The 72,089-nt window shown below is 35.8% G+C and overlaps 1 protein-coding gene across 1 annotated transcript; it reads left to right on the top strand.

Annotated features, from left to right (window-relative positions):
* Positions 1 to 36,780: 36,780 nt before the first annotated feature.
* DIPK2A (divergent protein kinase domain 2A) lies at positions 36,781 to 61,201 on the top strand (the record flags this gene model as incomplete). Its single annotated transcript, XM_002916868.4, has 3 exons — positions 36,781 to 38,025; positions 53,003 to 53,306; positions 58,305 to 61,201. Coding segments are annotated over 3 exons (1,881 nt in total), but the record flags the coding sequence as incomplete, so codon positions are not given.
* Between the last annotated feature and the right edge of the window lie 10,888 nt (positions 61,202 to 72,089).

Genomic DNA, 72,089 nt, shown 5'->3' with positions numbered 1-72,089 from the left:
ATGTCTTGATCTGGTGATGGGTAAAGAGGTTTTATATGTATGTAAAAATTTATCAAGCTTTACTTTTAATATTTGTATATTTTACTATATATAAAATATATCTTAATTTAAAATATTTTTAAAATATGCATTTGTTTAGGTGAAATTCTAGATTTAGATGCCTTTGGCTTCAAGGAATTATTTCATTTATAACAACATGAGCATAAATACTACATGTGCAGGCACTATTTTCTTCATGTGTGGTCATAAACTTGTATTGAAATTCTCATCACATTCCATATAATAAATTAGTTCATGAGGTTGGATAATATCCCTGGAAATTAATGGCCTTTTAAAATATTTTTTTTTTAAATGGGGAACTAATGAAATACTGCAACTCCAGCTAATTTTGCTGCAGTTTTGTGGCAGTGAAAGTATGTCTTTGTCTGTAGTTCAACCACCACAAAATCCTATATCCCTGAGATTATCATTTGTGGCTACAATTATGTCACTGGTTTTAATATAACTCACCATATTTAAAATTTGAGAATAAATATAAAATTAAAAGAAAAAAATAATATATGGTATAATCAAAGTTCTGAACATAAAATTCAGTATTAGGATCAACTCAAAATATTCTTGTATTTTTCATTCCTTTCAGACACTCCCATCTCCACCCCACCTTTGCCCACTGTTCAAAATACAAAGCCTATTTAGGACATTAACACCTTCACATGCAGTTATTTATTGAGGGCTTATAAATTCCTAGGCACTGGGGAATTAAAGGGAAAAAAAGCAATAGCCCTTTCCCCAGAGAATTTGCAATCCAAATGAGGAGACAGAACAACTCATTTAGAAATAATTATTTTTTAAATGTTAAAATTATTTTATTATTCTTTATTAAATACTAACTTAATAAAGAATAATAAAATATATCACATATAATGGTATGCTAGAAAATATTTAACAACTGGCTCTCTGGGGCCAAAAAAAAAAAAAAAAGAAGCTCTGTTTTATAGATTCTGCCAGTTTCTATGGTATAAATACTCTCACCATTAGCTGATACCAAGGTACGAAGGTGAAATTATTCAGCCTGCCAAATTCCTCAAATTTTGACAATCTGCTCTGATGAGTTGGTACATGCCAGTTCCAGCATACCACTGCCCAAAGAGCTAGTGAGAGTGCAAACTATTTCTATAGGAGCCCCAAAATATGTAGAATTGTCATAGGAATTCACTTTGTTAAGCATCTACTTAAAATCAAATACTGTGTTAGATATTAGGAACAAAGTTGATTAATTGTAGTCTCTACCCTTAAGGATTTTCTGATCCACTGGGTGTGGGATTAGATAAGTAAATCATGGACTATAAACACAATCGTTAAACGTTATAACAAGAGAAATGTAAAGGAGGGAGCAAGTAACTGGATCCATGGGTCAAAAATGCTTCCAAGAAGAGGTGATACTGAATGTTGAGCATGGGTAGGAAGTACTTATTCTCAAGCACTATTGGTGACCTGACTTCAGCAGTCCTATTACGTGGAGGCAGGCAAAAGCTGTGTTTACCAGACATCTGGGGAAATGTCTTATTTAATTTTTTCTTTCTAAATCTTTTAAAAGACAAGAATTTTAAGTAACAAATATTAAAATTGACTGATAGATGCCAAAAATAATTGAATGGAATAGTGGCAATTTCCTAGTGATTAAAACCATAGTTTTTTTAAAAAAGATTTATTTGAGAGAGAGAGCGTGCACTCATGCACATGCACACATGGGTAAAGGGGTAGAGGAAGAGAATCTTTAGGCTGACTCCCCACTGAGTGCAGAGCTGGGGATGAGGGGCTCAATCTCATGACCAAAACTAAGAGTCAGATGCTTAACCAACTGGACCACCCAGGTGCCCCCAAACCACATATTTTAATACCATTTACCAGCATTTCCCAAAGTAAATTCTAAGAAGTGTTACTAAATCACATTCAAAATAATATTTCATGGTTAAGTAGGCTTGGGAAATATTTTGTGAAGAAACTTACACAGGTAAGTTACTACAATATTTCTCAGAGCCTTCAGTCTGCTCCTGTACATTGCCATCCTTTAAGAGCAGGCTACAGATAATATGTCCACACTCCTTTACAGAGACTCATAAGATTAGTATTCTGAGAAGTGCACTTCAGGAAATACAAAAGTACAAATGGTTCATTAACAGACTTTTAAAATGATTTTTTTTCAACAGCTCATTCTTTGTAATACATACTTAGTCAAACCAGTAACAACAATAATTGTCATTAAGATTACATGAAAAAAATTAACCACTTTAGTTCTATTTCATCATCTCTCAATTATATCATGGGTACCACAGCACCTGACAATTTAGTCTAATTTAAAAATATATAGAGAATATTGGTTAAGGTGGTATTAAAGATGAATAAACATTACACCACTTGTTTTAAAAGGCCTAATAGACATTTGGTGAGGTAATACAAAAAACACCTGTGTCCCCAAATCTTGGTTTGTTACTAGTATCAAGGTTGACTTTATGGATAAGAATTTTCTCTAAGGTAGGAATTGCCAGAATGGCTCTTTTACCCCCATGTACTCACAGGGTAACTTTCAGTACCATCTTTATAAATTCCTTATTTACTTTTTAAGGCATTTCTTGAAATCCTCTAATAAAGAGAAGTCTCTCCCTGAGGGTTAGTTAACACTCAGCAGATTTACCAGGTTTATAAGTGAGAATCAGCAGGAAGCTTACTCTGAGAGAATAAAGAAGCAATACACTTCAGTTTGGTGGAGAGGGGAAAGATTTGTACACAGTGTGGATTTCCCTTAGGACACAGCAGTCCAGGTTTGGAAGGCAGTTAATTATCTATGCCTGGATGAATCACTCCAAAGTTGCAGGAATTTCTCTCTTTTAGCTTCTCATGTCCAGCTAGTGTCACCCAAAAGTCTGAGGGTGATGCAGTCTGTTAAAGTTAGCTTCCTGGGGGACAAAGGAGGTCAGAGAAGGGGAGTAAGGAGATGGGGGCAAATGGAGTATAATCATTACGTCTTCAAGGCCAATTGGATAGTGATAGATCCCACTATTTTGAAATCTTCTTCTCTGTAACTTATATGTTAACTTATTATCCAAAATAGAATATATCTGGTATCTTCAGTATAGTTAGACCCAGACCAACCAAACACAGCCCTCTGCTACTTGCTTTTGTAAACAAAATTTTACTGAAATTCAGCCATGCCTGTCAATTCTACAAAGGCAGAATTGAGTAGGGTTTTTTTTTCTTCTTTTTTTTTCATAAAGATTTCATTTATTTATTTGATAGAGAAAGAGAGCACAAGTAGGCAGAGCGGCAGACAGAGGGACAGGCAGAGGGGCAGGCAGAGGGGCAGCCAGAGGGGCAGCCAGAGGGGCAACCAGAGGGAGAGGAGAACCAGGCTCCCCACTGAGCAAGGAGCCTGATGTGGGACTTGATCCCAGGACCCTGAGATCATGACCTGAGCCAAAGGCAGACACTTAACCGACTAAACCACCCAGGCACCCCAGAATTGAGTAGTTTCAAGAGCGATCATGTGACTTACAAAGCCTAAAATATTTACTATCTAGCTTTGAGAGAAAATTTTACCAATCTCTGGTTTAAATAGTCCTTCTTTTTCTTTCCATTCTAATTTTCTAAAATATTTTCAAAGTGACTTAAAGTTTATACTTTTGGAATCGGATTTTCCCTATGAAAATATTCAGGTTATTTTACACTAAAAACAAATTATAGCTAAGTCAGTGTAATAGCTAGGCTAGCACATGCAGCTGAAAAGTGGGAAAATAAAATGGTTGTTTTGAAAATATCCTTTTTTAAGATCACAAACATCTGGATATTTCCCAAGACATCTGGAACACTAACTGATTGACTTATTTATATTTAGCCAGGTGCATTTTGTAAACACTTGAGGTAAAAACTAAACATTAAAAGTAAAAATAATAATTTCATATAACATCTTTGTTCAAAATACTTCTAATTTTAAATATCAGCTTTCTTACTCATTCAAAATGCACCAAAAAGTACAACCTAGTCTATAATTTTGTCAGACATTTTGAAGAGTTTAAAGAATATGATATTGCTTTCTTTATTTTTTTTATTCGGTTATGCAATCCCTATATTCTCATTGTCTAAATGATAAAAGATAAGATCATTATGATGTTTTTTAAAAAGGCCTCAAAATTTAGAGTAAACAACATATGATTCAGTTATTATGTAGTATCAGCAAAGTGGTAGGACGAATGTCCTGTCTCTGAACAATTGAACTGAAATAAAACATGTTTCTTGGTCTCTCAACTGTCAGCTGTCTTAATGTCAGAATTGCCTTTGGTTAGAGCCAAATAGATTGTCATGAAAGGAGGTGGGTCTTTGAAGACAGACTAGGGTTTGACTGCTGGCCCAACTACCTTCTAGCATATTTTGGCCCAAGATTCTACTCAATAAAATGAGGATGATATTTTTATTGGGGAATAATAATAATAATAATAATAAAACAATGGCTCCCATTTATTGACTTGCTTACTGTGTACCAGCCACCAAGCTTAGTGTATTATACTTACCTTACATCATTTAATCCTCACAAAAGTCCTAAAGGTAGTTACTGTTATTATCTCTAATTCAGAAATGAGTTCATTAAAGTGCTAACTTCCAGTTTACAAATTCTACCCTTAGAAGAGCAGCTACCAATCATCTAGTGCCTATTGTGTGCTGGGGACTTCATATATGTTTTCTCAGTTAGTCCACAGTGCCGACAGGTAGCTGTTATTATGATCTCAAGTTTTCAAATGAGGAAATTAAGGTTTAGAGAGGTTAGTTTTGCCAAAGTTACATGGCTGTTAAGAGTCAGAGCTGGGGTCAGAACACAACAAGAAAAAATCCCCGGGCCCATGCATTTAACCTTAACTATACTGCTTTAGCAAGGAATAGTTGTTGTTGTTATTATTACTATTTTATTATTATTACCAAAGGTATCCTGTTTTAGAAAAATATAAAATCAACACACTAAAAAAGTACATATATGCATATGTTTGAAACTTGACAAGCATTGTTAGGGAATCAAATAGTTCCATGTACAGTATCTTGAATTGAGAGCATTCACCTTTGTACTGAATTGCAAGGTAAATATGAGGACCACTAAAAGTCAAAACAGAGCTAAGCACTCCCACCTGGATCCACTTCCCCAGGATACTCTTTATAAAAACACAATTTGAAATTTTATATTTCAAAGTTATGTAATATCTACATCAGATATCTCAAATAGTGTGTGTTGCTGAAAATATACAAATCCTGCAATTAAGTCATCTCAAGCTCTGAGATAAGTACAATAATGTTTTATGAAAGAGCATGGTGCCAGATACACTCCATGTTTATCTCAATGTGTAACTCAATTTGAGTTCTAATGTTCTTGTAACCTCATTGCAGATTGTCAGCTAGAGTGATATGCAAAATATATAGAGCTTGCCTCACTTTACCCTTGTCGAAATAGTCTCAGAATTATGGGGTGGATGAATTAAAATTTCTGCCTGAATAGACTTTCTCCTTTTCTGATTTTTTTTTTTTTATCCATCATTAGATTTAGGGATGGTTGCTAAAATGTCTACAAAGAAATGACATGTAAACCAGAAAATTGCTGCAAGTTTGGTTTTTGTTACAACATTTGGGCAAGTTTTGAAAAGGAGGTACTCAAACAGTCAAAGACAGTGTGCAAATAAAATCAAATGTTTTTTGACCATCTAACTCTTAGCAAGCCACTTCTTGCAAATTCTTCGGGAAGCATAGAATCTAGCCAATACTGTGAAAGAAAATGTTAGAAATGTAAATAGCTTTTCCTGTTTTATCTTTTCCTCATTCCATTCTTTCTACACTCGTAATAAACCATAATTGATACTTTTTTGGGTCACCCACCCATTGGGTGCACATGAGTATGCCACCTGTTGATGGAAAGGTGTTTGTCCACCATTTGCAAAAGATGGGAACTTTTATGAATCTTTTAAGAAAAAGGTAGTGTCTTTGAGATTTCTGTTTGTCGGACCAGTTACTTAATTGATTCGTTTTAATAATTTTATTTTTCCAGGTTTAAAGTCAAGTTTTATTCACTATCACCATTTAATCTTAGTTTTAGCTGCTCAGTATAATGAGCAGAAAATAGCTAGGGAGAAATACAGATCTATAGCCTGAGGGACTCCTGTCTTTCTCACACTTCGTAAGGGTATGAAGAGGCTTCAAAATATAGCACCTGATGAAGTCTCTGATTCAGAGGTTATGCTGACAGTATACTTCATACATCTTAAGAACACTTTGAATTTCTTTTTTTACTCTAGGGTATAAGATTCGATAATTCAAAAACAGATACTGAAGAACTTAAATTCTAAATTCATTTGGAAAATCTATAATGTGCAAGGACTCACCTCATTTTTATGATTACTCTATTAATAGCTTTAAAAGGCAAAATTAAATTCATTCCTAAGGATAATAGACTGTATTTATGGTAGCTTTGTACAGCTGGAGATAGAAGATTAAATTACCACTTCAAAAGTGAATTATTTTAAATATTTTAATAACATGCTGAATTTTACAACAGAATCTTAACCGTTCCTTCATTAGTAAGTAGGGTTGCCACATAAAATACAGGATGCCCACTTAAATTTCAATTTAATGGAAATTTGGAATTTAATGGAATTTAAAATTTTCAATTTAAAGGAAAATAATGAATATATTTTTAGTATATGTATACTCCCTGAAATATTTGGGACATACATAACTTAAGAAAAAAGATCCTTCTTTATCTAAATTTCAAGTAAAACTAGGCATCCTATATTTTTATTTGCTAAATCTACCAACCCTGCTGGCCAAGCCCTATGAATGGTTTTCAAGTGGTGTTCAGTTCAACTGGCTATCAACACCCTTTACACTCACTCATTCATTCATTAACTCACTCACTAATTAATTCAACAGGTATTGGAATACCTCCTCTACTGTTGTCAGCATCAGGAATAGTTTTGCAAAACCTCTTCCCTCATGGATCAGGGGTTCTCAATTTTGGATGTCCATTGTAATTAGAGATTATAGCTCCCATTATAATGGGAGAATTTTTAAAATGTTAATGGAGTCCTAAATACAACCCTCAAAGATTCTGAATTACTTGTTCTGGGATCTGGCCTGGTTATCAGACTCTTACAACTTCCCCAGGTGATTCTAATATATGACCAAGGTAAGAACCACTGCTGTAGATGAAAACAGGTTGTATGTTTTTAGTCCTTACTTTTGCAATGCCTGCATCTGCCACCAGGCTTGCCTATTAAGGGTTGAGTCACTCAGCAGATCAACTCTTCAGGGAAGCATATTGCAGACAATTTTAACTGACTAAGATTTTCCAAAGCAATGTAACTCTTTATCAAGCTAGCATTATACATTTTTAAATTAAACTAGTTTCCCTCAATTTTAGAACTATGAATATTTAAATAAATGCATTCATCCATTTATTCAAAAATATTTATTTCTGTCTAAGCACTGGGTACTGCACCAGGCACTGGGGATGGAGCCATGAAAAAGACAAACATCCTATTCATGCAGGAGGGACAATTAGTGTGAAAACAAAAAATAAACACTTCCTATGAAGAAAATGAATCAAGAAATCAAAAGCAATTAAGTAGCAGGGAGGGTGCATTTTAGATAGAGCAACCAGGAAAAGTCTCTCAAGGAACCTGAATGATGTGAAGCACAGAATCATGCAAATATCTCCAGTGAAAGGTAAAAGAAATACCAGATGGGAAGGCCTTGAGGTCTGAACAAGTTTGCTTTGTTCATAGGAAGAGCTGTAAAAAAATAGTGTGGCTATAGCCCTGGTAGGGGGGAGAGTGATACAAGATAAGGCCAGACAGAAGGCTATGTAGGTCCTTAAACCAAGATAAGGACACTGGGCCATATTCTCGGCTGTGGAGTAACAGATATGGTTTAATTTACACTGTAAAAATATCACCCTGGCTTCCAAATGGAGACTGGATGGTAGGGTAATGGTCTCATAAAAGCACGCAGAATACTACAGTAGTTAGGGAGAGATGATGGCAGCTAGGACCAGGGCAGTAGCAGCAGATTGTTCAAGAAGTGGTCGGGATATAATCTGAAAGTAAATCCAACAGTGTTGCAGACAGGTTGGACGTAGGGTGTGAAGCAATGAGGAAATAAGAATGTCTTAGATTTTAGCTTCTATGAAAACAAGGATAAAGGACTGACACAAGAGTTCTGGTAGACCAGGTTAAGTTTGAAGTGCCTCGTGGTCATCCCAGTGAATAGGTCATTATGGCAGATATGTATATCTGGAGCTCAGAGAAACAAACAGGGCTGCAGATATTTAGATCATCATCTCTACATAAAGGTACACTTTTTCTCTCTCTTAAGGTAACATACTGGACTGATTTTAAACAAAGTGGGCAGTCCTTTCCTTTCTAAGTAAATTACTTCCTTTGGGAGTTATACCTATGACCTAAACACTGGCGCCTGATGACTTACAATTCTTTACTACAGAAAACATATATAAAAGGAAAAATTGCCCCTACAACTTTTTAAATGTCCTTGGGATAAATACATGAAGTAACTGTGAAAATTATTTTGTATGTCGCATGAGGTCTCCTTAGACTATAACTAAAAAAACTTTTCATGATTAAGAAATGATAATTTTCAGCTGTACCTGTTTTTTTTTCTTAAAATTGTTTTATCATATACTTTAATATTCTAACAATCCAGAAGTATTTTCTAGAAGTAAATGATGAAAAGGGGCACTCGGGTGGCTCAGTCAGTTAAGCCTCCAACTCGGTTTTGGCTCAAGTCATGATCTCAGGGTAGTGATTCGAGCCCTACCTTGGGCTCTGTGCGACTCTGCTTGAGATTATTTCCCCCTCCTTTCCCCTCTGCTCCCCCCCCATTCACACACACTCTCTCAAATAAATAAATAAATAAATAAATAAATAGAATCTTTAAAAAAACAAGTGAATGAAAATTAGATTTTAAGCTATTGTATTTTTTAGAATGAGAGTCATACAAGTAGCATTAGTTTTAAAAGATTAAAAGGAGAACTTTAATACATTAAATGAATTTTTTTAAAGATTTTATTTATTTATTCGACAGAGATAGAGACAGCCATCAAGAGAGGGAACACAAGCAGGGGCAGTGGGAGAGGAAGAAGCAGGCTCATAGCAGAGGAGCCTGATGTGGGGCTCGATCCCATAACGCCAGGATCACACCCTGAGAGGAAGGCAGACGCTTAACTGCTGTGCCACCCAGGCGCCCCTCATTAAATGATTTTTATTACAATATTTGATAGAGTATTCCATTTGTAAATTGTTCCAAAGCTGAGTTGTAGTAGGGAAAAAAAGAGGATTCTGAGTTTCATATTTGCCACGAAACTAGTTACATGCCAGAACACGAATTGTTTAACTGCCTTGAACCTTAGTTTTCTTATTTTAAAGGGCAATAAATCTACTTCAAAGGTCTTTTGTGTAAATAACATAATATATGTAAAAATATTTCAAAAACAATAAAAGTACACACAAAAGAGAGGTAAATAAACCATGGCATAGTGTCCACATACTTTTCTATTGGTAAATGTATATCCTGTACTCAAGAACTCAAAGTGAATGACAATGATGCTAACCTCACTATGATAAGTTAGTGAAAAGGTAGAGCAAACCTCAGAATACAAAAAAATCTTGCCTCTTTTTTTTGACTTGTTTCACTGGTGGTATTAGTTTATTCTTTCCTGAGCTGTTAAAGTGATTGGGTTTATCTTTTTCTCTGTGATAGGGATAAATGAGGTATTTGAGATGATAAGATTAAGGAGTAACCACTGATAGAGAAAAAAAAACCCATAAAGAATTTGGATAAGGCACAAATAAGCAGCAACTTAATTCTCCTATAAAATTTACAGTATAAGCAATATATAATTATGTACTTATTTTGGTAATTATTTACTACTGAAAGTTTTTTTTAAGAGTTAATTTTAACTAATCAGCAAAACAATATTATTGGTCAGCTTTTCCAGTATGAAAAACAGCTGTATCAAACAGTAATAGGATTCATTCCCATTTCTATCCCTCGATTCCTGACCTGTGAATCCTGGCTAAATGAAAAACAGCATCATATACTGGATACTAATTTAGACATAAATAGCCTCATAGAGTATATGGGAGTGGCATCACTCACTAGTACTCCTAGTATCTACAGCAAATTTTTTGCTTCCTGTACCCACAATCTTACACTCTACTGGTCCAGGAGGAATGCTTCCAGCAGGAGACATAGGGAGAATACCACATGAAGACAGAGGCCTGGAATAATACATCTACAAGCCAAAGAATGCCAGAGATTGTTGGCAAGCTACCAAAAGCTAGAGTGATGTGATGGGGAGGATTCCCCTATAGGCTTCAGTGGAAGTATAACCCTCCAGACATGTGATTTTAGTCCCAGCCTCCAGAACTGTGAGACAATAGATTTTGTTGTTGCTTTTATAAGCCACCTAGTTTGTGATACTTTATTATGGCAGCTTTAGAAAAGTAATACAACCAGTATTTTAATAAATCCTCTTCATTTAATAAGGCCCAATGCTTGTTTAGGGATTTACTATTTCCTAGGAATTGGTAGCTAACGGGCTGTGTCTCCTGTCTTCCAGAAGCAGTTGAGGAGGAACAAGAAGGAAAACTCAATCAGGTAGTATAATCTTTAAGTGAAAAAAATGTTTATGCTCTTTATAATAAAGCACCTTTTATTTTCTCACTTTAAGAGAACAATAGGGTGATTCTAGATATGGAATAACATTGGCAAATAGACTTGGAGAATATGAGCCAGTTTTATAAGTGTAACAGAGGATGATTTAACATTCAATGATGTACTTTTAAACTTTACCTTAGCCAAGGGTCTAAAAGACAAAGGAGGCCATTATATTGCCCAAACTCCTAAAGCAATATTTGACTTGGGCCAAGGAAGTACAGACACTCCAGACCGATGGGGTAGGGGAAGCGGGGGGNGGGGGGGGGGGGGTTTAAATAATCTCATAAGGAAACTTTTAAGGGAGAATAACATCCATCATTTTGTCAACAGTGATTGGTTAAGGCTGAGATTTTAGAGCAGTTCAATAGGACTTTGAAATCTAAAATGTGGTGCTATTTTACTGCTCAAATACATTTTAATACATTGATATAATTCAACACTTTATCACTAGTTACAACCAGCAGATCATCTGCAAAAAAAAAAAAAAACTATAATGTCATAGCTAGAAATTCTTTAGATCTTAAAGAGAAAAAAAAAACCAGAAAATTCCCTTTGAATGAAAGAAAATCATAGAATCGCATATGGGTTAAAGGAAAGATTTGAAAAATGGTTCCAGGAGATAGTAACAAGAGATATTTAGCAATAAAAGTGGTAACTAAGAGTTAGCAACTAGTTTATAGTTAAAAGATCAGCTACCTAAAGAACCCCAAACCATAACCCTATGTCAAGAGTTAGTACACAATATAGTAAAAGAAATTATCTAGACAAAGGGCTATGACAGGAATGAGATCATTCTCATCAAATGGTTGGACTGACCTGAAAATATTAATAGTTCTATAAGACTTTGATGATTCATAACCTCTACATGGTGGAAAGTAGGTGAATGAAAATGGTTTTTATATTGCACTACTCTCAGCAATATTTCAACATTACATTTCCCCTGAAGCTTAAGGCTGATAGTTGGGATTTAAGTAGATATAGTCCCCAGAATGAGGATATCACCCATGAAGATGTCACATTCTTGTGTGGAGGGCCATACTCTCTAGAAGAATAAGTATAATCTATCAACTATATATTGATATTTAGAAAAGAGCAAATTAGTTCAAGTCATGTTCTATGGCCCCCTCAGTATTTTATGTTGGGTCTTTTGCTTATCATTAACCAAGAGAAAAAGTGAGAAGACTGCATGAAATATTTTATTGTCAGGCCTGCAAGTGGGTATATCCTGTCTACCACATTATTTTAGCCAGTATCCAGTCACCAGGCCATATCCATATTGCAGTTTGGGCTGGGAAAGGTAGTGGCCCCATGTGGAAGAGGAAATGGGATTGATAAGCATCTAACAATTAGTGTGAAAAATTTGATACATATAAACATGCACACTAACTTGAAAAGATATCTGTAGCCCCATAGTCATAGCAGCATTATTAACAATAGCCAAGAAATGGAAACAAACCTAAGTGTCCACTGATGGATGAATGGATAAAGATGTGGGATGGAGATATATATATATATATATATATATAATCACCTCTCAATCACCTCTCCGAACTCCTGTTGTTATATTTGTGATCTAATGCCTCTCACATATAGTTGTCATAATAATTTGAGNTTAAAAAACAAGGAAATCCTGCCATTCACAACATGAGTGGACTTTAAAGGCATTATGCTAAATGAAATAAGTCAAAGACAAATTCAGTATTTTCTCACTTATATACAGAATCCAGAAAAAAAAAAACCACACCAAATTCTTAGAAAGAGATTGTAATTGTGGTTACTGGAGGCAGGGGTGGTGTGAGAGGGAATTGCAAGAATGTGGTCAGAAGATACAAACTTCCAGTTATCTTATGTTTATCTTATATTTTATATTTATCTTTATCATATAAAGTAATAATAAAGATAAAATATACAGCATAATGACCATAGTTAACATTGCTTATGGTATGTAGGAAAGTTGTTAAGAGAGTAGAACCCAAGAGTTTTCAACACAAGGAGACATTTTTTTTTCTTATTCTTTTTATTGTATTTATATGAGATGATGGACGTTAACTAAACCTACTGTGGAATCCTTTTACAACATACATAAATCAAAGCATCATGCTGTTCACCTTAAGCTTATACAGTGATGTATGCCAATTCTTTCTCAATAAAACTGGGGAAAAACATGCACGAATATCCCTTATTTCTATTTTGTGGGCACTTGCAGTTATGTCTATACCAACTATTAATTTTCAGTCTTTCTGGATTAGATTGGATCTCCTTAATTGACAGCTTATACTTGGGTTTTGTTTTGTGATTCAATCTAAGAGTTTTTTCTTTTACTAGGTAAGTTTATTCCATATAAATTTATTCATCTGAGAGATATGTTGGACTTAGTTCCGCCAAATTGTTTTACGGGTTTGTTTGTTTTTTTAAGTAGGCTCCATGCCCAGTGTGGAGCCCAACGCAGGGCTTGAACTCACAACCTGAGCTGAGATCAAGAGTCAGACACATAACTGACTGAGCCACGCAGGCACCCCTTCTTTCACTTTTTGAATGTTTGCTACAAGTTTTGTTTTTTCGTTGGTTCAGCTTTAAGCTTGTTTATTTTCTTTATAATTATTTCAGGGGTTTCCTTTTTAAAAAAGCAATATAATTTATTCTATGATTTTTATAGGTTTGAAATGTCTGTTAGCCTAAACCTGTGCAATAATTTGGTTTTGTATCAAATTCTTAGGATGTTCTTTCTTTTTCTGAGGAAAATGTAAATAATGTTTCATAGTCTTCTAGCACTGATTCTTACTGGGATGAATTTCTACATGATATTCTCTTCATTTTTGGAATAAGGTAAATTATACACATATATAACTTAATTGATATATATGTAACATTTTCTCCCAATCTATGGCTAGCCTTTTCATTTTCTTAATGGGGTGTTTTAAAGAGCAGAAGTTGTCCTGAGAAATGAAAAAAGTAGGAGGCATTATACTTCCTGATTTGAAGCTATATTATAAAGCTATAGTAATCAAAATTGTATGATACTGGTATTAAGACAGATGCACTGACCAATGGAACAGAATCAAGAACCCAGAAATAAACTCATGTGTATACAGTCAACAAATAATTTGACCAGAGAGCCAGGAATACACAATGGAAAAAAGACAGTCTATTCAATAAATGGTGCTGGAAAAATTGGATGTGTGAAAAGACAGCTTACAAAATCCAAAAAAAATATTTGCAAACTATGTATCTGATAAGGGACTAACATCCCAAATATATAGAGAATTCATTCAACTCAATAGCAAAAACCCCAAACACTCCAATTAAAAAATGTGACCAGAGAAAATGGCCAACAAGTACATGAAAACGTGCCCAACATCACTAAAGGGAAATGCAAATCAAAACCACAGTATCACCTCATGCCATAATCAAAAAGAGAGAGACAACAAATGTTCATAAGGATGTGGAGAAAAGGGACACGTGCACTGTTGGTGGGAATATAAATTGGTACAGCCGCCATGGAAAACAGTAAGGAGATGCCTCCAAAACTTAAACTCAGAATTACCATATGCACCAGCAATTCCACATCTGGGAATATATTTGAAGGAAATAAAAACACTATATCAAAAAGATCTGGACCCCTGTGTTCATGGTAGCATTATTTATAATAGCTAAAACACAGAAACAGCCTAATTGTCCATACATGGATGGATGGATAAAGATGTTGTGGTACACACATATATACACATTCAGTGGAATATTCAGCCATAAAAAAGAACAAAATCCTGCCATTTGAGAAAACAGTGATGGACCTTGAGGACATTATACTAAATGAAATAAATTAAACAAAAAGGACAAATACTATATGATCTCCCCTACACGTGGAATCTAAAGAAACAAAAAACAAACAAACAAAACCCTCCAAACTCACCAAAAAAAAAAAGAGAGAGAGAGAGAGAGATCAGATTTGTGGTTACCAGTGACAGTGGGCTGGGGAGGGTAGAATTGGATGAAGGTGGTTAAAAGGTACAGACTTTCAGTTATAAGATAAATAGCACTACAGATGTAATGTACATGATGACTACAGTTAACAGTGCTGTATGGTATATTTGAAAGTTGCAAAGAGAATAAATCCTAAGAGTTCTCATCACAAGGAAAAAACATTTTCCGTTGCATTCATTTTTGTTTCTATATGAGATGATGGAAGTTAACTTATTGTGGTAATTTTTTCGCAAATATGTAAGTTCAATCATGCTATACACCTTAAATTTAGACAGTGCTATATGGCAATTATATCTCAATAAAACTGGAAAAAAAATAAAAGAAAAATACTGTTGCAAAACCTAAAATAATATCATTTCTTAAGACCACTCTGAAAGGAACTGAGACTGCAACTGTGTCATAACAAAACCTATTAAAGTACAGGTTTACACCTAGGAAATGGATAATAAAACAATCTGGAGTGGGAAGCACAGAAGAAAGTCAGTTACCACTATGGGCTTTTGAAGCACCTCTACAGCATCAAGCAAAGAAAAACAATTCATTAAGGATTTGTTGGATGAACATTGTAAACCAATAGCTGATAATTGAGAACAAACTGGAAAGGAGAAAAGGAGTAGGAAAGTCAGAATCAAAAAATAAATGATATTTACAAAAGAATATTAGATTTTAAATTAGTCCTAAGGCATAAGCTGCTGTCACATTCTACCTTGGGATGAAGTGTGGCCTTACCTTGCCAAATAGATTTTTCAAGGTCAAAGAGATTTCTTGGCATTGAGCATCACTTCAGGATGTCAACAGTCAGGATGATCTCCTTGTGGATGCCTGAAATTTACAAATTCAAACAATTACATCTCAGATCCCACATGTCCACTCTCTCAATAACCATTGTCACCAGCTCCCTGGTCACTTTAATTCCTTATTTTATTAAATAACGTATTAAAATTTATAAAAGACACTAAAATTAATGTTTTTAATTGTGATAAGTAAGTTTATTATTTTTTGCTTTTATGATGGGGGTTTTTGGTGTTTTATCTCAAAAATCTTTGTCTACCCCAGTTCTGTAATTATTTTCTTCTAGAAGTTTCATAATGTTTTAGCTCTTATGTTCAGATCTCTGATCCATTTCAAGTTAAATACTATTTTTTGAAAGTTAAATCAATTTTGCATATCTGGGATAAATACTACTTGGCAATGATACATTATTTTTATGTATTGCTGGATTCGATTTACAATATTTTGATAAGAATTTTTGCATCCATGTTCATAAGGGATATTGGTCTGTAATTTTACTTCCTTGTAATGTCTCTGTCTGGTTTTAGGGTATTAGGACAATGCTGGTCTCCTAAAATGAGTTGGAAGTATTTCACTCCCACTATTTTCTCAAGTCTATGTAAGATTAGTGTCCCTTTTCTTTCAATATTTTCTTAAATTTACCATTCCTATCATGTAGGACTGATGTTTTTATTTTTGTTTTGGAAATGGGGAGTTTTTAAAAAATAAATTTCATGTTTAATGGGAGAGTTTTTACATATATTTTTTTCTGTGCCAATTTTGTTAATTTGATCTTTCAGATTATTTTCAATCCTTTTTTTTATCCTTGTGAAATGTTCTATTCTCTTTTATTCAATTTTACATTATTTTTTTTAATTATGATATGTTGGTGACCATACAGTAGTACATCATTAGTTTTGATGTAGTATTCCATGATTCATTGTTTGCATGTATCACCTAGTGCTCCATGCAATATGTGCCCTCCTTAAAACCCATCACTGGGCTAGCCAATCCCTCCACCCTAATTATTTTCAATCTTACCAGTTTTTAAGTAGTCAATTTTTTTCACAAAATAGGTTGTTATTATTCTTTTAATGCATGTAAGTTCCATAGAATTTTATCCTTTTTCATTCCTATCTTTGACATTTTTTATCTTCCTTAATTTTTTCTGAGCAGTCTAGCAAGAGGTTTATCGATTTTATTGATCTTTTCGAAGAACTTGCTCTCTGTTCAGTTGACTTTTTTCTATTTATTGTTTATTTCAATTCATAACTCTATTCCTTATTTCATTCCTTCTACTTATATTGGGCTTAATTTTTTTTCAGCTCTTTAAAATAGAAGCTTAGGTCATTGATTTTTAAATGTTTCCTCTTTTTTTTTTTTTAATATTAGCACTAAAAGCTATAAACTCCCTTCTAGGAATCACTTTAGCTGCACTCTACAAGTTTTGATGTGTATTCTCATTATAATTAAAAAATAATTTCATTTCTGTTCAGTTCAGTTCAACATATTTTCTAAATTACCATGTTATTTATTCATTGAATCATGGGTTATTTAAAACTGTGTAGATTAATTCTCAAATATTTAGGTATTTATTTACAGATAAATCTTGTTATTATTTTTCAATTTCATTTCATTGTAGTCAGAGAATAATGTTGTATGCTTTTGATTATTCTACATTTACTGGATTTTTTTGTGGCTCAATATGTAATTTATCTTGATGAACATTTCCTATGCACTCAAAAGGAACGTGTATTTTTTGTTGGATGTAGTTTTCTATATTTCAATTAGGTTAAGCAGGATGGTATTGTTTTGCATATCTTCTATAAACTTAGTGATTTGCTGTCAACTTCTTTTATCAGTTACTGAACGGTGTTGAAATCTTCAACCATATTATAGATTAATGTAATCTTCCTTTCAGTTCTCTTAGTTTTGGTTTCACGCATTTTGAAACTCAGTTGGTAGGTGAATAAACATTCAGGAACTTTATGCCCTTTTGATGAATTGATCCTTTAATTATTTATGAGAACGACATTCTTTACTTTGGTAATACCATTTCACCGGAAGTTTATTTTTCTGCTATTAATACAGCCAAGTTAGCTTTTTTTTAAACTGAAGACTTACCATTGTCTTTATATTCAAAGTGATTATTGTGCACACCATAAAGTTTGCCTTGCTTTTTTATCTAGCCTGAAAAATCTCTGCCTTTAATTGGATTGTTAGAATATCTGTGTAGGTACACATTTCCATCTGGCATTATTCTTATTAAGTCTAAAATAACTTCCTTTATCATTTCTTATAGTGCTGGATTATATTTTGTTAGCTTTGTCTGAAAATGTTCTTATTTTGCCTTCATTTTTGAAGGATATTTTATCTAGATACAGAATCTGATTATATTTTTTTCTTTCTTTCAGTACTTTGAAGATGTTTTTCCATTGCCCTCCAACTTATATTGTTTTTAATAAAAAGTCAATATTAATTCTTATTCTATTAATTGCGCTACAGGTAAAATGCCTTTTTTGTCTTTGGCTCATTTAAATTTTTTTCTTTGTCATTAATTTTCAATAATTTAAGTCTGTATGATTTTTTTGGTGTTTACTCTGCTAGGGACTCACTGGACTTCAGGTTGTTGTGCATATATAATTTTCCTCAAATTTGAAAAATATTGGACTGTTACTTTCATCAAAAAATGTTCTGCCCCCCCCCCCGGCCTCTGGGACACCATCTATACTTTAGATTACTTGATACTGTCACTCAGTCACAAGAATCAATGTTTTCATTTACTTTCAGCCCTTCTGCTCTTTGTCCTTTAGTTTGAACAGTTTGTTGTTGTTTGCTATATCTTCAGTTCATTTATCTTTTATTTTAGTGTACAGTCAGCTATTAAGCTCATTTATTGTTTTTGGTTTTTTTCTCCATTTGGATACATCTTTTAGATCTAAATGTTTCATTTTAGTATTTTTTCAAATCTTCCATTCCTCTCATTTTCATGTTTTCCTCTAAATCTTTCAAAATATTTATAATTACTATTTTAAAGAATGTGTCTGCTAATTTCAGCACCTATTATATTTATGGGTTTATTTCTGTTAGTTAATTGTATTTCTAGTTATTAGTCAATTTTCCTGCATGGGTAGTAATTTTGGATCCAATGCCAAATATGATTTTTATGACTCTGGATTTTTATGACTCTGGATTTTTAATTTTTCTTTCAAGAATGCTGAGTTTCTCCATGGCATGATTATTTCATCAATGCAAGGTTTTTTTAAAAAGATTTGTTCATATGATGATAGAATTCTTAATATGGACATAATTTAGCCCTGTTACTAAAGTAAGACCATCGGGGGATCTCTACTGAATGCCTAGATTGCTCAACAATGTTCTCCATTCTGGCTGCTCTAAACTCAAATTTTATTTCCCAGGCCTGTTCATACTCTCCCTTCCTGCTTTCCAGTCTGTAAACTGCCTCCAGTTAGAAAAGTAGAATGACTGAATAACTCATTTCATTTGTTTCCCTTCTCTTTAGGATCACCTTCTTGTACAGTCTGTTTTTCAAAGTCTGGAAACAGTTCTTTCCTACATTTTGTCCAATTTTTTAGTTGTTTATGGTGGGAGCACTAGTGTAGTACTTGCTATTTATTTTTTTTATTTTTTGTCTTTTTATAAAATAAAATCACAGAAAAACACACAAAAGAAAATGTAGCTTAGTGAATTACTATAAGGTTAAATACCTGCTATGTTCTAAATGTTTGTGTCCCCCTCTTCCAAAATTCATATGTTGAAATCCTAACCCCCAAAGGTGATGGTATTTGCAGGTAGGACTTTGGATTAGTGCTCTTAAAAGAGGTTCCTGGCCCCTTCTGCCTACTGATGATACAAGAAGTCTGTGACTGGGAAGAAGACCCTCACCCCAGCATGCGAATGTTATGAACTTAGACTTCCAGCTTCCAGAACTGTGGAAAATAAATTTATGCTGTCTATAAGCTACCCAGTGTGTGGTATTTTGTTATAGTTTCCTGAATGGTCTAAGACAATACCCTTATAACCAACACACTGGGCAAGAAAAAGATATTGGTTAACCATCCTAGAAGCTTCTCTGTGTGCCCTTTCCCACTGACAGCCCCCTCCCACCCATATCCACTATCCCAACTTTTATGATACTCATTTCCTTGCTGTTGTTATGGCTTTTAATCATCCAAGTGGACATCCCTAGGCACTATAGTTTAGTTTTACACATTTTTAACTTGGTTGTCTTTTAAGTAACCTTTTATATACAGGTGTTCTGCCATCCCTTCTTTTACTATTTATCTGTTGAAGAAGTAAGAAGTTTGTCCTGTCTGATTTCTCATAGTCTGGATTTTTCTGATTGCATACTCATGGTATAATTCAATATGTTCTATTTTTTTTCTATTTCCTGCAAACTGTCTTCATGATCTAGAAGCTTGAAAAAAATATGTTTTTTATCCCTTGGTAAGATTATAATCTTTCATCTGAAGGCACATGTAATTTGTTTTTGCTCAATTTTGATGTTAGCAGACATTTGTGCTTAATGTCTAAATTCATTAATTCATTGGTATTTATAAAATAGTGATATCCTAATGTTTTTATTTATTAGTTGGAATAAGTTAATAAGAAGACAGTCCCTCATTTACTACTTACCAAGGGGTATGGTTCATTTAAGAAAGGTGAAATGAATGCTAGCTTCTTTTATTTACGTTTTTAGGATAATTTGTGACTGTATTCGTTTTCTTTGGCTGCTGTAACAACCACAAACTTGGTGCCTTAAAACAACACCTATTTATTCTCTTATAGTTCTAAAGTCCGTAAGTCTGAAATGAGTTTTGGGGGGCTAAAATCAAGGTTTCAAGCAGGGCCACACTCAAAAGGCTCTAGTGGAGAATCTCTTTCTTTTCCAGAGATTAGAGCTGTATTTCTTGCATTCCTTTACTCATGGCCCTGCCTCCATCTTCGTCCTCTGGACTCTGTTTCCACCAATGGTCTTCTCTGTCGGTAGTCAAATCTCCCTCTGCCTCCCTTATAATTATACTTGTCATTATATTTAAGAGTCACCTGGACAATTGAGGATCTCCCCATCTTAAGATCTTTAACTTAATCACATCTGCAAAGACCCTTTTTCCACATATAATAAAAATGGTAAGAACTGAATATCTTCAGAGGCCTGTCACAGTGACCAATGAAGTCTTTAAAAAATACTGTTTAATGTTACTATGACACCACAACTTAAACACATTTGATTAGTTTCAACCCATCGTAATTTTTATACAATCTATTGCCAATGAGGGCCTCAATTTGACTTCTGAATTCTTTTTTTTTTTAAGATTTTATTTGACAGAGAGACAGCCAGCGACAGAGGGAACACAAGCAGGGGGAGTGGGAGAGGAAGAAGCAGGCTCCAAGCAGAGAAGCCTGATGTGGGGCTGATCCCAGGATGCTGAGACCACACCCTGAGCCGAAGGCAGACGCTTAATGACTGAGTCACCCAGGTGCCCCGACTTCTGAATTTTTTTGACATGACCCTTGTAATCTTTGCTTGTTTCTCTGATATGCGGTATTTCAAGATGTTCTAATACATTTTCTGCTGTAAACCTGGAATCAGTAATTTCTTGAAGCAGCTATGGTTTCCTTAAAAAAAAAAAAAAAAGTATGTCCAAACAATAGCCTGGAAACTAAGACCACTATTTGTTACTGGTTGGTAATTTTTTTTCTAGGATTTTACAAATTCAGAACTACAGGGTTTTATATAACTTTTTATTTTTTTTTAATTTTTTTTTTTAAAGATTTTATTAATTTATTCGACAGAGACAGACAGCCAGTGAGAGAGGGAACACAAGCAGGGGGAGTGGGAGAGGAAGAAGCAGGCTCATAGCAGAGGAGCCTGATGTGGGGCTCGATCCCACAATGCGGGGATCACGCCCTGAGCCGAAGGCAGATGCTTAACCGCTGTGCCACCCAGGCGCCCCCATATAACTTTTTAAATTTGACATCTGTACTTTGTTTCTTCCACAATGAGAGTCCTGGCCCTCAAGGCCACACAAAATAAAAGATTGAGAATATATCATAATTACTCATCTGCTATGCCTTGTCACATTTAAGTATTTTAAATGTGTTACTCTATTTTTCTGGCATAGAGCATTGATGTTAAAAAAAAACTCATGGCAATATCATTTTGATGCCCTTAGTAAATATGTGCTCTTTTCACTAGATTTCCAAATGATTTTTTTCTGTTTCTTTTAAGTCCATTTTATTAGAATATGTCTTGGTCTTGATTGTTCTGGGTTGATATTATCAGGTAACAGTGTGCTCTTTTAATGCATACTTTATAATAATACTTTCAGCAAGTTTTTAATATTTGTTCTATTACCTAGATTTCCATTTTTTTATGAACTACCATTTCCATATATCGGATCTTTTTGTATCTTCAATATTTGTCATTTTCTCTTAAATCCCTTTTATCTCTTCATTTTGTTTTTCTTTTTAAGTCTTTCTTTTAATCTACTATTTTTTTTTTATTGTCTGAATTTTTTTTTTTAAGATTTATTTATTTATTTATTCGACAGAGATAGAGACAGCCAGCGAGAGAGGGAACACAAGCAGGGGGAATGGGAGAGGAAGAAGCAGGCTCATAGAGGAAGAGCCTGATGTGGGCCTCGATACCATAACGCCGGGATCACGCCCTGAGCTGAAGGCAGACGCTTAACCGCTGTGCCACCCAGGCGCCCCTAAGCTACTATTTCTAATAAGATATTATTTGTTGTGATTGGAGTATATGCTTTCTCTAGTTTATTCATCAATTCTGAAATAGTTTTTAATTCATTTTTTGAGTTATATCAGCTAATTTGAGGTTTTCTAGTTCTAATTCTTATTGTTTTTTCATATCTTGTTTTTTCCTAATATTTTTAACTCATTTTGAAATTATTTCAATTTGCATATATGTTCAGTATGTCTTTCTAGTGTATTTTCTTTGCCTACAGGGTTATTCTTTTATTGTTGTGTTTTCTTATAGTTACTTGCCTAGTGTTTGACTTTAATAGTTTTCTAATGCTTATTTTTATGTAGATTTAATTTTCATGACTTACTAGAAGATTTAGTTCAGATAGCTTTTTTAACTGGTTTTTATGTTGTTTTCATATATTCGTAAAACTACAATGGTTTGGTTGGGGCAATTTCTAGCTGCTTCCTTTTCCCTTTCATCTAGACCTTTTTCTTTCATTTCAGTTGTTCCTAATCTGCACAGTTTTGTTTTATCACAGCAGTTTCTCTTCAGTATGCAGCCTTGTACTTGGAGGAAGCCCTATGAGAACTTGTGGGAATTAGTCAGTTCTTAAGACTTACTGGTTATTGAAATATGCTAAACCTCTTCCAGTTTTAGCTACTGTTCTCAAATTGAATTGCCATGATTTCCAGCGAATACTTTTTAGTTTATGTGGGGCTCTTCTGTCCTTAGGTCCATCAAATACCCCATTACTCCTGTTTTTCCCTGCATAGACACCCAGAGGATATAGGTCTTGTGACTACTGATGGCTTCTCTCCACCTGCTTGTATTTTGAAGCCTGTGAGGATACACTGTTGTCTTGTTTGTAAATATTGTTGCTGGCTTTATAATATGATAATTGTAATGTCTGTTTTTATGTGGGAATTCAAAAAATCTCGTATCTATGGTATCATCTCCAAGACCATCTTCTCAAAAATGTTATTTAAATGAGATAACTTAATATAAAAAAGTTGATTAGATATTAAAGAACCAAAAGTCTTGACAAGAACCCTTGAATATCACAGAGCTAGAAACTGCAGGGAGCAACAACAATATCTAGAGCTGAGATGCCAAAGAAGAGTATACTGCTTGGCTAATGCTGGCATTTCTGAGTTCAGATGAGTGGACTCCTAGGAATTGGGAAGCTGGAAGACCATTGATATTGGTTTACCTGAAGTGGCACAGCAAGCATGGTGTTCAGAAAACTGCAAATTAGAGTCAACTACTGCTACTGTAAGGGAATGTCACTGCAGAGTAAAGCTTTATTAGGGTGATGCTAATAGGAACAAGATACAAATGGCAAGAAAAAGAACAGTTTCTTTCATATTCCATCTTGTGATAACCCTTTATTGCCTCCTGTTGCCAGAGCTCAACAGGGAGCAAACTGACAAATAAGAAATGCAATTTTCAGAGTTCTAATTCCAGCATTAAAGCAAAATATAGAACAGTAAATTTGAAGCTGAGAGATAATACCTTAAAAGCTGGCTTATAACTATTATATGCTCTTTGTAAACTGTGCCTTTTGTCATTGCATACTCTTCATCTTATTTAGAATTTTTAACCTTAATTAATTTTATCCGATATTAATGTTGTCTTTCTTCCATTTTTTGGTATTCAATTGTTTATCTCTCATGCTATTTTAAAATTTTCAACATTTCTTCATTACTTTGTTTAAATACTTTTTCTTAAGGAGTATATTGATAGGTTTTGTTTTTTTTCAACCCAATCTGAGAAGCTGTTTTATACTTTGGGGAAATGAATCATTCATGTTTTATTCCTTTCATCCGACTTTGTTTGCATTTTTAAAAACATTTCCTTAAGTATTTCCCTTACTTAGTTTTCCTGTTTGATCATTACCATTATTTATCTTTTCCTCTTTTTAACTATGAAATTCTATTGCGCTTTTTCATGCAACTGGTGATTTTCATATATTCAAAAAGAAATCTACATGAAAGTAAGGGTTATATGCCATATCAACTATCTCTGTTTGCTGGGTGCTCTGTTCCTTCTCTGGATGGGCCCTTTCAAATACTTTTACTTCTCTCCCCACCCACAAACTCCTAGGATTTGTTGATGTATTTTAATTGCCTTTGGAGTCTATTATCAGGATTCCTATGTAGTATGCCACTTTTATTTCAAGAAGCACCAGTTAGTCTTTTTTTACACATACTCAGTCTCTCTGCATCTGTTTAGATATCTCCTTAGGTAACAGATGGGTCAGAGCTCATCATTCTTTCATTTACTCTATCTTCCCATATCTTGAGGTATTTTTTTTGCTGTTTGATTACAGTCCTTTCCTGTACTATTTCCTCAGTTGTGCTGCTGTGTGATACATTCTAGCACATATTTACAAACAACTTTCTTTGACACTGACAGTTAAATGTTATCTTGGTTGTATTATAGTCAATGGATCATATAATCCTTTCTCTCAATATAAATTATATTAAACTTTTTAACTTATAATATTGTAAGTAAAGAGTTGGTTCCTGTCTGATTCTTTTTCTTTCATAATTATTCTTCCTCCACTAGCTAAATTAATTTTTTTTCTTTATCCTCTGGACTCAGAAATTTAACTAGATTATTTCTAACATGTCCATGACAAGATAGTATTAAGTCAGTATGTGGAAAAAGTTGAAATCTCAACAAAATGGTAGGTCCTTGAGATATTAATAATAGTTTCCATGACACCTTTTCATTGTATTGATTTGGGACTGCTGGTATTTCCCTTCTCATTAACAGTCACTGAGGACCTGTTTTCCCTGTTGACTATAATGTAAATTTTGGAAGTGGAGTTTGATTGCACTATTGTGTAGAAGCAAACCATAATTTTGATGTACTAAGAAACCGGTTGTGATTGCTCTGCAATAGCTGATGGGAACTTCCCTCCTTTCCTGCCATGTCATTCTTAGTAAATAACAAAGTCTTATTTTAAGTTTTGAGTCTATGGTCTTATTTTCCACAACAGCGTTTTTCTTTATCAATCCTGCCTGAGCTCTTTTATTCTGTAGACGAATTTATTTCTCCAGTTCAAGATAATTTTTTGCTATAAAATGTTTTATTATTGATGTTATCCCATCTTTATTCTTCCTCCTTTTGGAACTCCTGTGTTACTCACTATTGAGTCTTCTGTCTTTCAGTTCTCTGACCTTTTCTTTTATACTTTCCATCTGTTTGTGTTTTTGTTCTGTGCTTTGATATATTCCTCCACTTGATCTTTCATGCTACTAATGCTGATGTATGATTCATGTGTTGTTTTTTAAGTATGAAAATCATGATTCAAATCCTTAGGTTTGGGATAGTGTGAGATAGGGATAATAGTTAATGCAGTCCTAAAATTTCCAGGCTAAATTTCTGGTCTGAAATAAGCATATAAAATCAGTGGAAATGAATCTGGTCTGAAATAAGCATATAAAATCAGAGAAAAATAAATTGTTGTGTTAATTTGCTAGGGCTGCCATAACAAAATACCACAGACTGGGTGGCTTAAACAGCAGAAATTTATTTTCTTAAAGTTCTGGAGGCTGAAGTCTAAGATTAATGTGCCAGCAGTGTTGATTTCCTCTGAGGCCTTTTTCCTTGGCTTGTAGATGGCTGTACATTTGCTGCCTCTTCACCTGGTCTTTTCTCTGCGTGTACACAGCTTTGGTCTCTGCTTATACATCCAAATTTCCTCTTTTTATGAGGATACCAGTCAGGTTGGATTAGGATCCACCCTAACAGTCTCATTTTAGCTTAATCATCTCTCTAAAGAACTTACCTCCAAATATGGTTACATTCTGAAGCGCTAGGAGTAAGGATTTCAACATACGAATTTAGGGAGTGGGGTCACAATTCAGACTATAACAGTTGTCACTGTAAAAAGAGAGATTTGTTGAGTTTTTTATTTCACATCAGCTAATTCTTATACCAACTAGGTGTCTAACAATTCAATTCAGTTCAATTCTGGCAGCAACTCCACAGAGTTAGCATCAGGCTAGTCGAGTTTCAGGGCTTAGTCCCTCAAGACTACACCCACTTCAGAAACTAGGGACATACAGTGCCAAGGGTACCTACATTTCTGCTCAGCACACTAAATTATTCATGAATTCCTCTGACTGCCTCTCTAGGTTTAATAACTGACTAGAACAACTCGCAGAACTCAAGAAAGCATTTTACTTGTGATCACTGGCTTAATATAAAAGACATAACTCAGGAACAGTCAAATGGAAGAGATGCATAGGGCAAGGTATAGAGGTGGCTTATGGTGGTGTAGAGCTTCCACCCATCCCAGAGTGCACTACCCACTCAGCACCTTACATGAGTTCATTGGGAAACTCCGAACCCCATCAATTAAGGGTATTTAATGGAAATATTATTACACAGACATGGCTGATTGAGTTATTCTGTCACTGGTAGAGACTCCTGGGTGGCTCAGTGGGTTAAGCATCTGCCTTTGGCTTGGGTCATGATCCCAGAGTCCTGGGATGGAGTCCTTGCTCAGCAGGGAGCCCGCTTCTCCCTCTCCCTCTGCCTGCAGCTCCCCCTGCTTTACCCCTCACTCTGTCTCAAATAAAATCTTTAAAAAATAAAAGAAAAATAAATTATTCCATCATTGGTGATTAACTCAATCTCCAGTCCCTCTCCCCTTTCTGGAATTTAGGAGTGAGACTGAAAGTGCCCAGCTTTTAACCATGGTTTGGTCTTTCCGGTAACCAGCCCCCATCCTGAAGCTACTAGAGGACTGTCTTATCGCTCAGGAAACTCCAAACGTTTTAGGAGCTTTGTGTCAGGAACCGGGGACAATGACAAAATATTTCACCATATTTGTGCAAAAAGGTGGCATATTGATTTGAAACCTTGATGAGCACAGATCATAAAAAAAATCATTCAAAAGTTATGTCTGCATTTTAAGAAGTTAATTACCTTTAAAGCAGATTGTCTCTTTAAGAATGGCGTGTAAAGCAAATGCAAATCAAGTATCTTACTTATTCCTGGGAAAACTTCAGGCATCTTGAATGTAGGAATCTTGAATGTAAGTACCTTAGACAGAGAAGCTAAGGATTTTGTTTTGTAAATTGAAATGTATCTAGGTATCAGGTTTCTGCAGATTTTCTGGCTTCCTTGAAAAAGTCTCTTTTTCTTTTTGGATTTGCATTGCCATGTATATTATTCTTGTCCTTTTTCCTTGAACAGTTGTTGGAACCTTTCTTGTGCACCTTCCAGTCACTATATGCCTTTTGTATTGCCTAAGAATAACTAATAAACTGATTCCTTAATTTCTGATTTTGTATTTCATATAAGTGCAATAATACAGAATGCATTTTCTTCAACATTTTGTGAAATTCATCCATATTGTTTTGCATAGTTATAGATTGTTAATTCTCATTGCTATGTCATACTCCACCATGTGAACATACCACAATTTATCTATTCTTTGTTAACAGGCATTTGAATATTTTTCAGTTTTTTGCTATTACAGTGTTGCAATGAATATTCTAGTGTATGTCTGTCGATGAATGAATACATGAATTTTCCCTTGGGTATACACTTAGAAATAAAACTGCTAGGTCATAGGGTATGCATATGTTCACCTTTAGCAGATACTGCCAAACAGTTTTCCAAAGTACCGACTGACGTTCCCACCAGCACTGTATAAGAGTTATGATTGTTCCATATGTTTACCAAGTCTAGTATTGACTATCTCCTTCATTTTATTCATTTTGTCTAGGTACATAATGGTGTCATATTATGACTTTAATTTGTTAGGCTGATAACTAATAAAGGTGAGGTTTATCTTTTTTAAAGTATCTTCTTAAGTCTTTTGCTTGTTGTCCCCCTACACCCTACCATCACTGGTTTTTTTTTTCTTATTGATTTCTACAAGTTCTTTACACAATCTAGATAACGTCTTTGTCAAATATATGTATTGGAGATACTTTCTCCTACTATGAGTTACTTAATCATTCTCTGAATGAATAAAAGTTCTTAATACAGACCAATTTATCATTTTATCTTTATGTCTAGAGTTTTTGGTATTTCCTGTTTAAGAACTCTTTATCTATGTGTAGCAAAAGATTAATGTTGTCCAAAGAAAGGCCTTTATCCCTGGCTCCTGGGAGGTAACCTGTAAATCCTTGGAATGTCCTGCCTCAAAAAGGTGTTCTTCGTTCACCTGGGGCCTTAAGCCATGCCAAATAGTCTATACTAACAATGTGATTTATGGTGGGGGCCTTGGCCCATATGGTATCACACTGACTTTTGCAAGAGCTGGAGACTAAGATTAGCAATGTGGGAAGAGAGCCATAACTATGTGACTGACCTCCAATAAAAACCCTGGACACCAAGGCTTGGTTGAGCTCCCCTGGTTGACAACACTGTGTGTGCATTGCCACACATCACTGTTGGGAGAAGCAAGCATTGTTCACATAATGCCACTGGGAGAGAACTGGAAGTTCTCTGCGCCTGGTCTCTCCTGCACCCTGCCCTATCTACCTTTTCCTGTTGCTGATTTTAATCTGCATTCTTTCACTACAGTTAACTGTAACCATAAGTGTACCAGCTTTGCTGAGTTCTGTTCTTCTAGTGAATTACTGAACCTGGGGATGGTCTTAGGGATTTCCTGAATCATAGCCTATGAAAGATCATGCAAATATTCTCCTGTTTCCTTTGAAAACTTTAGTATCTTATCATTCACATTCAGTTTTTAATTCCTTTAGAACTGATTTTGGTATTTGGCATGTGAAAACACAGGTCAAGTTGTCATAAATCAGCTGACCACCTGTGTGTGTGTTTTTACTGTTTTTATTTACTGAGTCCTCCAGCTTTTTGTTCATCAAAAATAACTTGGTTATTCCTGGCTCTTTGTATCTGTATGAGTTTTCAGCTTGTCAATTTAATTTAAAAAACCTGTTGAAATTTTGATGGGGATTATGTTGAATTTTAAATTAACATCTTTACATCTGACATCTTTACAATATTAAATCTACTAGTCTTTGAACATGGTATATCACTATGTCCATTTATTTAGATCTTGTCTCTCAGTGATTTGTAATTTTCAGTATAGAGTTGTTGTCCATCTTATTTTCTTTAGATTTATTCCTAAAAATTATTTTTTAAATGATTCTACTGTAATTCTTATAATTGATGTGTGTAAAATGTCCAAAGAATCTACAAACTATCAGAATTAATAAGAAATGTAGCATTGTTGCCAATATAAAGACAATAAACAAAAATATTTCTATATACAAGCAACAAATATAAAAAAGGGTAATCTCTTATTAGATTTCTCTTTATGGCTTTTAAAAAGATCTGTGGAATTTGAAACTAATTTTTAAAATAAAATTTTTAAAATATTTTCCCTGAAATTTCCTTTGGAGTTATTTCATTTCAAGAGAAAAACAAGAGATGTAATTCATTGTTAGTCATTTTGGTAGAAACATATATTCCAAAAAATGAATAATCAAGACATGTTATAATTTAATGATTTTTATAGGAAAGTTTTTACTATTTACTATTGGTCATCTCTTTGGTATTTGAGATTTTACTGAACTTTCTTTTCTTTCCTGATATTGGAGAGTACATAACTGTTTTTTTTCAATTGTCTTTCATTACATACAGTTCAAAATTAAGTACTAGTGCCTTAAAGACTTGGGAATCAAAACCTAATAAAAAAATTAAAACCTACCCTTATGTAGCTTGTTTTTAAATAAGTTATAGAACTTCAATTACTATACTTACTCCTGAGTCTGCAAACTCATAACTGCAATTAGATGCTATTTACCTTAGAATGATATAAATCTATAAAAATACAAATTATTATGAAATTCCAGGTTAATCTACTAAGTTGCTATTTTCAGTTTGTCAACAAATTCTAATAATGGTCTTGTTACCTTGTGATTAGATCAGCACACAATATTTTTTATTTATCTATAAATATTCAAGTTCTACTTTCTAAGTATCAGGCAAATCTTCAAGGAAACTTACTTATAACAAAGACATGTATTAGTTTTGTGATTTCAATTCTTAATTCCTGGCTTAAAAAAATAACTAAAGCTTTACTATTTCCTCGGGGGGGGGGGGGGGAAAAGGCCCGGGTAGCAGTCTACTTTGTACAGTAAGTACATGGAAACACAAGGATAGAAAGTAGTAGATGGTCTGTCAAAGCTAGTGAATCAGCAATATTTCAAAGATAGTAAATCTGTTGTGAACTCATAGTTCAATGGACCACACTCTGTAGTTAGATTGCACTGGATGACAGAACAACTCTACAATTAGTTCCTGTGATACTGTGATTTATAATAAATATATGGTTCCTTGCTCACAGATCCCCAAAAACCTTGGAATTTTTGAGCATCTTTTGTTATATTTTGTTTTTTGTCCTCAGTTCCTGAAAGCACTGCAAAGCCATAAAGGTAAAATGAGTGTCTTGTTATCCATAACAAACCTCTTTCCACCACAACTGAGTTTATGTTAATGGATGACTTTTAAAAAGCACAGAAGGATGGAGGCTGGTTGCCAAGGAACCAACCAGGAATAGAGGGTTGGAACTTTTAGTCCCACCCCTTGATGAAAAGAGAGAAGGAAAGGAGAAGGGCTGGAGGCTGAATCAGTCACTAATGGTCAATGATTGAATCAATCACACCTATGTAATGAAGCGTCTATAAAACCCCAAAAAGATGTTCAGAGAATTTCCAGGTTGGTGAATACATGGTCAAGGGAGAGTGGCACACGTGGGGAGGGCATGGAAGCTCTAGCCCTTTTCCCATACCTTGCCCAATGCATCTCCTCCATCTGACTGACTGTTCCTGAGTTATACCTTTTAATAATATATCAGTAATCTAGTAAATAAAATGTTTTCTCTGAGTTCTGTGAGTCATTCTAACAAATTAATCAAACCTGAAGAAGGAGTGTGTGAGAGAAGCATAGATGATAACCTGGACTTGCTACTGGCATCTGAAGTGGGAGAAGAAACAGTCTTGTAGGACTGAACATTTAACCTGTAACCCCTAACCTGTAATCCAAAGAGGGGGGTCATGGGAACTTCTGATTTATAGCTGGTCATTCAGAAGCACAGGTAACCACCTGGAATTGCAACTGATATCGAAAATAGAGGGCAGTCTAGGGGACTAAGCCCTTAACCTGTGGAATCTGATACTATCTCCAGGTAGATAATGTCAGAATTGAGTTAAATTGTCAGATACCCAGCTAGTGTTGGGAGAACTGCTTGCTGATGTGGGGAACCATGCCTCCACCCACACATAGACACACATATATCCTACATGTTAGAACTGGTGGCCAGAATCTTTAGTTCCCCCAAATGGGAATTCTTATAAGCCCTTTTGTAAGGAAAAAAACAAACAAAAAAACCCCAACTGAACCATATAATTTTGAACACTAAATACATATTATGTTTGATACCCAAGTATAAAACATAAATATCCTTCTTTAGCTGTGGCTCATCTTTACAAGTGGCATAGCCATAAGGCTGAAGACTATGGCAAGTCTTTTACATGTGGTTTCCATAAGGGGATCTTGGTAAAGATACCTTACTTAGAAGTCCGAGCTTTAGCTACTCAAGAGGATGCTTTTGCTCCGTAAAGGGCAGCTGAGGTTCTCCAAGCTTTCTGGCATGCTTGCTTAGCCACAGCAGTGGGCTGCAGCTGTCATAACCCACCAGAGGTGGCAGGAACATCATATGCACAAGCCAGTAGATTTGGAGAGGCAAGAGACATAGGATGCAAGGCTTAAGAAGAATACAGGCTGTCAAAGGAGGAAGAAGCAAAATTATCCTAGTGCATACAACTTGCTCTCCTGAGAGCTATCAATACAAATATAATGCTGGTAACTACAGGAATTTCTAACTTGTTTATGCTCTTTCAATATTTGCTTATACTTCAACATTTATCACAGACATGTAATAAAACTGGTATGTATGTATTTGTCTCATCCACTGGACTCTGTGAACCCACACCCTCAGACTCTTGAACTTGGGTAAAACTGAGTAAGGAGCACTTTCAGTATGTATACCAACCCATAAAATAGGTAATAATAATGTTAATTTACACAGGTGTACACATTTTGGGTTGACTTTTGAAAAGATCTTAACAACTGGGTACGAAAGTAATCTGTCATTGAAATGGTGTTAATTTTTCTGTTTTTGCATGTATTATTTTCTTTGCTGAAACAAACTGGAAAAAAAATAAGTATTAAAAATTTACTAAGAGAAAAATGTGCCTCTCTGGGTTAGCCTAGCCAATAACACTGCATGTTAATTTGAATTAATATAAATCATGAATTACAGGTTGCAGTTGCATTTGAGCTAAGTTGCATTGTTCTGCACAAGTCAGAAAACTATATAATCATCACAACAAAATCATAATTTGGGTGTTTATGAGTTTTTTACATCCAATGAAGCCAACTGTTTGATACTGAACCTGTTATAAAAATACCCATGCAGAGTTATTGATTTAAAATACAATGTGTTTAAAATAAAAAAATAAACAAAAATAAAACACTGAACAGCTTTCAACTATAAAAGCTGTCCTCAAGGTAATCTAGTATACACAAATCAGATTATTAACATTACTTAGTAAAGAGTTACAATTAACATTGTCAGGTGTTTGAATTTTAGGCAATGGAGTTAGAAACAAAGGAAAAGATTCCATCATTTTGTGGGATATCTTAATTGGACTGAGAGTAATATATAAAATTGTTTATATTTTGATGGATAACTATAGGTTTCAACAGCTACCTTAAGCTTAGAAACACAAATGTGGCACTAAAGAAAATAGACAGGGGGAAGTATATTTCTAGCTGCCTCATTCTTTTCTTCTCAGTATCCCCCATCTCAGCAAAGAGTAAACCATCTAGTTTAGGATGAAAACAATACAGTGATAGCTGATGCTTCCACTTCTCTCTCATCCAAACCTTGAGTAAATTATGTTATATCCAGAGTGTTCCCACCAGCCTCCTTGCCATCAACCATCATTTCTAGTTTGGATTATTACAATAATATTTAGTCCTAAAGTGTTCCTTCAATTGTTTATTCATCCACCCACCTAATAACTACTAATAAACCACCATTTAATTAGATACTGTTTGGGGTACTTCAGTACACAGAGAATTGCCCTTTCGGCCTTTACAAAAGAAATAAACACCTCTTATCTATCCTGAACTTCAGTATGGTATATTGTTCCAGGACATAACTGCCCAGGGCACCTAAAAGTCAATATTGAGAAAATTAATGACTAGTTAAGGTATCATTTTCAAAGTTGGGATCTTAATGCTTTCATACTAAATCAAACTAAATTGAAGAACCTAATTGATATGTCATTGAGAATATTCTGAGAGGCCACCAGAATCATGATATGCCATGATTCTTGGCATAATCCAACAGGAATAAAAGGAATTGAACAACACTGCTATATTAACATTCTTTTTATTCCTCTCAACTTAACAAGATGTTTTGGCCTTTACATCTCTGAAAATGAAAAGAAAAAGAATTGATGTTGAACTCTGTCAGATGCTAGCAATAAATAATATTTATCCATGAAAACTTAAGCTAAATGATAAAAAGCCCAATCTCACCAAGAAATACATTTCAATGAAGTATTACTTTTTATAAATATTCATATATAAAAAATAATATTTTATGTTGATCAGCTGTATATTAATAATAGTCATAATGATTAAAAAAAATTTCCCTGGATTGACTTAACATTTAGAACATTATGACTATAAGATAGGCAGTCAATATTAATACACGTACCTTTTTTGCTGCAGCAAAGAATGATAATCAGTAAGACTTTTTTGCCTAAACAATCCTATGTAAGAATAGAATTCTGTAGGTCTGGGTTTCTCAGTAGCATACCACTACTAACATTTTGGGCTGATAAATTTTTGTTATTGAGGGTTGCTTTGCGCAGTGTGGGATGTTTTGCAATATCCCTGGCCTCCTTCCACTAGCTACCTAATAGCCCCTACTCCTAGCTAGGACACCAAAAATGTGTCCAGATATGGTCAAATGTCCCCTGGGAGGGAAGCAGTAGTACCTGAAAACCACTACTGTAAAGGATAGAACGGCAATACAATGTAATACTTTGACAATCAAAGTGTTAGTTCACTTTTTAAAAATGGACCATGGGTATCCAAAAACTATATTTAATTCCGTGGTACACATTTAAGAGTGACTGTTATTGTAAAATAACATTTTATGACGCACCAGAAACTGCATTATTTGTCATTATTTAAACTTATGGGGAAGAGCTTTGGATGTTAGTTCATAATCCATTAGCCAAAAGCATTCTGTAATTTATAGGACAGGTGGGCAATGTACTTTAACATTCACTTACTGATCTTTCTCCAAACCCTAAGATAGTACTTAGAACACTGTGTTTCTCTTACAGCTGTAAGCTTTCTTAAAAAATATTTTTTAAAATGTATTAAATTTTTAAAGACTATCTTCCTTGATAAAAGTCCAGAAAACTGAAAGTCTCAGGGCTTTTAAAACAAACGCAAAATATTTAGAGACAAAGCAAATATTTTTCAAAATTCAACTTGTATAGACTAGTACTTTTCTACATCCATTCTTCAGATGATGCCTTATAGAAATCCAAGAATTTGGAGGCTGAGAATAGTTTTAGAACTCCAAAGTTCTTTTCCATACACAGAAGCAGTACCTCTTAAATCCCGTTACTAGTCACCTAAATAGTCTCTAACTATGCTCAAATTCTCTCAGCTTAATCAGTTTACCGTCACGATTGCTAATGGAATCATTCATTCTGGCTATAAATATAAAAATGTATGTAGTGCTTTGTTTTAAAGCATTTCCACATAAATTATTTGGTATTAATCAAACACATCTACAGGACAGGTAAGAAGATATTAGGGATGGGAAATTTGCAGTTTAGTAATGACTTGCCTAATTTACAATTCAGTAGTAGTAACAGCAGCAGAGTTGACATCTCCAGAGGAATCACACCAAACGCTTTTCTCAGGAAATCCTCATTTGATATATTTTGCTCATAATTTCACATTGTATGGAGTTTTGTGATGCTTGAAGGCAAGTTAAATAAAATTACTGCAAAGGTGGCAGAAAGTCCCTAGCTGTAGCAACCAAACTTCTTAATCACTTTATACATGACTTTAAAGACTAAATCTTCCAATTTGTCTGTATTCAATGTAGTATCATTTAAAAATCACTTCTATGTTGAATATACTTAACTGTCGAAAGGTGTTTAAGTTTGAATTCTTGTATCAGTAAGGACAAAATATTAACTCAACAGTACTTCCCAAAAGGATGGCTGCGCTTTTTACAATCTAATAACTTGAGAACAATATAGAGAAGCGATGCCTCCGTAGAGTTGATCTATTCACGGCAGTTACTAGTGCCTTCTAAAAAAATCATCGTTCAATCCCCAAAGCTATCTCAGGACTCTGATTTTTAATGCCATTATCAGGAACCACCTTTTTCTCAGAACTACTCCTCATTTTAACTATTCGAGCGCTAGACTAAAAAGCATTATATGTTCTCAGCTACTGCTAGAGTCCGGGTCCCCTAAAACTTACACCAAAACAAGGCGCTATAGTTCAGCATTTCCAAGTTATTTTTGCAGTCGTGGCGTGAATCTGAGCCAACGTGCCTGTGTGGACCGCCAGACAGCCCCGGGTCCCCATGGCCACCGCAGAAGGCAGCCCCGGGGCGCCGCGATGCGGAGTTGGGGTGGGTGGGCCTGGAAACACTAGCCCGCTCCTCACGGACCACGCAGGGAAATTCTCTTCGAGCAGAAGCAAACGGCTTCAGGGCCGCGCTGTGAAAAAACAGGCGGGGAGCAGAGCAAACCTGCCAACTGCTCATCCCTTCTTCTTCGCGGCGGTTAGGACAGAACTCCCGGCTACACCAGGCCGCGTCGGTTCTCTCTTCATGACACTTTCCATTTAACTTCGCTTTTTCCGTACCCGCTCAGGAAATTTAAGATGCCTCCACAGATAATAACAGACGCCAAAGACGCGGCCCGCAGCCGGTCAGCCAACAACTCACGCCTTTCCCACGTTTTCACCGCAGGCCCGCCCCCGGCCTAGAGGCGCGCGGGCGCTGGGAGACGCGAACTCCCGCCAGGCGTGCCCCGCCTCGCCCCGCCCCCGGGCGCGCGCCCCACCCGGGTGAGGGGTGAGGATCACGTTGCCCCGCCCCCCTGCCGAGGCGAAAGCCGTCGGGAATGAAGGAGTGGCAATTCCTCAGTTCATTTCTTTCTTTCCCCCCCCTTACAGCACCGTCTCCACGATAGCAAAAGAGAGGCCCCAGTAAAACTCAGCAATCATAAAAGATTAACTGTCAGCTAAAAGTCATTTCGCTACCAAATCTCGCCAGTTTATCCCTCCCCCAACAGCTCAAGCTCCGCCCCCGCGGAACCGTCCCCGAAAGCCATCCCCGCGGGCTCGCGCTTACGCTTTCCGGGCGGCGCGCGACGCGTTCGCTCCGCCCCACGAGCCCCGCCCCCTTGCCCCCTCTCCCTCTCTCTGGAGAGCCACCGCGTACGAATCGGGGCGTGAGGCGTCAGGGACACGCGGGCACCTCATCCTTCCCACCTTCCTACACTGTTGCTACTTTTCGGTGTGAGACATTCCAGCTTCTCTTCCCCTTCCGTGAGTCCCTCTTTCTCTCTCCTCAGAGACCCCGCTCGCCCCACAGGCGGCCACTGCCGCCGCAGCTCTCGCGCCCCGAGCGAGCAGTACGCGTGCGCGCGCGCGCGGGCGCGCAGTCGCGCGGCCGTCGGGTCCCCGCGCTTCCTCCCCCCTCCCGCTACCCTATAACTTGGTTGGCGTGCAGGAGGCGCCGCCGGAGTCGGAGGGCGGGGAGCTCGGAGGAGGGAGCTCGAGAGTTGTGGAGACTAGTGACTGGGAGAAGTCGCAGGCTGCCTTGGTCTGCTCCTTCCCGCTCCCCGTCTTTCTCTCTTACACACCTACTCCGCCTCCCGCCCCAGCCCGCCCTCGCTCCTTCTCTCGCCCGGGGACCCCTTCCGGTCGCTCTCCGGGTTTCGGCGCGGCGGGGGCGCCCACGGGGTGCCCTCGCCCTCCGGGTGCGTGTGGACGGGCGGCGGGCGGGATTGTGGCGCCTGGTGCCCCCGAAGCTGGGCCGCCTGTCCCGCTCGCTGAAGCTGGCGGCACTGGGCAGCCTGTTGGTGCTGATGGTGCTGCACTCGCCGTCGCTGCTCGCCTCCTGGCAGCGCAACGAGCTGGCCGACCGGCGCTTCCTGCAGCTCAATAAGTGCCCAGCGTGCTTCGGCACGAGCTGGTGCCGCCGCTTCCTCAACGGACAGGTGGTGTTCGAGGCGTGGGGCCGCTTGCGCCTGCTGGACTTCCTCAACGTGAAGAACGTCTACTTCGCGCAGTACGGCGAGCCCCGCGAGGGCGGCCGCCGCCGCGTGGTGCTCAAGCGCCTCGGCTCGCAGCGCGAGCTGGCGCAGCTCGACCAGAGCATCTGCAAACGGGCCACCGGCCGACCTCGCTGCGACCTGCTCCAGGCCATGCCCCGCACCGAGTTCGCGCGCCTCAACGGCGACGTGCGGCTGCTCACGCCCGAGGCGGTGGAGGGCTGGTCGGACTTGGTGCACTGCCCCTCGCAGCGCCTGCTCGATCGCCTGGTGCGCCGCTATGCCGAGACCAAGGACTCCGGCAGCTTCCTCCTGCGCAACCTCAAGGACTCGGAGCGCATGCAACTGCTGCTGACCCTGGCCTTCAACCCCGAGCCGCTGGTGCTACAGGTAGGCGCGGAGCCCGGGAGGGGGGCGTCCTGCCGGGAGGGGCCGCGCGGGGTAACAGGAGTCGGAGAAGTGGCTCCGCCGGCGCCCGTTGCCCGGTTTGGAACTGGCCCGGTTGGGCCAGCCTGCGGGCGTGAGAAGGGGGCGGCACTGGGGGACCCTTGGGCGCTGTGTCAGATTGCGAAAGGCAACCCGGCTGGTGGAGAGTCTGTTCTTGGCACCTGGACAGGGGCGCATCTCGGATTTGACTGCGGATCCTTTAACACCAGAGGGAGCGCGTCTTGTACGTTCCCAAAATGTCTCTCCAGTGAGTTTCCTTGGGCTCCTCTCCCTGCCTTTCTGCTTTTATCCGCTGGGGTTTGCACTTCCACAGCGCGGTCTGTTCAGGAGCCCTTGGACCTTTCTTTCTTCTCAAGTGTTTCCATTCCGCGTTTGCTGTCCCCTTTGGTACTCTTCGTGCCTGGCCTAACTTCGGCCCCCAAATCTTAGTTTTCTTCTTTATCTCCCTTACCTGGCGGGTCATTGGGGCAGCTAATTTTGGGACAAGCTGGGGAATTGAGACTGTGGCCAGGTTAATCTATTGAGCCGAGCCCTGCTTTAAGTGGGATTAGGAAGAGGAAAAAGTAAGGCATCGTTGGACTTGGGGCTGGGAGGATTTGAGGCCAACACGGACATTTTCATCCTCATTCTATGACCTGCTGTATTCATCTGGTAATTTGGCTGCAGGAAGGAGATGAAATGTTAGGCCAGGGTGAGAAATAGGGGAAGGAGATTTTTATCTCTTGTCTAGTTGAGTTATTGGCTTTCTCGGGACTTTATTTTGAAAACAAACACATCTTTTAGGGGAGTAGGTTGGCATCTTTTTAGTGGTGACAGCAAAAAAAGAAAACCCAAGAAACTTGACCTTTGGAGTAGAAACGGAGTTTCTGCACATTCCCACCCGGCTTCAGTGTGGCGTCCTTGGATAGTGGTTCCAACTGTGGGGTTCTGACCCTTCCTGTAACTGCAGGAAGGTTACCTTGCTCCTTTTCCATACCAGTTTTGCTGTTTATCAAATACAAGAGGGGGGCATGAGTTAAAATTAATAACTAACTTTGGTATACTTCATGATCTTTCTGTGCTGCTGAGAATGTTACTAGTGGGGGGTGTGGTTGTACAGGATTTTGGGGTTTTTTTTTTTTAATCTGAAGTGCATGAATAGGAATGTATGGTATTCATTTATATTGCTTTCTTTTCTCAAGTTCTCAGCTGCCCAGTTTAGCTCAGAGAAACCAGCTTGGTTTGATTGAGTTCGACCGAATAATTTTAACACAAAATAAATACTTTGCCTCAAAACTTTAGTGTGGGTCTTAGTAAATTGTAAGCTACCATAGGATGTATCTAACAGGTTACATTTAAAGTACAGATTATATGTTAAACACTGCTCTAACAGTTAGTGGTGTATAAAACTGGTTAAACTTCCCTCTAAGAAATTATTTTATTAACTAGTTTCAGTAAAACTAGTTAGTGTATAAAGCTTAAGTCCATATTTTTTGATATACATTTGGCTTGAAAACTTTTTTTTTTTCATTTAAACTATCTTTTATCTTTGAGAAATAGATGTTTGTATTAGGATGGTTGGTCCCTGTAGAAAGCTTCAGCAGTGTATTTGCAGATAATCTGTCAAATTCTCTGGGACCCAAAAATTTAGTAAGGATCTGAGTAGTAGTACACATTTTCTGCACTCATAATAGTGGGTGCCTATTGAAAGATTTTTATCAGGTAATTCTGAGTATTGGTTGTATTAGAAACAACAACTACAACTAATATTTTAAGAACACTGTATATCCAGTTCTTTATAAAGACATCTTGGCATTTGATTTGCACTGAGGAAAATTTGCTTTATTTGGGAAGCTTTTATATTAAATTTTTGAAGTTTGAAGTTGTCTTGACATTTTCAATTTACTTTTTAGTTGAGATAGTTAAGTGTGCTTGTATCTTCTTTTCTGATTAACTCTTCCCTCAAACTTTTTTTCATCTTCATATTCTTGTAATTTAAACTTAGTGACAACATGCTCTGAGTGGGTGCATAGATGGGATATAGGATAAGAGTTTGTTTTTAGTATGTGAGGAAATATATGTTAGCATGGTTAATTTTGACTTTTGTATACTGCATTTGAATTTAAGCACCCCAGTCCTGAAACTAGTAAGTGCTGTGTGAAATATAAATTTGAGGTCTTTAATACCAGTCAGTCATCTTGGTATGTTTAATTTTTTACATGATGAACAAGCAAGTTCAATGAGACTTATTTTTAAATAAATTTTCACAGAGCTGCTACTTTCTTTATAGAACCACTTCACCTGTGGGAAAATTAGTGAGTTAAGTATGAACAATGCAATTGAGGTTTGATGGAATAAAACCACTAAACTGAAAGGAATCTTAAAATCCTGTGATCAGGTACAAAGATTGTTACTAAGTCAAATCATGATGTTTGTTATTTCTGCTAACTAGACAAATGAGTACAAGTTTGGTATTTATATGGGTTTCTGTAAAACTGTTAGCAGCTATTTATGGTACTATGCGCTATTAATTAATAATAGAAAACCTCACTCAAATTTGGCTATTTGTGCATTTTGGTTCGTGTACCTTAAAAAATATTTTTAAAGATCCAGGCATGTATTTTACAGCTTAAAGAGGAACTCAACATTTTTTTTTTTCCAGGAGAGGGAGCTACTTATTGAGTTTTTGGACAGTTGGTGACAAATTAGATTTTTTTTATATTGTCCAAAAATTAACTACTTTGGGGGAAAAAAAGTCTTTTGGACTGACTTCATCAAACTATTCTTAACAAAAGTTCCAGTGTGGTAAACATGCTTCCAAAATAAATATTTAAAAATCTCCTTTGATAGGTACTAAAGAAAGAACAGAAAATGTATATAAATTTTGCCCATTAAACTTGCCTCTTCTGATTTTAAGAAACAATAACAAATTGAATTTTCTGTTATGCCTCGAAAGAAGACATGGAAGGTACTAAGTGTCTGTAAGACCTATTATATGCATACCTTATCTATGTAAGGCTATATCAGTCTGTAATACAGACTTGGCCAGAATGAAATGGAATGAAAGTACAACTCTCTTCCCTTCATTGAATAGTTTTATTAGCTTACAGTAGCTTATCTAGTTCAAAGGAAAGTTGTTTGGCCATAGAATTATCTTCTAAAAAAATTTTGTAAGCATCAAGCAACAAAATAATGCTAGAAACTTTATTTTCTACACTGATACTTTATTTCTTCACAGTTTTACTTCACCAGGAAGTATGTTTTAATTATAAGTATGCCATAATCCTATGAAGAAAATTGGAGAGAGGGACTTTGTTAATTTTTTTCTTGTGTAATAGCATACTTGGAATATTGGAAAATCAAGGTGTTGAAGTGTTGTCAAAATGTCAAGGTTATTGGTAAATTTTCTACCAATATTTGTAGTTACCTATTCTTGAATTTATAGAAGTTGTGTGTATTAGAGAAAAATACTGTCTGGATTTCCTGAAGCCCAAACTGTCTCTGACTTGATGACCTAGAGATAATGACGATGATTTTATTTATAGAAACAAAGAAAGCTCTTGTTTGTTTAGGATGGAGGAATTGGGGATTTGTTTCGCTACATTTGTAGAACTTTATTTGTCTTAAATTTTCTGAATCATGGTTTAAATAGGAGTTCCTTAATTTTTACAGTATGTAACTGTTAGTATGCTATAGATTTTTAGCTTTTACTTCAATTCTTGTAAATGATATAGTACATGCAAAACACGTTATGTGGTGCCAAATCTGTGTTAAACACTCAGTAAGTGTTAGACATTAAATAAGGTAAAAGTAACCTTAACCATCTACTAGTTAATCACCTGTTTTGAAGCTTGTTTGGAACATGGATACACCTTAAAAACAGTTACGATTCAAACTATGAGCCATACCTTTAGTTACATTGCTTTAGTCCATCCCTATATTACATGATGAATTTTTTACAGAAAACGTTGAGTGAACGTTGTTGATTTGTCCTTAAAAATACTTCTAAAGGAGAGAATATTTTTAAGGTGTACTGCCCAAGATATGGTTTTTCAAGTAAATGAAAGACTATGGCCATTTAGCTGTCTTACTTTGGACAAGTTGATAAACTTTTTTATGGGACTACTTATCTATAAAATGAGACTATTAGATTAGGTCCTTTCCTTTTTATCTCCAATATCCTGTCAGTCTCAAACCCTTGATTCGAGAAATGATTTTTTTCTACTTCTCTTCTGATTTGACTTTAACTGGTGGGTTTAAACTTCTAAAAGGGGAGTGGGGGTTTTGGTACTTGGTCCCTGCTAGAAGGTATGGGAAGGAGGCCACGATAGATAACCCTGTTTTCAGGCTTGTCTTCCTCCCAAATTTTTACACACACTAAATCAGATGAAAACAAAACGAAAAAAAAACAGAGTTTGCCTTTAAAGGAAAAAAATATGGAGCTCAGTGTAGCCAAGTATCTTGGTGTAGCCAAGTATCTTGGGGGGCAATGGCATTTTGAAAGGATGTTCCAGACTTTGTCTCAGGAGTTTCTTTGCAAGCAGCCGCTTAGGGAGCCACCTACTTCTCTCCCACTGGATGCTACTGTGGTAACTGCATTCCCAGATTTTCAGAGATGGTTCTGAGTAGGTAGCTCTAAGTAGAGCACTTTTAATCTAATTCATACCTTAAATCCAGGGGTTTTAGTGTTTTTCTGGTTTTTCTTTAAATCAGAGGTTTTATAGACACTTGAATGTACTTCATGAAAGAACAAAAATAATAAAATAATTTTGTGTCCCTCACATCCAGAGACTTTTATTTTGGAAAGATTATAGAAACAGGCAATCACCCTTAGGATAGCACCACTTCCAGATCAGTGGAGCAAAATAATTTTGCTCTACTGGCCTGTTTTCTGGATTTATTCATGTCTTCTCACCATTATTAATTCTGAGGTTCCTTCTGTCCTTTGTCTAATCTACAAACTAATTTCTTCATATTTCCACCACACAGATCAGCACATATTCCTCACACATGTTGGTAGGGAATAAAAAGCTTACTTTTTGGGGATTTGCTTTCTAGACATGGGTAGTCAGTTTCTCAGGATCATCAGACTGGTTTTTATTTTCTGTTTTTCTGGTTTATGGTTTCTGGCCTACTTCCTGTATTGCAGTCATTGCTGCTAACTTCACAGAATTGCTGACATTTTTTTCTGTCTTCGCTTTTCATTCATTATGCATATATTGAACTAATATGACCTTAGGATATAGGCCCTGAATTTTCCCTACCATACAATGAACTTTAGTAAATAATTGTAAGGTACTAGTTTAAGATGTGGATAGTTATTCATACTGGTCATAGACCCTGAAAGGTTTTAAATTATGTAATCAAACCTTCAGTCCAATTTGTATGCCTTTATTAAAATAGATTCTTAATAGAAAGTTACCTGAAATACCTTTGAACCTGTAACCCTGCATTTAGAATCAGAAGAACTGGACTTTTTTTGTTCATTTGGTAAATAGTTTGTTATAAGGCGATTGGATTCAAAGGATCTTTCTAGGCAGCAAGTAGTGTGCTGTGTAGGAGGTGGGTATAGAAATAAATAATTATAATCAGTATAGCATAATAAGCCCTATTAAAAAAAAAAAAACAGATGCCTGCACTCTGTCAAATGATTCACTTAGGGAGAGACATGAGTGTATCTCTATAGGTGTGGATATCAAGGAGGATTTCATTGAGTTCTGAATTGAGTTCTGAAGGCGAAGTGAATTTTTTTTTTTTTTTAGATTTTATTTATTTATTTGACAGAGAGAGAGCCAGGGGGAGAGGGAGCACAAGGAGGGGGAGTCGGGGAGGAAGAAGCAGGCTCCCAGAGGAGGTGCCTGATGTGGGGCTCCATCCCAGAATGCCAGGATCACGCTCTGAGCCTAAGGCAGACGCTTAAGGATTGAGCCACCCAGGCGCCCCTCGAAGTGAATTCTGAAGGATAGATGGGATTTTGACCTTGGCTGGGGCCTGGGGGGACAGGTTGAGTGGTGGGGGCAGTATTGAGATAGCATTCTGTACTAACTCAAAGTTGTCAAATGGTCACTTGATGTTTTAGAGCCTTAGTTTTTTAATAAAATAGGAATTATAATAGTTACCTATAACAAGATTGTTTTAAAGAGTAAAGGAGATAGGGTTTTTTGGATAATATACACAAAATCTCTTTCATTGTAGGTTTTTTTTTTTTACAATATGTTACTACTTTGCAAATCAGGTTATTTGTTTTTAGATAGTTGTAGTTGAAAAGTTCTTTAGTACCTTATGTTGGGCGTGTGCCTTCAGCTCGGGTCATGATCCCAGGGTCCTGGGATTGAACCCCATGTCTGGCTGTCTGCACAGCGGGGAGCCTGCTTCTCCCTCTCCCTGCTGCTTCCCCTGCTTGTGCTCACTTTCTCTGTCAAATAAATAAATACTAAAAAAAAAAAAAAAAAGAAATATATGCATTTTACTCTTCCTATGACAAACCTTCAAATGTTACCTTATTTACATGTATATACACCATAAATACCTATGTAGTTGCTGCTTCAGGTTATAGGTTTTTTGAATAATAATTAAAAGGAGGGTTAGGGATTTGTCCCATATGAAGTACTTTGAATAAAAAGAATATTGTAGGAAATAAAGTTTAGATAAAGATACAGCAATACAAAGCAAATCAATTTTTCTCTAAGTTATTATAGTTTAATAATTCTAATTAGTACAGTAACAAGTGAGAATTTAAAAAAAAGGATTAGGTCTGTTCTAATTTCTTAGGCTGAAGACACAATCTTAAAAGACAGATCATCTGAGCTAGGTATGATGCTTCCGGGTCTTCATATTTTGCCTTTCTAGTGCACATTTGGAGTTTTAACTATCTGGCATCTGGCAAGACTTGTGTGGCATTGCTCAGTCATTCCGGGAACTGATCTAGATACCCTTAGGATACAGTGAAGATGGCAGGCTGGGACAGTTTGTGCTGCCTTTGTGTTCTGGGACACTAGGTGTGGGTAGCAAACAAAAAACAAGGTAATTTCAGATTTTACGTACTATAAAAATAACAAGGCCGACTCCTCTAATGGAGAATTGGATTGGGGATAGAATACTCTAAATTGGGTGATCAGGAAGAGTAACATTTCAGCTGAGGTGTAAATGATGAGAGATACAGCCAATGGTGTGAAGAACTGAGGGCAGAGCGCTTTTGAACAAGAGATATGGCAAGTCCAGAGGAGTAGGGAGCACAGAAGTAGGGAGGCCTGGTAGAATGTAAGATCATAGAGGTAGACAAGGATCATATCCTGTACAGCTTTGTAACCATGCTTAATGAGTTTAGGATTTTTCAGGGCAATGTGAAACAGTAGAAGTGTTTTTAGTAGGGCTTGATTTGGGAGAATGGATTGTAAGGTGTATCTGAAAAGCTTTTGCACAAGATTGTAGGAGAGTATAGTGGTTTGGATTAAGATGGTTGCAATTAAGGTTATAAAAAGTGGACAGAACCAATATATTTTGGAAAAATAATTGACGAGACTTGCTGATGGGCAAAGGTATGATGGAAAGGGAAAAACACAGGTTATCTCCTGGGGTTTTGGTCTGAGCAACTACTAAATAATTATTATGCTGTGGAAGCCCAGAGAAGAAATGGCTTTGGGGTAGGGGAACCAAGAGTTTTGTTTTGTCTATAGTGAATTGAAGGCAGCAACAGGAATACAAATCTAAAACCAGGTATCAGGTTTAACAGAGAGAGATACTGTGCTACTAGAGAATAGTTTGGTCTTTTTTGGAAGGGTGATGTTAATTCAGTTTATGTTTTAAAGGAACCAGGGGAATAAGTTAGTACTTACCATTCTACTTGTCAGACTTTAAAGAAATTAAATCTTGACTAAAGAAAGCGAGGTAGTATTCTTGGGTTATTGGGTCCAAAAGAAGTTTATTATGCTATATCCTTTTTCTTTCTTTGAAATTTTGTCTTATTGGAAGTAAATATTTGAGTATGGTGTTTGTAGATATGTATTTCAGTTTAGAGATGTGGATCACACTTGCTGATGTGACTGTAGGTAAGAAAGCACCAGTTGAGACAAGTAGATTTATGCATATTTAAAACTTGTGGCCAAGTGATTTTTTTTTTTTTTGTGGGGGAAGTGCATTTCTTAAGCTATTTATTCTAAAAGGTAATTAATTTCTACTAAACTTATGTAGATTTTTTTTGTTGATGTCTTTTGACATTAATTTCCAATTTTAGAAACAGCTGTTAGACATGATATTCAGTGAAAAAACATACCCTTGCTATTTTCAAGGCATTGCTTAATATTGTTGGAATTCTAGGTGGGTGGAAAATGGCATTCAGAAAATTATTTAATGAAATAAATGGAACATGTCCTGTAACTTGAAAATCTTGAGATTGTTAAGATTCTACAGTATTTACAATGGATTTTGGCCACTATTTAGCCATATAAATTAAGAAGCTAAAGTCTTAGAGAAATTTTAGCAAAAATTAGGTAACTGTTAAATCATCCCAATAATTTTACTATATTCCCCGTCCAGACAGTTCACAAAACTGTGAATACATTAGTCTGTCACCAGTACAGTTGACTAATCTCTGTGAACAGCTGTTATAACATGCGTTACTACAATGGGATTTTGTTCAGATTTGGGCTTTTAAAAATAATTTGAAACTTAAATTGAACTTTTAAGCATTTTCTATTCTTTTGATAACATTAACTTTCAATAAGTATTCTCAAGTTTAAAGTAGTGTGTGTTCAGAAATGCCAGTTCTGTAGAAAACCTATAACCAGATTTTAGATTTATGTTTTGATTATTAATAGATTTTTTTTCAGGTCGGCTTCTTTTTTCTAGGAATGTCCTCCTTTAAAAAATTAGTCTTGTAATACATCTTTTTAAGCAAGCTACAAAGTTATGTTCCTTTTAATGGAATGTTGTGAGGTAGTAAATAGCTATAAAAAATTTTATTTCCTGTATTAAAGGAAGTATGATCTTTTACTTTTTTTAAAGATTATTTATTTTAGAGAGAGAGCATGAGAGAGGGCAGGAGTAAGCATGGGTCGGGGAGGCAGAGGGGGAGAGATTTCTAAGCAGACTCTGAGCTAAGTGGGAAGCCCAACACAGGCTCGATCTTACAACCCTGGGATCACGAACTGAGCCAAAATCAAGAGTTTGACACTTAATCCACTGTGCCACCTAGGTGCCCTAATCTTCTAAATTTAGCATGCAAACCCTACTTTTGGTCATGTAAGGAGGAAAAAAAGAGTAGGTCACGAGTTCTAGAGTTGACCTCCTACATTGTATGTCTTTTTAAAATGACTGTGTTCTGACATAATAGAATAAAATGACCTTATTAATCTGGTAATAGTGGTTATTGATCAAAGGATATTGTGATATTGTAAAAGCTTCTAGTTTTTTTTAAAGGATAACATTATATATCACAGGATATTTGTTAATTCCAGTATGTGCAATGTTTCTGAATGTTAAGGCTTTTGGGGTTTTTTTTTCAAAGCATGTATACCATGTTGAGTTTGTGTTTTATTCTGTAAGTCCCAGCATGATCTGGTCCCTACCTCCCTTTACAGACTCTATTACCTCAAGCCATTTCCTCCTCATTCATTTTTGTGAAGCTACTGTGGCCTTTTCTTCAGGACTGAGAAGACTTTCTAACTCTTCTATGGCCTGGAACATTTTTACGGCCCCCTCCGCAGTCTGTCTAATATTATACTCATCTTTTTGATCTCAGCCTAAGTAGCACTTTCTTAGAGGTTGCCCTTTACCACACAATCTGAAATAGGTCCCTACTTCTCTTTCTCAGCATACTCTACTTCATAATTTGTAACAAGTTATGTAATTTATAATTTATATGTATTTAATAATCATTCTCCCAACTCAGGTTGAAAAAACTTCCTGAGAATAGGGACTATTTTATTTACAGCTGTTTACTTAGCATTTCATGATGGTGTCTAGAATTTTTTAATACAAAATTTGTGTTCTCTTCATTCCACAGTGACTCACTCACTCTCTTAACTCCAACTGCTTACAGTAGTCAGTGAAATGGGGGTTAACCTATAATCTTATCTGCAATTCCAAATTTAAAAACCTGTAGAAACTAGGGTTTGTCAAATTTAAAAAAATATGAAAACTTGAGACTTATATGCTTTATCCCATCTAGGATGTATGAGCTTACATTATTTTCACAGTATAATATGTCCCAGATTCTCAATAATATGAGTATGCAATATATGCAGTTGCCTTTCCAAAATTTGGAAACTTCTGAAACAGGAAGATATTGGATTGAGGGGTTGTGCCAGCCTGAGTTTACCTCTTTCTCTGTGTGACTTTAGGCGGATCACTTAAACTGTGCTAGAAAGATTGAACTAGATTTACAACTCATGTAGTTCCACCCACTGTAGAATTCTTAGATTTCACATCCCTGTTATAAACCACATAAACTATCATGATGGTTGGTTTTGATCAATAAATAGATGATAGATTACTTCAGCATTTAGAGTTTATTTTGTGGTGCTTAACTATTATAAATGAAAAAGGAAATTACAATGTTGAGTTTATGTGTATACATATTATCAAGTTTTAATTTTTTTGTATTTTTAATGCTCATGGATGCCCTATACATTTTTTGTAGCATTAAGCCTTCTAAAAGTTTGTAGCTAATTTATGTATTACACTGTAAATTAGAAACTACTAGAGGACAATGATGATGCTTTTAGGTGGTTCTTGACTATATTTGGAAGATGTTTGTTATTTGTATATGACTTTCAGTAAGTGATATGAAAATAAGCATAGCTCTTGATGAATATCTGGACTTCTTATATAGTGGATTTAAATAGGAAGTACAAAATGTTTTGGTAAGCAATTCTTTATAAAGTAGTATAAATCTGCAAAGTACATTTCATACTCTTTCCTTTGGTTCTTGGGTTGTCTTGATGAATATATACAGTGGTACAAATATTATTCCAGTTTTACAGAGGAAAAGACTAAGCTCTAAAGTTTTATTCTCATGAGATGCAGAGTGAGGGTGAACCTTCAAGGTATCCTTGTGATTTCAAGTCCATTATTTACTTGTATATTCTACTGTCTTTTAAATATGCAAATTTTATAAAATGTTATATACCATAAAGAATAGAAATATTTAAATTTTCTGATCTTTAATATTGAGTGTGTACATTTTATGTCACCTTCATTTCATTTTCTCTTAAAATGGAAGATGACCTTAGTGGTTTTGTTTACTTATTTCTGAAACTTTGACTTTAAGGTACTGTCAATGCCTGTAATATTATTAGTATTACTTGAGTTTTATGGTATCCAAGAGGTAGCTTGCAGTTTTCTATTACACAAAAAGAGAGAGAGAGAGACATAGTGATTTATCTTAGGTTTCATATTCAAAATACTTTTTATTTTATAAATTAACTGAAGGCATTTAATATTTCCTTAAATCTTAGCAGATAACCATGTTTATCTTAATTCTTTAATTTCCATTTTTAATTTTTACATTGGTAGTAATAGTCATAGAATTTTTCTTTGGGTGCTCACCAATTTAATTTTTTTTTTAAAAAATTCCAGTAATGGAAAGGAAATACATAAATTTATAACTGTTTTGTACCTTTGTACAATTTTAAACTAATAATTTAGTTTTAAAACTTTACCTATTATACTTCGATGTACATTCAGCCTGATGTAAAACCCTTAACAAATAATTGGAGTGCCTCCGGTAAAGTTAGAATTTAAACCATTCCGAATTTAAAGACTCCATCCTTCAAATGAAAAAGTATTTGTACATATCTTTACAATTGTAAATAACTCATTAAAATACACACATTTTATGTCCACTTACTTTAAACTATGTGCCTATTGTTCTAGGCAATTTGAAAATCTGATTTTAAGGGACGCCTGGGTGGCTCAGTTGTTAAGCGTCTGCCTTTGGCTCAGGCTGTGATCCCGGCGTTCTGGGATCAAGCTCCACATCAGGCCCTTCTGCTGGGAGCCTGCTTCTTCCTCTCCCACTCCCCCTGCTTGTCTCTCTCTCTGGCTGTCTCTCTCACTGGCTGGCTGTGTGTCAAATAAATAAATAAAATCTTTAAAAAAAATCTGATTTTAATATTTGTTTTTAAATAAAAATTGTGACTCTCTGCAATAAATTTATTATCCTAGTTACCCTGGGGTTTTTTGGGTGTTCTTTGTTGTTGTTTGCTTGTTTTGTTTGTTTTTTTGCCCTGGTGGAGTTTGGTAAGCAGAAAGTAAGTTGTGTTTCTCATTGCTTGATAAATTTAACAAGTCCACGCTGTAACATCTTAAAATTTTGTCAAGCTCTGCTTGACCATGGTAATTTGGTTCCAAGCCAGAATTGTTTTAAGTAAAAATTAAGTTTTGGCTTCCTTTGAGCATTTTCTTTGTACTGCAGTGTGTTCAATAGAATTCTTTTCTCATTAATGAAATCTGACTATTTTGATTATACTATGAAAAATTCCTGTCATCTGAGCTAGTAGTGTGGATTCATTTATTAAAGTTCTTCCAAAAGATTAGGTAGCAAGCTATATGAAAGAATTATAGTGCTCTTCTTAAAATGAGGCATAACGGGATTTCAGTTAATATTGTCAGAAATCACTGTATGAATATAAAATTGCTCAGTGTGACATTTGTTCATATATTTTATCCTTTTCTATGAGGGACTTGGGTAATGAAGTGTATATTTGACTGTCATTTGCCAGTTGGAAAGGCTCCAAAAACAAGGAGGCATTTGTACATGTGCAGATGTTGGCAGGGTTCCCTTTTCTCCTGTTGTCAAAGACCATTTTATTTTCACAAAGATATGTTTGTATCTGTTCTACAGTATGGCATGTGAATAATATACCAATAATGTATGGAGGAATTTTTTGTTTTACTTTTTGTGGGACAAAATTATATAATTTCATATATTACCAATTTTTAGTGCTTTCCCTTTTTTTTTCTTTTAATGTCACGGACTTTGTACATGAATATTTCTGGGAAACAGTTAAATCTTTTGTAATTATTTGTGTAAATTTTCAAGGTTGAGGAGGTATTTTAAAATTGGGAGAAAAAGTTGAAAACAAGATGATTAGCAAACAGGTTTTTGCAGCTCACATTGGACATGAGCAGTTTCACTTTTCTCAGTCCCCAAAAGAAATAAAAAATTCTCAGGTATAAGGTGAAAAATGTGCTTCCCTCTTCCTTCTTGCTAAAGAATCAAGATGTTGCCTTTGAATTAAAATTGAATCAATTCATTTACTATATTTAAAGATTCATACTATCATATCTAAATTTTTAATTTACATAATTAGTGTTTTATCACAAAACTGCAGATATTAAAATTTAAAAGAAAGTTGCATATACAAAAAAACAAGTACAGTTACTGTGCATTTATAGTCATAGTTGAAAGGAAGCACAGATGAAAGTAGGTGATTATGGATCAAGTTTAGTTTTAAGAACATTTTGTTTTAAAGTTGATAAATGTGTTAATATTAAGGATATTATTGAATTTTTTCAATTTTATGAAAATTGAGGTACTAAACTTAATATTATTTACTTGCATAAGCGGTGCAAGAAGAAGAGCCTCATCTCTAGCTCTTTAAATGTATGTAGATTAGGGTGCCTAGGTGGCTCAGTCGGTTAGGCATCTGCCTTTGTCTCAGGTCATGATCCCAGGGTCCTGGGATCAAGCCCTGCATTGGATTCTCTGCTCAGCAGCAAGTTTGCTTCTCCCTCTCCCTCTGTGATCTGTCTCCCTTTCTCTGTCTCTCAAATAAAATCTTCCAAAAAAAAAATGTGTGTAGATAGCTCAATTTTTAGCAATAGAAGTAATCTGTATTTATATTCTACAGTGTTTTGCTCTGTTTCCCCTACAGTGTTTATGTAAATATCATTTTATAACCCCCCCCATTTTAAGGAAATGGCTTCCTCTATACTTCCTCTAGTTTTCCTCTAGTCATGTTATCTTCCAAAAGTTGTTTAAAACATTACTTCCCATCCTTTTGTACCACAATGCTCGTTTTGTAGGTGGGCACTTTGGCACTCTAAAGTATCTTAGATAAAGCCTGACATTTAAATTTAAAGTGACTTGTTCATCAACATGAAAGACTTTTGTTTTAGGATGTTAATTTTCCCAATGGTTATAAAATCCATTAAGAAAGCTTGCTAAGATTAGAAGAATAAATAATTTTAAAATTGAGCTAAAGATGAAGAGAAATACAGTGGTAGTAGAAAGGGAAACAGGACTGACTTGGGACCAAAGGTACTTGGAGTGCAGGTTGCATCAATAGGATATCAGATTGCTCTTTGAAACACTTCTATAAATCCCTCTCTAAAATGTATCCCTGCCTGCTTGTGACTAAGTAAGATCTCTATTAAACACTCTCTTAGGACCCACACCACTTCCTAGTAACTAACGCTTACTATACTCCAAATTATTTGCTTAGTATGTGTCTTCTCTTCTAAAATTTTTATTTTAGAGACCCTCTGTTTAGTTCACTCTTAATTGCCAACACAGCATAGTGCATGGTGCCTGGTTAATACTTGCTGGCTAATAGGCCTGCAGTGCTGTTCATTCAAAAGAAAGGATGGTTGTCTGTATTTACACCAAGTCAAAAAGATACAGGAAAATGTAAATCTTCCACATTTGGTAAGAAGGAAGGTGACTTATGTTTTGTTGATCAGTTTGGTTCTGAAATTTATGATAAGCAGGACTTATTCTGTTTTAGCTTTATAATATAGTTACGTATTTAAATTTTTTTTCAGGTCCATAGTATTGATATGAATTAGAAAATAAATCAAATTTATCTCTCTCCAACTCCTAAATATAACAAGAAATCCAACCGCATGTCTAGTAATAATCTCTGCTGAGAGGATCTGGGGGTAGACCTAGAATATCTTCATCAGAATCTCTTATAATTTTAAGATAATTCTTTTGTAGAGTTTTCCATCTGATGAAGGTTGGCCATTTGCAAAATATCTTGGAGCTTGTGGAAGAATGGTGGCTGTAAATTATGTTGGAGAAGAATTGTGGAGTTACTTTAATGCACCATGGGAGAAACGAGTTGACCTCGCTTGGCAATTAATGGAAATAGCAGAGCAGCTTACAAACAATGACTTTGAATTTGCACTCTACCTCCTGGATGTCAGCTTTGACAATTTTGCAGTTGGTCCTAGAGATGGGAAGGTAATCATTGTGGATGCTGAAAATGTTTTGGTTGCTGACAAAAGGTTAATTAGACAAAGTAAGTATATAACTTACATTTGCTTCTTGTACACATTTTTTTATGTCAAAGTTTATATGAAACAAACCTTTAATTTCCTTCTTAGATGGAAGCCTTACTCTTTGTTTTATTTTACCAGTATCAGTAAATGCAAACCAGTTCATTATGCTTGTACTCTTAATCACAGTTTCTCTGTATTTAGTAAAATATCCTTTGGACTCAAATGGACACAGACATACTGTGTGTGTGTGTGTGTGTGTGTGTGTGTGTGTGTTTGTGTGTGTACATGTCTTTTTCTTACAGTCCGCTACATTCTGTGGTTTAGGAGTGCAATGCAGAATTGTTTTTATGTAATTACAGACTACCAGAGAAACTTTCTGCTCTCATGGAGGTCTTATTTTTGTGTGGGATCACTTACAGTGATGTTCTGTGTTCCATTGTTCTGTGGAGTCCCTATGGTGATTTTTTTTTTCTTTTAACCATTTAGATGATTTCTAGCACTGCAGATCCCTACTTTTACTTGACATTATTCCATCTTACCAAAACTTTGCTCTCCATTTATTTGTGAGCTTGTCATGGAATAAGTGGGCAGACTGTCTGAAGTGTTTTGAAAATTAAATGCCACAGGCATTTTAAAGTGTCAGGGACAAAGCCTGTAACTGTATAACTAATTTACTTAATAAAAGAAACTGAAAGGTGGTTGTTCTATGGCGAGGGTCTTATATTTTTAATCCCCTCTTCTCCTGTCATATGAGGATCTTTTGATGAACTGGGACCAAAAATGTGTGGCACCTGGGGAATACAGTGAAAGTAGCAGCAATTTATTAGGTTGACACTTAGGTTTTGCCTGATCTTACCTTGATCCTGTTAAATACTTGATTTTTCCCAGTACCTTGTTTTGATTCCATACTCACCCAACTACTTTCTTATTATTTCTTGACTTGCTACGTAGATCTTCCCACAGGGAATAGACACCCTGCTGGAGTGCTTTATTCTCCACTTATTTCTTTCTACAATTGTGAATGTTGCAGCAGCTTACACCATCCTTTTCTTTGTTACAGTGTACAGTTCAGTGGTTTTTAGTATACTCACAAAGTTGTGCAGCTTACACCATCCTTTTCTTTGTTACAGTGTACAGTTCAGTGGTTTTTAGTATACTCACAAAGTTGTGCAACTTGCCTAAACTTTTAAAATTTTCATTTCAGTGTTTGTAAAAATAATTTCTTGTAATTTTTTAATGCAGACATTCTTGGAATACATGTCACAGTTTTATAACAACTATTTCCTAATCTTGGATTAATACAACTACACAAATATATTCATACAGTGAGCATTGCCCCAGTGATACCTTAGCTGTGAACAGTTGTTTTCAAATGTCTCATGGTAGAGTTGTGTAAATATCTACTTTGCAAAACCCCATGTTTATTTATTCACACTCTTTTCTGAACTCCTTGTAGTAAATGATCTTTATTTTCTCCTTCACAGGGAAACTGAGATTTTGCTGTGGCAACTCCCTCAGTGTCCTTCCCTTTGTTATCTAAACTCGTAAAAACATTACACATTCATGCCTCTATTTCAGACACAGTAGATCCTTCTCTGGGAATTTGTTGCATTAGTTATCTTCAACTTCCCACTCCCTCCTTAAAATCCAGTTTCTCTTCCCTCCCCATAAACAAGTGTGTCTAAGGCTTTTTCTGCTTTCCCATGCTTTTCAGCTGTTGTTAGAAGTATTGCTTACTCTGCCTTTTTCTACTCTCAGCCTCCATTCATTTCTCCACCCATTAGAACCTGACTGAGAATTCTGCATTACCATTAGTAACCACCTAATTGCAAAATTTATGAAGTGACTGTTTAGTAACAACTTCCTGAAATTCTTCCATCCTTTGGTTTCCTTCTACTCACATAGTTTCTTTCTTACAACATAAATCTGATCTTTTTTTTTATAAAAATTTTTTACTATGTTATGTTAGTCACCATACAGTACATCCCAAGTTTTTGATGTAAAGTTACATGATTCATTACTTGCATATAACACCCAGTGCACCATGCAATACGTGCCCTCCTTAATACCCATCACCAGCCTATCCCAATCCCCTATACCCCTCCCCTCTAAAGCCCTCAGTTTGTTTCCCAGAGTACATAGTCTCTCATGGTTCATTCCCCTTTCTGTTCACTCCCCCTTCCTTCTTCCCTTTCTTCTCCTACCGATCTTCCTACTATTTCTTACGTTCCATAAATGAGTGAAACCATATGATAATCATCTTTCTCTGCTTGACTTATTTCGCTTAGCATTATCTCCTCCAGTCCCGTCCATGTTGCTCAAATGTTGTGAAATCGTTCTTTTTGATGGCTGAGTAATATTTCATTGTATATATGGACCACATCTTAATCCAGTCATCTGTTGAAGGGCATCTTGGCTCCTTCCACAATTTGGCTATTGTGGACAATGCTGCTGTGAACATTGGGGTGCTTTAATTATCTCAGAGAAGCCTGAAATGTCATAGGTCCCATCCCGGATTGTATCCAAGAAATTCGGAAAGAATTCACCCTTTAAACGGGTTTGCAGGAGCAGTCCTTAGAATCAGGTTGTTTTCTGTTACATCATTCAAATGCTGAAGCTCCTCTTCACTTAAAGAAAGCAAAAACATTAATTTGAAAAGATATATGCACCCCTGTGTTTGCTATAGCATTATTTACAATAGCCGAGATATGGAAGCAACTCAAGATGAATGGATAAAAGAGTAAGTGGTGTGTATATGTATGTGTATATATTTATATACATATACACAATGGAGGTTTAGGCATAAAAAAGGATGAGATCTTGCCTTTTGCAACAACATGGATGGCCCTTGAAGGCATTATGCTAAATGAAATAAATCAGGAAGAGAGAAAGACAAATACCATGATTTCACTTATGTGAAACGTAAGAAAAAAAGAAAAAACAAAAACCAGACTCTTAAATACAGAGAACAAATTGATGGTTGCCAGACGGAAGATGAGCAAAATAGATAAAGGGGATTAAGAGATACAAATTTAGAGTTATTAAATAAATCGAAAAGATGGAAGTACGGCATGAGGAATATAGTCAATAATGTAATAATGTATGGTGACAGTTAGTGACCACATATGGTGGTGAGCATTGAATAATGTATAGAATTGTCAAATCAATTTGTTGTGTATCTGAAACTAACAATGTTATATGTTAATTATATTTCAATTTTAAAAAGTAAGTGCTTGGGGCGCCTGGGTAGTGCAATGGTTAAGCATCTGCCTTCAGCTCAGGGCGTGATCCCAGCGTTCTGGGTTCGAGCCCCACATCAGGCTCCTCCACTAAAAGCCTGCTTCTTCCTCTCCCACTCCCCCTGCTTGTGTTCCCTCTCTCGCTGGCTGTCTCTCTCTGTCAAATAAACAAAATCTTTAAAATAAATAAATAAATAAAAAAGTAAGAGCTTAAGGCAAGCCAATTTTTTAAAATTTTGTGACATATTTGAATGTGAATGTTTCAAGCAAAAGTAGACTAAGTAATGTTCTCTGTGTACAAAAGAAACATTAAAGAAAAAAAGAAAAAAAAAAAAACCTTCTTTATCAGGGCCCAGCCTGCTTCAGTTTTAATATCCCTCTGTCTACTGCCCTTGATGCTTCAGCCACAATGGCCTTTTGGTTCTCGAATGAACCTTTTTGCTCCTGGGCTTTTCTGTATGCTGTTTCCTCTGCCTAAAATGCCTCATCTGTCTTCCATATATAGCTAGCTACTTGTCCTTTGAACCTTAGCTTAAATGTTACACTTGACCACTATATCTACTGCTAGGGAAGGTTGTTTCTTTCATAAACCTTTCTATTGTTAAAAACGTTTATTTCCTTTGTAGCATTTCCCACTATTTATGATAATGTTTATTTATTTAATGTCTATTTCACATACTTGATAGTAAGCTAGTGAGGGCAGGAACCATCTATTATTTATTTTGTTTACCAGTATATACCCTTGCCTGCCATAGAATAAGCATTCAAATAATTATTTGCTGAATGAATGAGTTTTTTTCTACTAACCTCTCCTCTGTCAGCACCTTAAGTTCCAAGGTTCTGTCCTGTCTCTGTTTCTTTCTTTGCTTTCAACATGCTTTCCAATATAATTCAGCTCTTCTCTTGGCTCCATGAAGCACTTGTATATTGATGTGTTCTATGTATACTGTACCTCTGACTTCATAGTCCTAAGTTTCAAATCTGTTTCTAGTTGTATTGTGATATGCCCACCTGAATACCTTATAGTTACTTTATATTTACTCTATATTTATATAAAATGTTAACACTATTATGTAAATAATATCTGCCTTGTCATCCAATTAGAACCTTAAACTTTACTCAAAACTTTTACAGTTTGGCTTTTTTTTCCTGACCATTAGTTACTATTGTCACCTTAGTCCCTCCAGTCTTCACACAGTTATCTTTCTATAAAACAAATCATGTTCATGACCACACGAGGTTTAACTTATTTCTCTAGCCTCATTTGTACCTTCTCCCCGGGTAGCTGCCTCACACTTTAGCCTCCATGAACTTATTGGTTCCTGAATCAGTTGGAAAAAGCCCTTAAGTACATGCTTTTGCACATACTTATACTGGGCCTAGCATACTGTTTTCCCATATTTCTTTTCACACTTGCTTATTATTTAAGAGCTAAGTCAGATGTTCTCTATGCAGCTTTCTACAGCCCGAGGCAGAAGTACTGCTTCCTCTGTACTCTTGTAGCATTGAGTCCTCTGTATGGCACTTTCTTTATGCAATGGAAAGTTTCCATCTAGACTGAACCCTTCAGTAGTTACAGACCTTGTCTGACCTTTCGGCCTGGCATTGGTGAGCTCCCACTAAATGTTTATATATAAATTAATAAATTTCAATGTTTAAAATTATAATACAATTTAGGAACAAATACTGTTGTGTTAATTAGTAAACTGTTGTATTTTGGGAACGAATGAGAACTCTTCTAAAATGCATTTTTCTTTTTTGCTCTTCCCCCTTTTACAGATAAACCTGAAAATTGGGATGTATGGTATGAAAGCAAATTTGATGACTGTGATAAGGAGGCTTGCTTATCCTTTTCAAAAGAAATTCTTTGTGCTCGTGCAACTGTGGACCACAATTACTATGCTGTTTGTCAGAACCTCTTATCCAGACATGCCACCTGGCGTGGCACTTCTGGAGGACTTCTTCATGATCCACCAAGTGAAATTGCCAAAGATGGCCGACTAGAGGCCTTGCTGGATGAGTGTGCCAACCCAAAGAAGCGCTATGGCAGATTCCAGGCTGCAAAAGAACTGCGTGAATACTTAGCACAATTAAGTAACAATGTGAGGTAGTCTATGGTGAATTTTTCTTTTCTCCATTTAAATAGCACTGGCTAAAACTAAACCACCAAAAACTATCTGGAAAAATGAAATTTGGAAATAATAACATTCAGGAGATGATAAACTTGCACTGATATATCTTATGTTAACATCAAAATAAGACATTACTTCAAAAATCTCGTGATGCTTCTGCAAATAAGTTTGTTCTTACACTTTGGAGACTTGAGCTATCATCATTGACTGCTTTGCTCCCCCGAATGCCTGAGTGGATTAATGAATATTGTGAAGCTATTGGAAATGAGTCTGATAGTTACATTGGCTTGTGTATCAAAGGGTACTTGGTATTTGACTTAGTTTGCTTTACTATCATGATTTTGTGAATCTCTTGCATTTACTTTGAATGTCCAGTTAGATTGGCCTGTTTTATAGGCCACTTTTTCCTTCTAAAGTATAGGTGTTTTCCCCCCCTCATTTTTATGTTTTTTATTAAATTTTACACATTCAGGTTATTCTAGGTGTTTATTTAAATTTGAACTAGTTTTTGTTCAGTGCTATGCGGTACACATTTACTGTTAGGGCAAGATTCCCAGGTTTACTGTATTTTCAGAGAGCTGAATATTTTATTATGTAAATAATTTTCTCCCCACTTTCTGTGGTTTCACCATTGCATGAAATCATTCAAGGTTATTTAACAGTTATATCCCTCTATGCTTATAATTATAAGTGTACACTAAACACGAAGTTTGGCATATGTTACAAAATGTCATCTTGTCCTTTTAAAGGCTTTAAGGAGAGTATACTAGCAATCTACACCTTTATGTTGATGTTGATTGAGGAAAAAAACCAGTATTTTTAAAATGCTAACTAGTCCAAGATAGAAATGCATATGCCAAAGAAATGTTAGATCTAGTGTCATGGTTAGATTTAAAAATTGGTCACCTATGTATTCTTATTATCACACTTCCAGTGCTATAACTCTGTGATTACATTCAGATCTTCCTGATTATTCTTTTATGTTTCAAAGGTAAGCTGCTTCCAGGCATACATGACTTAAAGATATCCTACCTTATATCCATTGGTAGTTTTGGAGAAATTAACATGGTATAGTCATCATTTGAGTTTAATTGGGCATCAAAACTTTTTATTTATTGATGGACTAGTAATTTTTATTGAAAAGCATAGTTTAGCCAGTATGCCCAACTTGGTCTTCATTACTCCATTGTTAAGCATCAAAACATCAAATTTAAGTATGTGGATAAAAATTAACGAATGTGTGAAATTTGTGGGCTATTTTTAAAAGTTACAGTATATAAATCGACTATCACTAACATAGGTGATATGTATATATTTTTTTTAATTATCGCTTTAGCTTACGGCAAAGTTTGGTGTAGTGCGCAGTGTTTAGTTCTAGACTGACCTTATTCTAAATCAGAAAGTGATTAAAATATGCACAACCAAAGCCAGGTTTTTCTTTTCTCTTTCATTCATTCAGCAACTATTTATTGAGCATCAGCTCTGTGCCAGGCACATTACTAGCTGCTACACACTGTCTAAGCGTGACATATGGTTAAGTAACTTTACAATGATTATCAAATACTTTAATGTAGGTATTTCTTGAGATAGCATTGAGTTAGGATGGTGCATTCATGTTATTTTACTGTTGTGAGGTGCATTCATGTTATTTTACTGTTGTGATAGAAATTCTACTTGTACCATCTGTAACTGGGTTGCTACAAAAAAAGCATGATGAAATCAATAATGTTAATCCCAGTATAAAAACTGGGAGGAGAAGGATAAGGTCTCTCCATTATAAAAATAGATTGCATTATGTTAATTTTTATACATCCATATATTACAGATATCAACTAGCCCTCAAAGAAACATTTAAGTGCTAGAAATTTTACTAAGCTGACTTTGTACAACTTCGGAAAACTTTTGAGGGGAGCAGGTAAAATTATTTGTGAAACATTCACCACTTAGAACTTCAAGTAAAATACACATTTTCAAAACAGAGCACCTTTTATATTTGGTAAGTGTTCATTACAAACTTTAGAATGCCAGTCACAGAGGGTTGTCTTTATGTGGCTTAGCAAACATTTATCTTACTTTGGAAAAGTGATTGTGATTGCAGAACAGGAAGTGAGAAAACACTGCCAGCAGTGATTGCTACTGGAGGTAGTTGGTTACAACTACCATTTCCCCCATGAGATTATGTGGAATTTCTTTTATCTTTGGAAAAAGTTGAGAAGATAGTAAAAGAATTAGGAATTTTAAATTACAGGGAAAATATGTATGTGAAAAGCAATAAATATTTTGTTCACTTTGCTATCAAGATGTTCACTATCAGATATTTATTATACAGCAGCAATTTATATTTTTAATCATTGCCCATTAATAGACACAGTAAAATATTTTTGAATCAGACATTTGGGGTTTGTATGTGCATTAAAATTGTCTTTTGTACTGTAAGTTACTGTTTAATTTGAATATTTTATCAGAACTGTCTCCCTGTGCCTTTATAATATAAAGTTGTTTCTACAACTTTTAATGATCTTAATAAAGAATACTTTAAGAATCACACTTTTCAGACTATCTCTTAACTTCAAATATCTACATTTTTTTGAATGGAAAGTGAGGTTGTGTAGATAAGTTATTTTTTTTTCCTCTTGCATATATTTTGATACCATTTTCAGAAACTATCTGGTTGGCTGCGTGCTGGCCTTAAGGTTTGTGTGTTTTGTTTTTCTGTAGTAAAGTTTTCTCTATAGTAGATAACTTTTACTGCTGACATGGGGGTTTTAAAAAAATGATGGAATTTTTCAAATGTATACAAGAGAATAATATAATGTACAATAGTTAACTATGGTTATACTAATTTCAAAAGTTAGCAACATGTGGCCAAACTTATTTCATCTATGCCCCAACCTACTTGACCCCAGGTTATTTTGAGCAAATCTGAGAGACATTATTTGATTCAGTGGTACACATTTCTCTTCCAACAAAATCATAGTACCATTTCACATCTAAAAATTAACAGTAATACCTCAGTATCACCAAAGCAGGAAAGCTCTAAAATACCAGTGTCTTTTCTCAAAAGCTCAATATCCAGCTGCAGGGGTTCTAAACTGCTGGCTACCTACATAGAGTTAATTTGATGATCAATAAGGATAATAACTAAAATGGACCAAAAAATCGTAGCTATGTAAATTATGCATTCAAAATGTTAATAGTCAACAAAGACAAACCAATTCAGTCACCTCTGGAAGGATATTAGGGAATTATTCTGGAAACTGGTAACTTGGAGACAAAGAAGCATTCATCCTCCTTATTATTACCCCAGGGTAATCAAATAATTAAGTGGAAGAATTTATAAAATATGTAGAATTATTCCAGTTAATAAATGCAGAAGGAATGTTAGAATATCACCATTTCCTAAATCCTAATGAAATGAGGGCTAGGCAATTATCAATCAATACTGAAGCCATTAATTAAAAAGGTGATGAGGAACTTTGTATGGATAAATCAAGATGATAAGGCCTGAAATCATTGGTCAGTCTTAATGATATGCCTTATTCCATGACTCAAAAGTATGTAGCACCACAAGAAAAGGAAAAAAAATAAATCTGATGAAGCCCCTAGATCTATTAATGGGAAATTCATGACACAAGGAAACATGTTAAAAGATACTGTGGGTCAACAAAATCTGGAACATGGGCAATTCTACAGGATAAATGACTTTTTTTTTTTCTAAACAAATTGCAAAGAAAAGGAGGGAGACTTTTCACATTAAAAGAATCTTAAGTAACACATAGAGTAAATGCAAATGTCACCTTTGTATCCTGATTTGAACCAATCAACTTTAAAACTGGAAACAGATTTGAACAACTAAACAAGGTCTTGGGTAATCATTCACTAATTTTGCACTTACTTTAATATGTGGAAAAACCATAAAAGTACTTATTCTATACTGGGTTTTAGTTCATTCTTTAAAAAGTTAGCTACAATTTTGAATAAATAAGAATATTTTAGTTCTTTTTCTTTCAAAAAGTTATTTGCCCATGGTCACATAAAAAGGTAGTGGCTGACCTGGGCCTCAGCAGGGGTTTTCTGATTGACTTCAACATTCTTTCTACTATACCATGTTGCAACTCTTGAGAACCAGAAGCATATAGTTGAAGGAAAGAATATATAATTGTGAAAAACATTGATATGCATTTTCTCAGTTGTTATAAATTAGGAGACATGAAGATCTGTGAGGGCAACGAGATGTAGAGAAATCCCGAGTGAGATACAAACAAGGTAAAAAAGAAGAGGAAGTCAGGGTTAAGAGAGACCTGAGGAAAAAGGGGTTTGAAAACAAGAGAAAGAAAATCTCATAAAAGGTAAGATCTTTTTCCCTTTGACCTTAAAGCCTTTTAGGCTTCTCTTAAATCTGTATAGAGTTAGATTACTATTCCCATCATGAGTTTACTAGTATCTGTTTCTAGGGGTCTACCGGCCTTTTAAAATTTGGTTTTTTTCACCTTTTTTTATCCCATAGATATTGTTGAAACTGTAGGCCATGTCCTATACCCTAAGTTCTAAGACTATGAACTCGTAAGAAAGTCGGCCTTGTAAGATGACATTAAAAACTAAGCTCAACAGTTATTCAGTCAGGCATGGTGTTCTGTTAATTTTAGCTTTCCTTTTCTATGTATATCTCACATGGTTAGGTAATTAAATATTTAAAGAAGTCTGTTATAGGCTATTTAGCTGAAGACAGGACTAGTGAAAGCAATGGTCTTTCAGTATTTCATTTTAATTCTGAAACAGACATTGGCCCTCCAATGTCATTAAGTGGTCTCCCTAATTTCTTTACCTCCTGTATTTAAAGACATTGTTATTCATTTTAGTTTCCTGTAATTTGTCTTTATTTTTTTTAGCTACCTTAATTACTTCATTATACTTGCATTATACTAAGAACTTTTATGGAGGTTATCTTTCCGTTTTTTTGAATAATCACTAATATTTGGTTGGTGGGGAAGGAGTAGTAAGGAAAACACACCTAGCCAAAATTAAACATTGTCTGAGATTTGCTTTAAAAGGTGTGTTTTTAGCTGCCATCAGCAACTCTAAATAGCAACCTGTTAGAGTTTATTTTAAATCAATGCCTGTATTTTTACAGTAATACCATGGGTCGAGTTTCTTTGATTTTCTCACTTTTGCTGGAACAGTACATATATATATATATATATATATATATATATATATATATATAGTATGTGTGTGTGTGGTCCTTTTATGTAATGATTTTCAAACTATTTTCAAGCGTTTGGGAAACTAGGATAAGGTAAGAATTGAGTTACAAGCAGATTTTGGTCTTAATGATAATTGGTACACTCTTAGATGTGATGAAGTTTTAAGGATCTGTTATTCTTTTAAAGAGTCATTTGTAGGGGCACCTGGGTGGCTTAGGCAGTTGGGTGGCCAACTCTTGATTTCAGCTCAGGTCATGATCTCGAGGTCATGGAATCCAACCCCACATTGGGGTTTACACTCAGCTGGAGTCTACTTGTCCCTCTCTCTCCCCCTCTGCCCCTCCCCCCCAAATAAATAAAAAGTCTTCAAAAAAAAAAAAGTCACTTGCAGGGGGCCTGGATGGCTCAGTTGGTTAAGCATCTGAGTCTTGATCTCAGGATCACGAGATCAAGCCCCATGACAGGCTTCATGCTGCACGTGGAACCTGCTTAAGATCCTCTCTCTCTCTCCCTCTCTCTCTCTCTCTCTCTCTCTCAGCTGGGTGGTTCAGTCAGTTAAGTGTCTGCCTTCTGGTCAAGTCATGATCCCAAGGCCCTGGGATTGAGTCCTGCGTTGGGCTCCATGCTCAGCTGGGAGTCTGCTTCTCCCTTGAAGCAACCCCCCACCCCACCCCCCTGCTCATGTTCTCTTTCTCTAAAAAAAAAAAAAGTCACTTGCTGTTGTTAAAACCATAAATAGGAATCCCCAACACTCAATAACACTCGTCTCCCATGGAAAAATGTTTCTCTTAAGTCATTTGAGAAAAGGCAATTAAAAAGTGCCGAAAGATAGACCTCTTTAAACCATTAAAAACGTATACTTAGATGTTTCTGAGAGGGTGAGTCTGAATCTCTCTTACCAGTTACCAGTTTTTACCCTAGACATATTAACATCTGTGAGATAGTGTTCACATTAAAGAAACTCAGAATTTCTTCTTTGACTCTATTGCAAGTTCACTGGACAGAGTTATGTATAGGAAAACACTTCATAGCTGCAAAGTAATGTACAAGTGTATTGGAATAAACATTAATGGTTGCCCAGAAGGGAAGGAACTTCATTCAAGAATTAAGTAATTGGCTTCTTGCTAGCTGTCAGTGCTCTTTATAACTAAGATTAAATAGTTTTAGCAGGAGGAGAGGCCACAGATACTTTTGGAAAATTTTTTGTGTTTAGGTGAAATTGCCAAAGAGGTGATTCAGCATGATAACTATAAGGGGTTCCAGTTTCTTGTGCTTCATTGGATAACAATTTATAATCAATAGGCAAAAAATTCACAGGCTTGGAGAAGGGAAACTGTTAATTCTCATTCTTGAAGCTTGTCATCTTTGAAATATCAAAAGTAAGGAAGAATGTCAGTTACCATGATACTTTAGGTATGGCTACTTGTTTTCAGCTTATGGTTTCATTTAAAATTTTCTTTAGTTTATCTGATCAAAATTAAATGGAGCCAGTTTCTATAACTTAAGTGTTACTGAGAATTCTCAAAAAAGGAAACACAGTGGAGAGAGACATGGCAAAAGATGCAAGCTTACTACTAATAATAAACCACTTCATCTCAACCCTCCTCATTGGAAGGTGACAATACCAGTAAAAGTGATAGAGTCAGATAGCATTTTCCTCTTGGCTTGGCAGAACATGAGTCTTAGGTAAGGATTTAGTGGAGAGACGGGAATGCTAGGAGGCAAAGAGAAATTCCTGGACAGATCCAGACATTTTCTTTGTTCCTCTCCCCCCGTTTTTTTTTTGTCCTTTTTGACATCTATAACTAAACAAAACTGTCCAAAACGAGTACATGAATATATGCACATTAAAATCAGCCCCCTTCCCCTACCCCAAGCCCTTCTTTACCTCAAATAAGTAATTGCTGTTAATGCTGTTTGTGTTGGATTGCATTTGGGTAAAGCACACATACAGATTACTTGTATAATGGAGATCATGTTTACTATAAAATAGGGATTATGTGAGTCTTCAGCTGTTTCTGTTTTTGTTTTGTTTTTCATGATTGGCCTAACAGCCTGTCAGTCTAAATGAATCTATTTCATTCTAAATTGAGATGGCAAACATTTTCTTTAAAGATCAGATAATATATATAAATATTTCAGATTTGGCGGCTATGTAGTCTTTGTAGCAGTTACTGTACTGCCATCGTATAGCACAAAATCGGCCATAGACAACTTACAGATTCATAAGCATGGTTGTGTTTCAATAAAGCTTTATTTGCAAAAACAATCCAAGTTTGGCCCATGGGTTGCAGTTGGCCAAGCTGTTCTAAATTATTACACAGTATTTCTGCATAAAAATCGTCATACTTTAACTATTTCTCTAGTTAATTATGTCCAGTTTTTCACTATTAAACACTACTGTTATGAATATCCTTATACAAATAATCCTGTACGTGTATGAGTACTTCTGTAGGAAGTGAAATTGACAGGTCAAAGATGTGTATATTTAAATGTAACTATAGCTTCTAAATTCTCCAAAGGCCTTTACCAGCATATACTCCCTAAAATCATATGAAAATGGACTTCCTAACACCTGCCAACCCTATTATTTTTAAAAAATTTTTTACCAGTATTATGTGCAAAAGTACTATTTCTTGGTTTTTACTTACAACTGCTTAATAATTCGCTGGTAAGGGACCCCTGGGTGGCTCAGTCAGTTAAGCGTCTGGCTTTGGCTCAGGACATGATCCCATGAGTCTGGAATCAAGTCCCGCGTTGGGCTCCTTGCTCAGAGGGGAGCCTGATTCTCACTCTGCCTGCTGCTCCCCCCTGCTTGTGCTCTCTCTCTCTCTCTCTCTCACAAATAATATCTTTAAAAAATAATAATAATACATTGGTAAGGATTGAGAGAACTAATAATACCCCTTTACCTTCCCGCCTGATTTAGAATAAATTAAAAGACAGATATAGGAATGAAATTATAGAGTATCACCTATGCTATTGATAAAGCCGTTGGACAACTTGGCCTGTATCTGTGATAACAATAGTTCTCCAAATACTGTATGTTAGAATTAATCTTCCCCACTTTTATCATAGGCAATGTTGGAAAATAACAGACCTGCCATTAGCAGTCTCTCCTCGGAAAACATACATGAAGAAACAGAATTTGTGATTCATAAGACAGTCATATCCCAAAACGAAAGAGAGAAAGTGGCTGAACAACACATGACCCATTCCCTTCCCCAAACTTCCCAGCTAGATGGGTACTGGGGAAGGGACGAAGACAGATCAGGAGTGCCACTGTTAGGTGGTCCTTCCACCAGGAGATATGAGTAGGAAGTCAGTGTCTTCCCCCAACACTCCAGCTCCAGCCTTAGCGAGGCTGACCATCTCTCCAATGAGTTAGATAGCCATTTAGTTTTTTGTGAACTGCTTATTCTTATCCCTTGCCCTTTTTAAAAAAATCTGATTTGTTCACATTTTTCTACAGCTTTGTAGGAGTGCTCCACTCTTATTAAAGATATTAGTCTTTAGCTATTTGTTGAAATTACTGTATTTATCAAAATCTAAAATGCCATTGCTTATGAGACACCATTATTTTATATACTCCTAAAGAGAGGGAGGTTAAAAAAACTGTTAAGTAACTTAGAATTTATATTAATAGAAATAACTTGCTTAGACTTTTTTTGGTATATATACTAAAAGGGAAAAACAAAATAGATTGGCTAAGTTATTAACAAGACATTTTATATTCAGAGTTCACCCACTCTCTAAGTCAGTTTTTCTGTTCAGAGTCCTTGCTGTCCATGGTTTTCCACACTATATATCATCCTCTGTGTCGTCAAATACGTTGGTGTAACCGTATTTCTCAGAGCCATATTTCTTCATTACTGTCTTTAGAATTTTTTTTCAAGCCATACCACCAATTCTGTAAGTTTTGATGCTGGCACTTTCTTGAGCTTATCAGTAGATGTAATAAGGTTTCAGATAAAAACAAGACACAAAAAAAACAGGACTCACATTTTCCTCCTGAAATGGTTCTTGAATAGTGTGTTGAGTGAAGTTTAAGGGGTTGCATCTTTCCAATAATAATGTGAATAACAACGAAATTGGAACGTGTGCAGGCAATGACTCCACCTCACAACTATTGCCTGGCAGACAGCAAATTTAAGACACCACTGATTGTATGACAAATGATGACTTGAGATATGTTAAAATTTGAAGAAATGTTTGTTATAATTGATGATTTAGAGTGCTTTTTTCCTATGTGTCATGAGTCTTTTTTTTTCCATTTCATGTTTTGTGGTAAAATATATGCAACAAAATTCATCATTTCACTGTTTTTTTTGGATTTTGATTTTTTTTTAGGATTATATTTATTTATTTGAGAGAGAGCATGGGGGGGAAGGGAGGGGCAGAAAGAGAAGCTTTACCGACTGAGCCACCCATGCACCCTCATTTCACTATTTTTAAGTGTACAATTCAGTGGTATTAATTACATTCATAATGTGCAAATATCACCACCATCATTTCCAAAATGTTTCATCACCCCAAACAAAACTCTACCCATTAAGTAATAACTCTCCATTTCCTCTTTCCTTAGGCCTGGTAATTTCTAATCTATAAGAAGCATTTTTAAATTTCTCATTTGATCCTAATTTTCTTCTTGTGATGCATACTTTTCTCAAGTACAGATTTTTCAATTTTGATTTTGAGAAAATGATTTGTTCACCCTTAACTGAATTCATAAAACTAAATTCTAAATTATAAGTATGCTGTTAACATTTCTAAAATCTAGAGGAATCTTGGCAATCATGGGGAAAAATGTTAACTTCTCTAGATCTTTAGCAATGCTTTTGTTATTCTGACAGGCTGTGCAGGCTGTCAAAAACATATCTAGGTAATTTGGTCCTTGGAGAGGCATTTATTTATGTCATACCTTTGCATGAAGAAAACTTTTAAAAAAACAGTTCAATAGTTTGGATCCCACTTGAAATTCCCAGTAATTCTTTCTCCATAAGAGTTTTTACTAACTAGCATTAAACTGTTTTAACTAAGAAACATTTACTTACTGCATTTTTTGTGCATTCTATAGGGATAAAAAGAGTGATTTTTTTTTAAACTATGAATTCAAGCCATGAGTTTTATTTACCCTTCATGTATGGTTTTAATAAAAATTCCAAATCTGGGTATTGACCACTGTTAAAAGTATTCATATCTGTTTTGTTTTTCCTTTTAAGATACTCTTAAGTCACATGTTAGGAAATGACCCATCAGATGAGATTAGCTTTTGAGTTTACGTGCCATCTCTGGTTATATTTAGTGCTTCTGGTGAAAAAAAATTATGGGTCTGCAGATCTTTCAACTTTGTTCGTTTTTGGCAAGATTTTTCAGTGTGTGTGATATGTTTCCTTTTGGCAAGTTTCTGACAACTTGATGCTTTAAAAAATATATGTCTGTGATGTGATCTTCAATACTTGCCTTGCACCATTTTATTTTCTGACACTAAAAAGTTAGTTTGTACCAGGCCTTGAGCTGAACAAAATATATGCTCATCCGTGTTGCCACACTTTGAGAGGTTGTCCTTTCTTTGGAGGGCATTTCTATTTGTGGATGAATGTACCTGGAGTTATATAAATGAGATACTAGATAAAGAAGAAGAGTTGTGGCCACAGGAACTTATCCCTCATCTGTTCGCCTCTAGTCTCCAACAAGACCAAGAAGAAATGCTCTAACAGTTTTTAGACTGTTCCCAAATCAGAGACTATTGAAAAATCATTTTTAAAGGAGGGTAAAAGCCTACTCAAAAAATGAGATACATTCATTAATTTTTTTCTGTTTTCGACCGAAGTCTTTAGGAAAGCAACTTCATTTGACAGAGATAGAGACAGCCAGTGAGAGAGGGAACACAAGCAGGGGGAGTGGGAGAGGAAGAAGCAGGCTCATAGCGGAGGAGCCTGATGTGGGGCTCGATCCCATAACGCCGGGATCACGCCCTGAGCCTAAGGCAGACGCTTAACCACTGTGCCACCCAGGCGCCCCCATTTTTACCACTTTAAAGAGAGTTAAAATTACATCACTTTGGGCTGTTTATCACAGTTAATCATTCTTCCATTAGTTTATTGTAAGTTAAAAGTTTGGGAAAATTCCGGGTTTCCCCATTATTCCTCTGAGCAGCTGCCTTGTAAGTAAATGTGCATGCCTGGTCAGTAGAGGGGTTGGCTGAAGGAAAGAGAACCTTTAGGACATTACTTTGATCTCTACTCAGAAACAAAAAAATTCCAGTTGTGTGCTTTACACTGCAAGATGCAAGGAGGCGGTCCTTGACAAGTCTCTAATGTGATTTCCATATGGACTCCAGGGTCTTAAAAGAGCTCTTTCTAATCTTCTGTCTTACAATGTTTCAGATTTAAATTCCATCTGCACCTATCTTTTAGTTCCTTTGCTGCCACTCTAGAGCTGAGTCACCATGAATAATTTCTCTTCATCTTTGAGGCTGGGTCAAGCCTAGAGAATAACATGCAAAAATACCTCATCCTTAAGGTTGAATTTGCTCTGTGGATTTCGGAATAGATGTTCTTTGCTGAGAGCCACTACAATGTCTACCTAAATGTCTTCATCTTAGACAATGGTGCGACAAGTTCAGGATGGCTGCAACCTCAAGGCAAAGGCTGTGTTTACTTCTGTTAAACATGATTTGCCAGGGAAGATTTAAATGCTGCTATTTTGCTGTGATAAAACTAGTGGTGCCTATGGATAGATTTAAAGATACACATTCTCAGAGTATATTTAAGCGTTTTAAGGGTATTTTATCCAAGTCTTTAAAAAGATTCAGTTTGCTAAATAATTCAGAGTATAAAATTTTAAGATCGAGAGAATTCACTAAGTTTTAGAGAAAGGAGATACGATTTAGATGCCAGGATACTTCGTGACTGAGGCCTCTCTTTACCACTAGTGGGCTGAATAATCATGGGAAAAATCACTTTGTTTATTTGGTTTTCAACATTCTCTCCTTTAAAGGAAGTAGGATGAAATTATTCCTAAGGACATTTTCAGCTGCAGTTTCCTATAGTTTCAAGTCATTACAAATTTATTGGGGTCTTAGGAATACACTTAAACACCATATTTTAAGAATTCTCAAAAATTGATGTTCTAAAACAATAACTATGTTCTAAAATAACAAATACTATGCCATTGAATAAGTCATAACGAACAAATTATTGAAGAGTTGTTAAATATTTTTAAATATTCTTTCAATAAATATCTATGCCTTTAAGGAACTGGAAGTCTGTCAGCACGACAGGAGGTGAACATTTGTAACTGTAGTGTGAAGCAAGATGACTTGTATTAAAAGCTTATTGGAAGATTAGGTATGTTCTGTAAGCTGTGGTGGGTCATAGCACACTTTTTGTGAGAAACATGTTGATGTAGACAGTAAGACCAAGGGATAAAGTTTTCTTAGACCTATTTTTCCTTACTTTTCCTGTGAGGGATTTTAGTACCTAAATGAAATATATTTGCTTTCATACACATTTGTGTATGTGTGTGGTGTGTTCTTTGTTGAGGGGCGTGTGGTGTTGATGGAGATCAGTGTGGAGGATGACCACGTTGCTAAGCAAGTGCCATTTTCTAGGATTTGGTAAATCCTTTTTATTTATAGGAACAATTTTTAAAGCATTATAAAATTGTGTTTCCTTTGCACATTATTCTGTCTCTAAATAGCTATGCATTGTACTAGATCCTAAACTCACTAAGATTCTCATCAAATTTCTCTCAAATATTTGTAAAATAAAATTATTCTCACATTTGAAACAGAACATGAATGTTTTCCTCTGGAAAAGATTCACTGAATATGACTATGCCCCTTCCTTGGCTTATTTTTCTCCATGGCACTTTTTATCCTCTATGTACTATGTATTTCAATTCATTTTTTTATTGCCACTGGCAAAAATGGCTGCCAGAAACTCAGCTCAGTGTGTCAGGGAGGCATTTGAAAGAGAATAGGGTAAATGACTAATGAGTGGGTCTAATATTTTGAAAATCCCATTTAGATATATCTGTATCTATATCTATACTAGATTACTAGATTATTCCATTACATACCCATTATGAACTTCAAACACCAAGTATGAGCATATCACATCTTTAGATATCTTTCTTTATAGACTTGAAATTGGAGTTTCCATGAGATATCACTTGTTTAAATGAGATTTATATTTTGAATTAAGAATGTTTATTGGCATAAT

This window comes from Ailuropoda melanoleuca, chromosome 6 (assembly GCF_002007445.2).
Source record: "Ailuropoda melanoleuca isolate Jingjing chromosome 6, ASM200744v2, whole genome shotgun sequence".
Taxonomy (NCBI): Eukaryota; Metazoa; Chordata; class Mammalia; order Carnivora; family Ursidae; genus Ailuropoda; species Ailuropoda melanoleuca.
This window is presented reverse-complemented; position numbering and strand designations above follow the sequence as displayed.